The sequence below is a fragment of the Budorcas taxicolor genome, chromosome 1, assembly GCF_023091745.1.
Source record: "Budorcas taxicolor isolate Tak-1 chromosome 1, Takin1.1, whole genome shotgun sequence".
NCBI classification, from domain to species: domain Eukaryota; kingdom Metazoa; phylum Chordata; class Mammalia; order Artiodactyla; family Bovidae; genus Budorcas; species Budorcas taxicolor.
In genome coordinates this window covers 175776953-175849041 of record NC_068910.1, presented here as the reverse complement: position 1 = coordinate 175849041, position 72089 = coordinate 175776953, and the positions used below count along the sequence as shown (strand labels likewise).

Sequence of the window (72089 nt, the reverse complement as noted above, 5' to 3'; positions counted from 1 at the left end):
CTGGAGAATCCCATGGACAGAGGAGCCTGGTAGGCTGCAGTCCAGGGATCGCTAAGAGTCAGACACGACTGAGCGACTTCACTTTCACTTTTCACTTTCATGCATTGGAGAAGGAATTGGCAACCCACTCCAGTATTCTTGCCTGGAGAATCCCAGGGACAGAGGAGCCTGTTGGGCTGCCGTCTATGGGGTCGCACAGAGTTGGACACGACTGAAGCGACTTAGCAGCAGCAGCAGTGTGAAGCAAGTGCTGCTTTCCCCAAACTCAACAGACAATTCCTATGTTCTGATCTCAGCCCGAGAAAGAAGTGACTGGATCACTGAAAGTCAATTTTGGGTCACTTCATGCTTCAAATGTTTTTTATGGTTTTGATGGACATGTGCCTTAAAAAAAAAAAAGAGTCCCTTCTCCTCTCTCTGCCTTAACCTTCTATTATCATGAGCAAAGAAAAAACAGACACTCCATCTCCCCTCCTGACCCAGCCTACTATCACTGAATATGCAGTTATCCTGTGGCCCTTCCATTCTGCAAAACCCCCTCAGACACTGGGGAGGCTTCTACCTTCTTAAAAGACAAACCTTAAGATTCTAGAGCATCAATCTTCTGTGCCCTGTGCCCAAAGGCTGCAGTACTTTCTCCCTTGTCCTGCTAGGAAAGAGGAGAACCACACAATGTGGCTATTTCTTTATTTCTCAGTAATCAGCTCAGCCCTCCAATTTTCTTTCCAGCATGAGAAGTAGCAGTGAGAAATCTCAGATCTCCAAGGCAAACATCTTTTACAGCAACCAGAGCCAAAGCCGCCAGTTAAGGAACTGACCATTCGTTTTGAAGTGAATTTAGAATATTTTGCAATGACTTAAATATTTTCCATGAATCTCCTTCCTCCTGAAACATTTTTTTTTCCTCTTGGCTCCTGGTTGCTACACGGATTTTTCTCTAGTTGTGTGAGTGGTGGCCATTCTCTAGCTTCTCTGTGGCATGTAGGATCTTCCCTCCTAGGGATCTAACTTACTCCCCCTGCACTGGCAGGTGGATTCTTATCCACTGCACCACCAGGGAAGTCCCCAAAACAGTATTGCACTCTGTGGATCTGGGTCAGCTGTACTATATCTAGTCCCACCTCAAACCCCATGTTTCTTAGTTGGTTACGCTGCCTTTCTCCTCCCCACCATTATCTGTTTTTTAAAAAGAAATCAATAATTTGTACTCCTTGGTTTTCCTGATAGGAAAATAACTAGGAAGTTTACCAGAGATCAACAGCTGCTGCTCTACTTCAGTCCCAAAGCTGGCCGTATTCCTCCTGTCCATGACCCCCTAGCTTCTGAGCAGTCTAATAGCTCCTGGCAGGGGCCCTGCAGAACTTCCTGGCAGGGGCTCTAAGACTTCCTGTCAGGGTTTCCTAGGCTTCCAGGGAGGGGTTCTAAGACTTCTGTCGGAGTTCCCAAGGATTTCAGCAGGTGGTGTTGGGGAGAGCAGCTCCCTCAACAGGAAAGCTTTTTTGGTGCTGCCTCCCAGTTAGTAAATAGCTGTTTTCTTCAGCTAGTTTCATTCATTTACGGGGACTGTACTAAGCACAGTTGTGAAAGATTATGACACATGGTATCAGCTCCCAAACACCTCATAATCCCCTCAGGGAGGTCTTTCTCCTGGAGAAGCTGGTTTCTTAAACAGGCCTGTCTTCAGTTTCCAGGGTGTGGCACTTCTCTGACTGCTGGGTTCCAGTAGACCCCACATCTCTATATTCCATTTCTACCTGCACATGGTCGGAGCAACTCCCATTGAGTTCCCTCCCTGTGGACTTTGCCTAAGCTCCTCCAGAGATTTTATCCAGTCTCTTCTGGATTGGTATTAAGGGAGCAATTATAGTTCAAGTCTCCCTTTCAGCTTTCCTTTTGCTATACTCTGAGCCAGGAGAAAAGATCTCCAGGTTATCCTTGCTTCTAGGGAACTCTCATATCTCTAAAGAGGTGCTCCAAGGTTCATAGGATAGAGCTCAAGAACATAATTATGGAATCCTGGAATCTCCAAAGTATGGGGGTTCAGGGGTCATTCGGTCATTCAGCTACTCTGCTTAGCCCCACCCACTAAACCTACTTATGTATTGTCCACCTCAACTTTTTCATCCTGGATGTGGAATTCCACTGACAACCAATGTGAATGGATGCATTGAAAGGACACACTTTGTTATTCAAAACTGTTCTTAATTATGCTATATAATTTTGTAGTTGGGAAACTAAGGTTCTCATGTAGCACTGAGTGGAAAAAAAAGCAACATTCAAATTTATATTTACCCTGTCCTCATGCCTGGATAAAAACGTGGATGCCTGTAGACCAGATCTGGAAAGGAGTACAGAACTGAACCATGTGGTGTGTTAGAGAGATAGGTTCATGAGTGACTGTAGTGTACAAATTTGTTTTCTTTTGTGATCACAATTTTTTATTAATTTATGCAAAACATATATAATCAGAAAATAAAATAAGCCAGAGAAGGAGCTGAAACAGAAGAGAAGGGAGATTAGAACTGCCAAGTAAGGTCTAATAACTGCTGCAGCTCTGCAGCCCCAAGAGGCCCCAACGAGTGTGGAGTAGGAGGGAGTGCAGGGCCTGCCACCACAAGATAGGGACTTGAGCCCTGCTGTGTGAGAAAGGAAAAGCAGCCCCCGACAGCTGCAAGCTGGGCTGGCCTGGCACTCACCGATAGGCAATGGTGTTCTGTAGAATGTTAGCAGCTCTACAAAATCAGCATCAGACAAGGTGTCTGTGATGGAGGGAGACAAAATGAGACCACTCCGTAATCATGTCTGGGCACAGACAAAAAGAAAATGGTGCAAAAGATAAGAATACCGAACATCCCCTCACCTGGCTTACCACTGCTTGCCTACTAATTACAGCATTCTCTCCACTGTTCTTTCTGATACAAAAGATCAAGATACCCAAGTACAGTAAGTCCCCTACATGCAAACCTTCAAGTTGCCAGCTTTCAAAGATGAGAACATGCATTCACATGTCCAGACACGTAAGTAATTCATGGGTCTGGTGTACATTGTCATGTTCGTGCAATCCTCTACAAATGGTCATGCTTTTGTACAGAGCCTCTGTCTCCAATTGCTGATGATCCTTAAGCTCTACCATCTTCCATCTCCTCTCCCTCCTCCAGTCAGTAACTCTTGTTGCTTGTTCACTTGCCATGATCCCCTATATGCCTGCTGTTGTATTGTACTACTGTACTTATCAAGATATTGTACCATAAGATTTAAAATGCTTTCTTTATTTTTTGTCTTTGTTTTTTATGTATTATTTGTGTGAAAAGTATTATAAACCTATTACAATAGAGTACTATATAGCCAGTTGCGTGAGTGGGTAGTACCTAGGCTAACTTTGTTGGACTTAAGAACAATTTGGACTTACGATTGCACTCTTGAAACAGCTTGTTTGTATATACGGAACTTACTGTATACAGTTGCCCCATTACCTGGGAGCACTCAATCCAAAACAAAATCATGCTTCATCTAGTTTTCTCCTACTTCTGCTGCTGCTGCTAAGTCGCTTCAGTCATGTCCAACTCTGTGCAACCCCATAGACAGCAGCCCACCAGGTTCCGCCGTCCCTGGGATTCTCCAGGCAAGAACACTGGAGTGGGTTGCCATTTCCTTCTCCAATGCATGAAAGTGAAAAGTGAAAGTGAAGTTGCTCAGTCGTGACCTACTCTTTGCAACCCCATGGACTGCAGCCTACCAGGCTCCTCTGCCCATGGGATTTTCCAGGCAAGAGTACTGGAGTGGGGTGCCATTGCCTTCTCCAAGTCTTCTCCTAAATGTCTAACATAAGTCCAGATCATAATATGCCCTTCTTAAGAAACTCTCACTGAGAGTGTCCACAGATTTCCATGCTTGCAAATGTTCCATCAGACCCAACTTTTTTGGTTTATAGATGTGTTCCTGCATTTAACTTCCTCTGGGGTTTGGGGCAAAGAATTCAAACTTGCCATAACTCACTTTTATTTATTTAATGGAGAAGATAATCTCTGGGAGAAAACAATGAGAAATCACTTGTGAAAGTACATTGTAAACCTTGCAATGTTATATAAACCCTTTACTTCCTCTGAAAACACATTCTCTCACTTCCATGACTTTACATACGCTTCTCCCTCAGCTTTGAAAACCCTTTCCCCAGCTACCTTCAGACTCTTATTCACAGTTTGGCTCCAGGTGCTGAGGATAGTGGTGTATTCCTTTTCCATTGTTGCTGTAACAAACTACTACAAATTCAGTGGCTTAAAACAATATAGATGAATTTTTTTTATAGTTCTGGAGGTCAGAAGCCCAAAATGGGTTTCACTGGGCAAAAATGAAATTATTGAAGGGCTGTGTTCTTTCTGAGGCCCTGGGGGAGAACCCGTTCTCTTGCCTATTCCAGTTCCTAGAGGCCTGGATTCCTTGGCTTGTGGCCCCTTCCTCTGTTTTCTACACCAGCAATAGCCAGTTGAATCTTTCCTACATCCCAGAACTCTGACCTCTGTTTCTGTTATCACATCTCCTCTCCCATTCTTCTGCCTCCCTCTTTCACTTACAAGGAAGTTTGTGACTACACTGGATTATGTAATCCAGAATGATCTCCCCATTGCATGGTGTTTAACTTAATCACATGTGCAGTCTCTTTTGCCATATTATATATGATAATGTATTTACCATATCCAGGGATTAGAATGTATGCAATTTGCGGGGTTGGGGGGGGGCATTTTTTTCCCTACTTTAATTAGCAGTAAGGAAAACAAAGGCCCCATTTTAGTAGTGAGGCCCTGAATGAAGTGAGGCTGGTTGTGATAAAGAATCTTAGTACATGAATAACGTGTGAGAGCCAAACTCAGCAGTGGGATCTTCCTTACGACAGTTGCAAATTCCTCGGGTATTGCTGCTAAGACAGGTAGCTTGGTGAAGGCACATTTTATTATCCTGGTCCCTGCCTCTCCCTATCATCTTTCATTCAGTTGCTTTTTGGCTCAACTTGATGTGTTGGAGCTGGCTCTCATCAATTTTATTTTTAGTGTTGATAGCTTGAAATTGACCATAGTGGGAGTATTTACACCATGGAAATGGGCAAATACTATAAATCAGCCCCCTGCCCCCACCCTTCAAGAACTGGTTGTCAAACATTTGCCGACAAACCACTGGAGGTACTAGAAATGTAAGGGTTGTAGAAATGCAATATAGAATATAGACCTAGAGCCAGGCTGCTTCTGTTTCAATCTTGGTTTTGCTGCTGTTAGCTTTGATAGATCAGGCAAGTTACTTAACACTTCTGTGCCTCAATTTCTCCATCAGTTTAATAGGGGTAACAATCTGAAAGAGATGTGAATACCAGACCACCTGACCTGCCTCTTGAGAAATCTATATGCAGGTCAGGAAGCAACAGTTAGAACTGGACATGGAACAACAGACTGGTTCCAAATAGGAAAAGGAGTACGTCAAGGCTGTATATTGTCACCCTGCTTATTTAACTTATATGCAGAGTACATCATGAGAAACGCTGGACTGGAAGAAACACAAGCTGGAATCAAGATTGCCAGGAGAAATATCAATAACCTCAGATATGCAGATGACACCACCCTTATGGCAGAAAGTGAAGAGGAACTAAAAAGCCTCTTGATGAAAGTGAAAGAAGAGAGTGAAAAAGTTGGCTTAAAGCTCAACATTCAGAAAACGAAGATCATGGCATCTGGTCCCATCACTTCATGGGAAATAGATAGGGAAACAGTGGAAACAGTGTCAGACTTTATTTTCTTGGGCTCCAAAATCACTGCAGATGGTGACTGCAGCCATGAAATTAAAAGACGCTTACTTTGGAAGAAAAGTTGTGACCAACCTAGATAGCATATTCAAAAGCAGAGACATTACTTTGCCGACTAAGGTCCGTCTAGTCAAGGCTATGGTTTTTCCAGTGGTCATGTATGGATGTGAAAGTTGGACTGTGAAGAAGGCTGAGCACGGAAGAATTGATGTGTTTGAACTGTGGTGTTGGAGAAGACTCTTGAGAGTCCCTTGGACTGCAAGGAGATCCAACCAGTCTATTCTAAAGGAGATCAGCCCTGGGATTTCTTTGGAAGGAATGATGCTAAAGCTGAAACTCCAGTACTTTGGCCGCCTCATGGGAAGAGTTGACTCATTGGAAAAGACTGTGATGCTGGGAGGGATTGGGGGCAGGAGGAGAAGGGGACAACAGAGGATGAGATGGCTGGATGGCTTCACTGACTCGATGGATGCGAGTCTGAGTGAACTCCGGGAGTTGGTGATGGACGGGGAGGCCTGGTTTGCTGCGATTCATGGAGTCCCAAAGAGTCGGACACGACTTAGCGACTGAACTGAACTGAACAATAATATCTGCCTCAAGGGAGAGTTTTGGTGAGAAAATAAGCATTTGGAACAGGGTGTAGTACACAAAATGCATACATACTGTTTTAGGTGCTGTGGGAGCTAGGGATTTGCTAATTGTCATTTCATATTTTCACCTTAGAAAAAATACTGAGGATCTCAGCCGCTGGAAGCCTAGTCCCCAGAAGAGCTAGAGAGTAAGGGTTCTGCTGGAGTATGTATCTTTCTTCCTCTGGCTGCTCCTTGACCTACTTCTCTGCACAAGCCCGAGGACATGCATGTCATAACATTTTCGAGCCCTGCCACTGGTCTGTGCATCCTGTAATTGCCTTGTCACCCTAAGGCACAGCGTCGTGGCCTTCAGAGCTCTTAGAGCAGAAAGGGACAGATAGCTGCCAACATCTGCACGAGCGTTTGTCAAACATTTGTTTCCTACTTTCCATACAACAGGCAAGGGTATACTTAGAATTAGCTGTTTGTGTAAAAGGAGAGAGTCTAAACCCTGTTTAAAAGGGTAAGTTTAGTGTCCAGGTTGGCCCTATCTGATCATGGAACCCAATCATTTTATTATTATAAAGTTACAGGGAGTGGATGATACATAGGAAGAAGCACTGTACTAATAGTCAAGAGTTTGATACTTAAATCCTGGTGTTCTTGACTAGAATTTAAATATTTGGTAGTTGAATTAACCTAGGTTATCTTAAAAGGCTCTTTCTCCCAAGACTTATTTTGAAGAAAATTATGAAAGTGGATAGTCTAGTTTCCTCTACTCACTTGAATTCAAAGTACAGGGCAAAAAAAAAAAAAGTACAGGGCAATTTATAATAAAACTAAATAGGAGATGTTTCCTGTAAGAAAACCTTAGGTGGCAGTCATTATCTGTGCAGCCAGTGAGTTGTGAAGATTTGAAATTATTGTGCAGTGATAAAGGCTGGCTGGGCCTCTGAGTCTGTAGGGAAAGGACACGTTTGCTGGAAGCATTGGGTGCAGTTGTTTTGGGCAAAGCCTGGTGACAGTGGTCAGAAGGTGGTTTGGTAAAGGAAATAAGCCAATGGCTTCCTCCCATAAAGAAATTCTGAGGAAAGAGAAGCAAAAGCTTAATCTTTAAACATCTTATTCACCCAGTAAATGGATCCTAATCGGGAGTGAGTTTATACAGACATTGAGGAGGTGAGAAGCCCCTGGAAGCCTAAAAGAGGAAGGGGGCAGGATTCTGTGTGATTTTTTTTCTCTTGTTAATGCAAACTGCTCCCTCCTCAACTTCTCCTCTTTCACCTTGGAAGTCCCGGTCATTGTTTCTGTGTTCCTTCCTCTTGCCCTTTTCTTCTTCCCTCTCTCTCTGTCCCTCTCCTCTCTCTGCCTGAAGTGACTCGTTTATGTTCATATTGTATAATGTCTTTGAGTTATGTGGTGACCTGGGGTCAATAAATTGTTGTTCAGTCACCAAGTCATGTCCGACTCTTCATGACCCTGTGGACTGCAGCACGCCAGGCTTCCCTGTCCTTCATTATCGCCTGGAGTTTGCCCAAGTTCGTGTCCATTGAATCAGTGATGCCATCCAACCATCTCATCCTATGTCATCCCCTTCTCCTCCTGCCTTCAGTCTTTGCCAGCATCAGAGTCTTTTCCAACGAGTCAGCTGTTTGTATCAGGTGGCCAAAGTATTGGAGCTTTAGCTTCAGTATCAGTCCTTCCAATGAATATTCAGGATTGATTTATTTTAGGATTGACTTGCTTGACCTCCATGCTGCCCAATGGGCTCTCAAGAGTCTTCTCCAGCAGAGCAGTTTGAAAGCATCAGCTATTTGGCACTCAGTCTTCTTCATGATCCCACTCTCACATCCATACCTGACTACTGAAAAGACCATAGCCTTGATTGTATGGACCTTTGTCGGCAAAGTGATGTTGGGCTTTATACAATTATCACCTTTATTCATTTGCTAGGGCTGCTGTTACTGTCCTACAATTGGAGCGGTGTAAATGACAGAAAGGTGTTGTCTCTCAGTTCTGGAGGCTGGAAGTCCAAGGTCAAGGTGTTGGTGTGGTGGTGGACTCCTAAGGTTTGTGACCAAGCACCTGTCTCATGCCTTTCCCCAGCTGCTGGTGTTTTGTTGGCAGTCTTGAGCATTCCTTAGCTTGTAGATACATCATCCTGATCTCTGCCTTCATGTTCACATGGTGTTCTCCCCACGTATGTATCTGTATCTCTGTCCATATATCCTGTCTTTATAAAATCACCAATCATGTTGGATTAAGGCCTACCCCTAAAATGACTTCATTTAATTTGGTTGCCTCTGTAAAATACCCTCTTTCCAAAATTGGGTCACGTTCTGAGAGTTGGGACTTTAATATCTTTTGTGGTGGTGGGGGATGGGAAACAGAATTCAGCACATAACAGCATCTAAGGCTATGCATGGAGCAATCAGGTGTCTAAATGGTTCAGTAAAGTAATTACAAATGTTATAGAGCGTTTCCCGTAGGCTGGTCACTTTATACATGACTTAAAAGAACAAGAAACATGCTATATTGATCCCCATTTTACAGATGAAGAAAGCAGGGCTTAGAATAAGTGACCTACCCATAGTCACATGGATAGTACATGGCAACACCAAGTTTCAAGCTCAGGATTAACCTGAACGTCTGAAGTTGCAAATGCAATGCATTCTACCTCCAGGATAGACCACTGGACCTAGAATAAAAGTTTTTTCATAGAAAAAGCTCTGTGCTCTTTATTTCATTTTTACTAAGTAAAATCTATTCATCTCTTACTCCATTTCTGACGGTAAAATTGAGCTCTATATGCCAGTTGGGCTTTCGTGGTAGCTCAGCTGGTAAAGAATACACCTGTGATGCAGGAGACCCCGGTTCTATCCCTAGGTTGGGAAGATCCCCTGGAGGAGGGCATGGCAACCCACTCCAGTATTACTGCCTGGAGAATCCTGTGGACAGAGGAGCCTGGAGGGCTACAGTCCATGGGGTCGCAAAGAGTTGGACACAACTGAGTGACTAAACATACAAACACATAGGCCAATCACCCCTGCTACTGTTTATGATAATATTTTGATGAATTTTGGTAACTGCAGAAAGTCACGTGTACCACCACAGCCTAGAATAGATCCTTCACCCTAAGAAGTTTCCTCCTGGCCCTTGTAATCATCCCATGCCTGTCCCCAGCTCCCAGGAATAGGCAGCCACTGATCTGTTCTGTGTCAATTTCGTATAGGCCTAGTGTTTGTTTATAAGTGCTAAAATCCTAAAAGAACCAAGTCTTCATTATTAACCAAAGAAAGCTGAACAAGGAAAGCGGAGAAGAGTCCTCTCCTTTGCAGTTACAGAGGGAGAGAAATAACTTTTTGTTAAACTTGTTAAAATAGTCTGATTTGGTAAGAGTTAATTTGATAACGTTCACAAGATTATTAATTTTCCTACTCTTATTTAAAAATTCATCTATACAGAGGGAGAGAAATAACTTTTTGTTAAACTTGTTAAAATAGTCTGATTTGGTAAGAGTTAATTTGATAACGTTCACAAGATTATTAATTTTCCTACTCTTATTTAAAAATTCATCTATTTTGCAGTTTGCATTGACTTTGACACCTTTATAACATCATGCATTGGTCATTTGGAAATATTGGCTGGCCGTCATACAGGTCTTCTGAATGTGGCACATTTCCATATACAATAAGAGAAATTCGCATTTGTTAATATCACCACTGATCTCATCAGAAAATTCTTTAAGGGTTGGGAAGCTGTCAAGTTCATGGTGGCTGTCAGAAGTTTCCAAAAATTTTAATGTCATCTTTAAAATTTGAATTTTATTATTAGAAACAAACACTGTAAATTGTTTTCCTTGAAGTGACAGTCTCACTTTATTTATTTTTGAGAATATGTCTACCAAACCCAAATCTGAATAATCTAGTTTACCTGTCAGCTATTCTTTCAAGTAAAAATGTTATTTCATGCGAAAAGCAGTTCAACTTGCAAATCAAACAGTTGCGCAAGTGCTTTCTCTCGAGACAACAGTCAGACCTGGGTCTGAGGCAGAAGGGCTCGTGTGCACTCCCCATTTCATGCTACAGGGTATGTAAGAGACATGTGCTCAAGTAAGATACAATCTAATTGTTTTCACTGCTTCATCAAGGACATTGTATGGGACCTGGCTCCTCCCCCCAGGCCCCAGCACCTGCAAGTGCATGGAGGTGAAGAATGCAATAGCTATTAGTGTAGTTTGGTACCAGTGTCCTGATTCACACTAAAAAGATGTGTTACACACTGTTGCTTTTGTATCATCAGTGCAAATGTCAACACCCTTTAGAAATGAAAAAATGTTTTAGTGTTACTGGGAAAGTAGTTTTGACTTCATGAAATTCTTGAAGGGGCCTTGGTTCCCCCAAGGATCTGTAAACTTTAAGAACTATCTTTCTAGTGGAGAAAGCAAAACCCAGTAACACATAAATGATGGGCTATAGTGCTACACCAAGTAGATATATTGAAATCTTTTGAACACATAAAACAGAAAAGTTTTATAAAAGTCACCTGAAGTGAAGTGAAGTCGCTCAGTCGTGTCCAACTCTTTGTGACCCCACGGACTGTAGCCTACCAGGCTTATCAGTCCATGGAATTTTCCAGGCAAGAGTACTGGAGTAGGTTGCCATTTGTTTCTCCAGGGGATCTTCCCAACCCAGGGATCGAACCCGGGTCTCCTGCACTGGAGGCAGATGCTTTACCCACTGAGCCACCAGGTCACCTGCTATCCATGAAAATGTGATCAACTGAAGTAGAATTTTTAAAGACAAACCCAGAGCTTTTTGTCTTAACAGTAGATTATAACGCCATCAATCAAAATTCAGGTTACAGATGGCACATGGCCTGTCTTATATAGGACATGTTTTAGAGTTAAGACTTTGAGACATGTTAAGAATCTTAAAGAGCTGTGTAGTAAAAGACTAAGGAGGTGCTCTGCTTCATGAGGATATTTCAGAACTCAACTTCAGCCTGAATTTTCCTGGGCACAGGCTACTGCCTACCAGAAATCAGTTTAGTCTTAACATTTTTTTACAATTATCAAATATTTATATATAAATGTATACAACACAGATATAAGTTATAAGGCATACTAATGAAATGAACATTGATGAATTCACAACCTGATCTAAGAGTTAGAGCTTTGCCAGTGCTGTTTAACCTGTCAGTTCTCTGTTCTATCCCTCTACTTTTCCAGGCTGATGTTATCTTACATTTCAGACATATTATTATTTTGCATTTTAGAAAAAGTTTTATCACAAATATCATTAAATCATATTTGTGTGCTATATAAATTATTTTATACTGCATGTTTTGTCTTTTAAAACATGTTTTCTTTTTTTCAGTCAACTTTATTTTTCTAAGATTCATTCATGTTGCATGTAACTGTGATCCCTTAGTTTTCATCTCTGTATAATATTCCATTGTATGCATATACTATACTTCACCTATCCCTTCTCTCATCCATGGTCCTTTGGGTCTTCCAAGTGCTTTTCCATCTTGAACAGTGCTTGTGTAAAAATAGTTGTACATGTCTCTCGGTACATATGTGTAAGAGTTTCTCATGGACATATAGCAAGGGGTGAGATTGCTGAGTTGTAACATACACACATTACTTATCTTTATGTGATAATGTCAAATTATCTTATAAAGTTTCTGGACAAATTTATAGTTCCATATATGGTATAGAGGTGTGTGTATGTGTGAAAAAATGTATATATCTCCATTGAATTATTCCTTCCCAATACTTGATATTATCAGACAATGTAGTGAGTGTACAGTCCAGTTCAGTCACTCAGTCATGTCCAACGCTTTGCAGCCCAATGGACTGCAGCAGGCCAGGCGTCCCTGTCCATCACCAACTCCCGAACTCAACTCAAACTCATGTCCATTGAGTCGGTGATGCCATCCAACCATCTCATCCTCTGTCATCCCCTTCTCCTCCCACTTTCAATCTTTCCCAGCATCAGGGTCTTTTCAAATGAGTAAGTTCTTCGCATCAGGTGGCCAAAGTATTAGCATTTCACCTTCAACATCAGTCCTTCCAATGAATATTCAGGACTGATTTCCTTTAGGATGGACTGGTTGGATCTACTTGCAGTCCAAGGGACTCTGAAGAGTCTTCTCCAATACCACAGTTCAAAAGCATCAATTCGTTGGCACTCAGCTCTCTTTATAGTCCAACTCTCACATCCATACATGACTCCTGGAAAAACCATAGCTTTGGCTAAATGGACCTTTGTTGGCAAAGTAATGTCTCTGCTTTTTAATACGCTGTCTAGGTTGGTCATAACTTTTTTTCCAAGGAGCAAGTGTCTTTTAATTTCATGGCTACAATCACCATCTGCAGTGATTTTGGAGCCCAGAAAAACAAAGTCAGCCACTGTTTCCATTGTTTCCCCATCTATTTGCCATGAAGTGATGGGACCAGATGCCATGATCTTAGTTTTCTGAATGTTGAGTTTTTAGCCAAACTTTTTTCACTCTCTTCTTTCACTTTCAAGAAGCTCTTTAGTTCTTCCTCACTTTCTGCCATAAGTGTGGTGTCATCTGCATATCTGAAGTTATTGATATTCCTCCCAGCAATCTTGATTCCAGCTTGTGCTTCATCCAGCCCAGCATTTCTCATGATGTACTCTGCATGTAAGTTAAATAAGCAGGGTGACAATTCACAGACTTGATGTACTCCTTTCCCAATTCGGAACCAGTCTATTGTTCCATGTCCAGTTCTAACTGTTGCTTCCTGACTAGAGTACAGATTTCTCAAGAGGCAGATCAGATAATCTGGTAGTCCCATCTCTTTCAGATTTTCCACAGTTTGTTGTGATCCACACAGTCAAAGGATTTGGCAGTGAATAAAGCAGAAGTAGATGTTTTTCTGGAACTCTCTTGCTTTTACCATGATCCAGCGGATGTTGGCAATTTGATCTCTTTTTCCTCTGCCTTTTCTAAAACCAGCTTGAACATCTGGAAGTTCATGGTTCATGTAATGTTTAAGCCTGGCTTGGGGAATTTTGAGTATTACTTTACTAGCATGTCAGATGAGTGCAATTGTGTGGTGTTTGAACATTTTTTGGCATTGCCTTTCTTAGGAATTGGAATGAAAATTGACTTTTTCCAGACCTGTGGCCACTTCTGAGTTTTCCAAATTTGCTTGCATATTGAGTGCAGCACTCTCACAGCATCGTCTTTCAGGATTTGAAATAGCTCAACTGGAATTCCATCACCTCCACTAGCTTTGTTCATAGTGATGCTTCCTAAGGCCCATTTGACTTTGCATTCCAGGATGTCTGGCTCTAGGTGAGTGATCATATCATCATGATTATCTGGGTCGTGAAGATTTTTTTGTATAGTTCTTCTGTGTATTCTTGCCACCTCTTCTTAATATCTTCTGCATCTGTTAGGTCCATACCATTTCTGTCCTTTATTGAGCCCATCTTTGCATGAAATGTTCCCTTGGTATCTCTAATTTTCTTGAAGAGATCTCTAGTCTTTTCCATTCTATTGCTTTCCTATTTCTTTGCACTGATCACTGAGGAAGGCTTTCTTATCTCTCCTTGCTGTTCTTTGAAACTGCACTCAAATGGGTATATCTTTCCTTTTCTCCTTTGCTTTTCACTTCTCTTCTTTTCACAGCTATTTGTAAGGCCTCCTTAGACAACCATTTTGCCTTTTTGCATTTCTTTGTCTTGAAGATGGTCTTGATCACTGCCTCCTATACAATGTCAGGAACCTCCATCCATAGTTCTTCAGGTACTCTGTCTATCAGATCCAATCCATTGAATCTATTTCTCACTTCTACTGTATAATCATAGGGGATTTAATTTAGGTCATACCTGAATGGTCTAGTGGTTTTCCCTACTTTCTTCAATTTGAGTCTGAATTTGGCAATAAGGAGTTCATGATCTGAGCCACAGTCAGCTCCCGGTCTTGTTTTTGCTGACTGTATAGAGCTTTTCCGTCTTTGTCTGCAAAGAATATAATCAATCTGATCACAGTATAGACCATCTGATGATGTCCATGTGTAGAGTCTTCTCTTGTGTTGTTAGAAGAGGGTGTTTGCTATGACCAGTGCATTCTCTTGGCAAAACTCTATTAACCTTTGCCCTGCTTCATTCTGTATTCCAAGGCCAAATTTGCCTATTACTCCAGGTATTTCATGACTTCCTACTTTTGCATTCCAGTCCCCTATAATGAAAAGGACATCTTTTTTGGGTATTAGTTCTAGAAGGTCTTGTAGGTCTTCATAGAACCATTCAACTTCAGCTTCTTCAGCATTACTGGTTGGGGCGTAGACTTTGATTACTGCCATACTGAATGGTTTGCCTTGGAAACGAACAGAGATCATTCTGTCGTTTTTGAGATTCCATCCAAGTACTGCATTTAGGACTCTTCCGTTGACTATGATGGCTACGCCATTTCTTCTGAGGGATTCCTGCCCGCAGAAGTAGATATAATAGTCATCTGAGTTAAATTCACCCATTCCAGCCCATCTTAGTTCGCTAATTCCTAAAATGTTGACATTCACTCTTGCCGTCTCCTGTTTGACCACTTCCAATTTGCCTTGATTCAGGGTCCTAACATTCCAGGTTCCTATGCATTATTGCTCTTCACAGCATTTGACTTTACATCCATCACCAATCACATCCACAACTGGATGTGCTTCGACTCCATCTCTTCAGTCTTTCTGGAGTTATTTCTCCACTGATCTCCAGTAGCATATTGGCCACCTACCAGCCTGGGGAGTTCACCTTTCAGTGTCCTATTTTTTTTGCCTTTTCATACTATTCATGGGGTTCTCAAGGCAAGAATACTGAAATGGTTTGCCATTCCCTTCTTTGGCAGACCACATTTTTTCAGAACTCTCCACCATGACCATCCATCTTGGGTGGCCCTACATGACATGGCTCATAGTTTCATTGAGTTAGACAAGGCTGTGAAGTGAAGTGAAGTCACTCAGTCGTGTCCGACTCTTTGTGACCCCATGGACTGTAGCCTACCAGGCTCCTCCCTCCATGGGATTTTCCAGGCAAGAGTACTGGAGTGGGTTGCCATTTCCTCCTCCAGGGGATCTTCCTGACCCAGGGATCGAACCTGGGTCTCCCGTATTCCAGGCAGACGCTTTAACCTCTGAGCCACCAGGGAAGCCCCAAGACAAGGCTGTGGTCCATGTAATCATATAGGTTTGTTTTCTGTGATTGTGGTTTTCAGTCTGTCTGCCCTCTGATGGAGAAGGATAAGAGGCTTACGGGAGCTTCCTCATGGGAGAGACTGACTGAAGGGGGAAAGTGGGTCTTGCTCTGATGGGCGGGGCCATTCTCAGTAAATATTTAATCCAATGTTCTATTAACAGGGCGGGGCTGTGTTCCCTGCCTGTTTTTTCACTCACTCACTCACTCGCTTCAGTCGCTCAGTCATGTCTGATTCTTTGCAACGCCATAGACTGCAGCATGCCAGGCCTCCATATCCATCAGCAACTCCCAGAGTTACTCAAACTCATGTCCATTGAGTCGGTGAATCCATCCAACCTTCTCATCCTCTGTCATCCACTTCTATCGCCTTCAATCTTTCCCAGCATCAGGGTCTTTTCCAATGAGTCAGCTCTTCGCATCAGGTGGCCAAAGTACTGGAGTTTCAGGTTCAACATCAGCCCTTCCAATAAACATTCAGGACTGATTCCTTTAGGATAGACTGGTTGGATCTCCTTGCAGTCCAAGGGACTCTTCAAGAGTCTTCTCCAACACCGCAGTTCAAAAGCATCAATTCTTTGGTGCTCAGCTTTCTTTATAGTCCAACTCTCACATCCATACATGACCACTGGAAAAACCATAGCCTTGACTAGACTGACCTTTGTTGGCAAAGTAACATCTCTGCTTTTTAATATGCTGTCTATGTTGGTCATAACTTTCCTTCCAAAGAGTAAGCATTTTTTAACTTCATGGCTGCAAATCACCATCTGCAGTGATTTTGGAGCCCCAAAAAATAAAGTCTGACACTGTTTCCACTGTTTCCCCATCTATTTCCCATGAAGTGATGGAACCAGAAGCCATGATCTTCGTTTTCTGAATGCTGAGCTTTAAGCCATTTCACTCTCCTCTTTCACTTTCATCAAGAGGCTCTTTAGTTCTTCTTCACTTTCTACCATACGGGTGGTGTCATCTGCATATCTGAGGTTATTAATATCTCTCCCGGCAATCTTGATTCCAGCTTGTGCTTCCTCCAGCCCAGCATTCCTCATGATGTACTCCGTATATAAGTTAAATAAGCAGAGTGACAATATACAGCCTTGACGTACTCCTTTTCCTATTTGAAACTAGTCTGTTGTTCCATGTCCAGTTCTAACTGTTGCTTCCTGACCTGCATATAGGTTTCTCAAGAGGCAGGTCAGGTGGTCTGGTATTCCCATCTCTCTCAGAATTTTCCACAGTTGATTGTGATCCACACAGTCAAAGGCTTTGGCATAGTCAATAAAACAGAAATAGATGTATTTCTGGAACTCTCTTGCTTTTTCCATGATCTAGCGGAGTTGGCAATTTGATCTCTGGTTCCTCTGCCTTTTCTAAAACCAGCTTGAACATCTGGAATTTCACGGTTCATGCATTGCTGAAGCCTGGCTTGGAGAATTTTAGCATCACTTTACTAGCATGTGAGATGAGTGCAACAAGGAAATGTTTCCTTGGTACCTCTGATTTTCTTGAAGAGATCTCTAGTCGTTCCCATTCTATTGTTTTCCTCTATTTCTTTGCTCTGATCATTGAGGAAGGCATTCTTATCTCTCCTTGCTATTCTTTGGAACTGTTGTTTACCTGGGGCCAAACTGTGATGGAGGTAATGAAGGTAATGGCGACCTCCTTCAAAAGGTCCCATGTATCATTGTTACACTCAGTGCCCCCAACCCTGCAGCAGGCCACCGCCAACCCACGCCTCCACCAGAGACTCCTGGACACTCACAGCCAAGTCTGGGTCAGTCTCTTGTGGGGTCACTTCTCCTTTCTCCTGCTTCCTGGTGTGTACAGTGTTCTGTTTGTGCACTCCAAGAGTCTTTTTCCCCAATCATGTGTAAGTTCTGGCAGCTCTATGCTGGGGTTATGGCGACCCCCTCCAAGAGGGCTTATGCCATATCCAAGTCTGCACCCAGAGACCCTGACCCTGCGGCAATCCACCGACCCATACCTCCACAGAAGACACTCCAACACAGTTTCTTCTCAGTCTCTGTGGGGTCTCTGGGTCCTGGTGTGCACAAGGTTTGTTTGAGCTCTGTGAGTATCTCTGGTGTGTATGGGGTTTAATTCTAAAGATGATTTCTCCCCTCCTACCATCTTGCTGGTGCTTCTCTGCCCTTGGATGTGGGGTATCTATTCACAGTCACTCCAGCGCTGTGCAGCCACTGCTCCAGCGCCTTTATTGACTAGTAGCTAAATGCATTTGTGTGTGTCTTAAAACTGTATTGTACCCAGGAAATAGGGAAAGACTGAGTCCAAAGATAAATTGCACACACTAAGTGAGTGTACAGTGGTGTCTAATTTGTATTTCTTTGAGATCATCTTTCTATATTCACCATTCTTCTGTCCTTGAAACATCTGCTGATGTCTTTCGCACATTTTTCTATTGTATCCTTTCTTACTGATTTGTAGGAGTTCTTTATTCTTGGTGTTGATTCTTCGTTAGATGTATGTGTTGCTAATATCATCTCCCAGGTTGTGGCTTGGCTTTTCCAAGTCACTGATTTTTTTTTTTTCCTGGATAGCACTGTTTTGTATTGCTCACATCCATATCCTGAAGTCACAGAGTTAATCCATCTGGCTGAGGCCTGCAATTCAGAGCCAAACTGAAACAACTATTGAGAGTGTCCTAGTCTGCTGGGGCTGCCATAACTAAACACCGCAGACTTAGTGGCTTAAACAACACAAGTTTTGTCTTGCCGGTTTGGAGGCTGGTGGTCTCAGGTAGGGGTGCTAGCAGGCTTGTTTTCTGGTGAGGCCTCCTTTCCTGGCGTGCAGGCCACCTTCTGGCTGTGTCCTCACAGGGCCTCTGTGCGTAACAAGGGAGAGTGAGTGCTGGTGTCTCTTCCTCTTTCATGAAAGCATTAGGTCTGTCAGATGAGGGCCCTACGTAGCTCAGCTGGTAAAGAATCTGCAATGCAGGAGAGCCCAGTTCGATTCTTGGGTTGGGAAGATCCAAGAAGATCCCCTGGGGAAGGGATAGGCTACCCACTCCAGAATTCTTGGGCTTCCCTTGTGGCTCAGCTGGTAAAGAATCCTCCTGCAGTGTGGGAAACCTGGATTCAATCTCTGGGTTGAGAAGATCCCTGGAGAAGGGAAAGGATACCCATTCCAGTATTCTGGAGAATTCCATAGATTGTATAGTCCATGGGGTCACAAGGAGTTGGACATGACTGAGTGACTTTCACTTTTTCACTTATAATATCTCAACTTCTATTACCTCCTTACAGGTCTTATCACTAATGCAGTAATACTGGGAGTTAGGACTTTAGCATACAAATTTTGAGGGGATGCAGTTCATAAGAGAGGGTGTATTTATCTTTTTCTTGATTTTCAGGGAAAACTTTTATCATTAAGAATTATGTTTCCTCATGGTCTTTAGTCTTTATAAGTATTTTTTTCAAGGTAAGCAAGTTTCCTTTAAAAAAAACAAAACAAAACAGGTTTTTTGTTTTTGTTTTCTGGCCATGCTACACTGCTTGTGGGATGTTCCCCGACCTGTGATTGAACCCAGGCCACTGCAGTGACAGTCTAGAATCCTAACCACTAGGCCATCAGGGAAATCAGCAAAGTTTCTTTGATTCCTAGTTTGGTAAGAGGGTTCTGTTGTTATTAAATTGTGATTGTATATTAAATTTTATCAAATGCTTTTTATGCATCTATTGAAGTTATTATATGTAAGGTTTTTCTTTTTCAGTCTGTTAACATGATAAATATATTTATGGATTTTATTGATTTTAACTGTCCTTGCATTTCTGGTATTAATCCAACTTGGTCAAAATGTACAGTTGACTCTTGCACAACATGGGTTTAAACTGCACAGATCCACTTCTATGCAGATTTTTTTTTAAAGTAAATACATTTCAGTTCTACATGATCCAAAGTTCTTTGAATTCATGGATGTGTAATGATATATACATCAGATCAGATCAGATCAGATCAGTCACTCAGTCGTGTCCGACTCTTTGCGACCCCATGAATCGCAGCACACCAGGCCTCCCTGTCCATCACCATCTCCCGGAGTTCACTCAAACTCACATCCATCGAGTCAGTGATGCCATCCAGCCATCTCATCCTCGGTCGTCCCCTTCTCCTCCTGCCCCCAATCCCTCCCATCAGAGTCTTTTCCAATGAGTCAGCTCTTTGCATGAGGTGGCCAAAGTACAGGAGTTTCAGCTTTAGCATCATTCCTTCCAAAGAAATCCTAGGGCTGATCTCCTTCAGAATGGACTGGTGGGATCTCCTTGCAGTCCAAGGGACTCTCAAGAATCTTCTCCAACACCACAGTTCAAAAGCATCAGTTCTTTGACTGGATCATCAAAAAGTAAGAGAGTTCCAGAAAAACATCTATTTCTGCTTTATTGACTATGCCAAAGCCTTTGACTGTGTGGACCACAATAAACTGTGGAAAATTCTTCAAGAGATGGGAATACCAGACCACCTGACCTGCCTCTTGAGAAACCTATATGCAGGTCAGGAAGTAACAGTTAGAACTGGACATGGAACAACAGACTAGTTCCATATAAGAAAAGGAGTACGTCAAGGCTGTATATTGTCACCTTGCTTATTTAACTTATATGCAGAGTACATCATGAGAAATGCTGGGCTGGAAGAAGCACAAGCTGAAATCAAGATTGCCGGGAGAAATATCAATAATCTCAGATATGCAGATGACACCACCCTTACGGCAGAAAGTGAAGAGGAACTAAAAAGCTTCTTGATGAGAGTAAAGGAGAAGAGTGAAAGAGTTGGCTTAAAGCTCAACGTTCAGAAAATGAAGATCATGGCTTCTGGTTCCATCACTTCATGGGAAATAGATGGGGAAACAGTGGAAATAGTAGTATCAGACTTTATTTTTGGGGGCTCCAAAATCACTGCAGATATATACATAGAGCTGACTATAAATTTATATGCAGATTTTTTATTTCTGAGGGAGAGGGAGATGCTCCAACCCCCAAGTTGTTCAAAGGTCAACTATATTATCATTTTCTGTTTGTTATATTAATGTTTTGTTTGAAATTTTTACAGTTATGTTCATGAGTGGCTTTATGTTCATTGGTTGCTAATATTCCTTTCATATATGCTACTTGTTTCATTTGATATTGAGTTTATACTTACTTCATAGAATGGATTGGAGAAGTATATCCTCTTTTTCTGTTCTCTAGAAGAGACACTGTAGTATAGTGCAAAGGACATGGATTCCCATGGTGCCAGCCTATGTGTTTATGAGTTTCATAGCTGTTATTCCCAGGTACTGTGAGAATAACTTGGTGATGAGGCCAGTGGGCCTGTAAAACCCAAACTCAAATTCCTTTTCAGAAATCCCCAAATGATAAGGTCCATTAAGTTAGAAGCCTGGAAAAATAATATGCTTATAAGCCTTTTTTTTTTTTTAAAGCAGGTACTGCTTACTGTTGAGGGCTTCCCAGGTGGCACAGTGGTAGAGTATCTGTCTGCCAGTGCAGGAGATGCCAGAGACAGCGGTTTGATCCCTGGGTTGGGAAGATCCCCTGAAGTAGGAAATGGCAATCCACCCCGGTATTCTGGACAGGGAAACTCCATGGACAGAGGAGCCTGGCAGGCTATCGTACATGGACTTGCAAAGAGTAGGACATGACTGAGCACACACACACACACGCACACGCACACTGTTGACTATCACTGGTTATCATCCCGAAGTCTTAAATTTTCTCAGTGTTTCCATTTTAATTGTAAGTTTCTAACATTATGAACTTTATAAATGTCAGTGACAAACTTTAGACGTGATTCAGTATTCTTATAAAATAACTACGGAATATTTAAGTACTTAGTGTGACAACTGGATGCCCACAGGGGACTCTTTCCAGGAAGCCAGATGGGATGTAAGGAAGAATTTTCAGCAATACAAATAAAAGAGAAAAACCTATAGATATTTGTGTAGATTTCACTTTGTGTGTATTTCTCTAGCTAAGAGAAACCAAATCTTTATTTGTTGGCAAAACTGTCTTTAGAGCTTCCGGACAAATGGATGTTGGGGAGAATATTGTAAGGTAATTTCCTAGTGTTCTAGCGCTTTATTTTTACTATGCCACCGGTCCTCTATTTTCACACAGAAGGTGACAAATGTAACAGTAAGGGGAAACCTCACTTTTTGGCTGGCAGGAACAGATGTTGATGTGTTCAGAGGTGCAACTGGCCGGGTTTTTTTTCAAATTCTCACATCTCATAATTTTAAATAATGCTCAAACGGAAGTTGCCCAATGAAGATGACATTCTGAAACTCAAGGATTCCAAATGGCAAGGTTTCTATGTTTTTAAAATTCACATTATTTGTATTAAAAGCCCCTAGTAATGGAACTCTTGCCATATCTTCAAACACAGAGATTTTTCCCTGAATTTTGCTCGGTGTACTGATAAGCCCATTGGAGGAATTGTTTATTCTGTTACAGTGTTTTTGACTTCTAGCTTTTCTTTTTGGTTCTCTCTTAAAATTTCCATCTCTATGCTTGCTTTACCCATCTGTTCTTGCATGTTGTCTATTTTTTCATTAGAGCTCGTAGTGTATTAATCACAGATATTTCAAATTCATGGTCTGGGGATTCTAACATCTCTGCCATAACTGAGTCTGCTTCTGTTGCTTGCTATGTCTCTTCAAACTGTGTTTTTGCCTTTTGGCATGCCTTGTAATTTTGTTGAAAGCCAGTCGTGATGCACTGAACAAAAGGAACTCCAACAAATATCCCTTTAGTGATATGGTGGTAAGGTGTGGGAGGAAGGACAGTGTTCACTAGTCCTGTGATCAGGTTTTAGTCTTTTACTGAGCCTGTGGCCAGGGCTGGGAACCCCACAAGTGCTTGTCTTCCTGCCCCTTCAACTCCCCACCCCCTTAGGTGGGACAGGATGGCCATTGTGAGCTGGAGTTGGCCATTTCCCTTCACCCAGACCAGTTTGGGTCTGATAAACCCCAGTAGGTTGGGCTCAGGTAAAACAGTTTCTCTCGAGGGCTAGCCTTGTTTAAAAAAATGTTCTACTGTATTTCAAAATAGTTCAATTTCTCTTCCCCCTGCTGGAAGCATTAGAGGATTTTCCTCTGATATTCACTGTGAAAACCTGGTTCAGCTCCAGGAGATAAAACTTGCAAAAGTGTGTGGGTCCCCTCACCACCTGGAGTTTTAACTCTCAGAGTTGTCCACACTGAGCCTCCAGCCACTCATCAATTACAGTTCCAGGTTTTCCTACCCTGGACCTGCTTCTGCAGAGGTGTCAGCTCTCCTGTTTCTGCTCTGGTAAGCTGTGATTCTCCATATATGCCTGTCTATCTCTACAGTTTTAAGGGTAGGAATTTGCCCTGTGACTTCTCTTTTCTGATGGCTCTAAGAAGAACTGTTGATTTTTCCATTTGTTTAGTTTTTCTCTTGTTAGCAGAGTGGTGACTTCTAAATATTTTTCATGCCACACTGGAAAGTAGAAGTTGGTACATAAAAGAACTCTTTAAAATTAAACACTTTTTAAGTTTAACTTGCTCCTAAATTCTCGAAGCTTTTCAAGGACATTAAGTGGTATGCTTAGTAGAAGAGAATTAGTGAAACAACATAAATCACTATTCATCATGGAAGGAAAATGTCTAAAATGCAGGTATCATGAACTTGTTGTAGTAAATTTTGTGTGTCAGCTGAGGCTCAGTTATGCTGTGGCAGCAAACAGCCCCAGAATCTCAGTGGCTTATGACCACAAAGGCCTGTCTCTCACTCATGCAGCATTTCCACTGCAAGTCAGTCGAGGCTTTGTTCCATGTCATCTTTATTCTGTGACTCAGGTTGAAGGAGTGGGCTCTTCTGTGATGTGTCAGTCAAAGGAAGGGAGAAAGTTTTGTTCAAAAGCAGCACTTCTGTTCACATGTCTTTGCCAAAGCAAGTCATGTGACTAGTCCCAAATTCAATAAGGTACCTCCAGGACAGAATATTACAGGTCTCATGGCCACATATGACATCAACACGGTGAAAGTAATCTTCCTACAGAAAAGGTGTCAGGTATTTTGAATATTAATGTAATTTACCGAAGTTTCTACCAAGTTCTTCTCTAATTTATTATAAGTTGGCCAACCAGAATTCTCTTATCCGAGTTGTTCCAGGATGTGCAAAGTTTCTGTTGGCCATCTCCATACCTGCTTTGAGGTTCAGTGTTTTTTTGTTTTTTAAAGCATTCACTTGCTAGAGGATGCAGGGACAAAGGAATCCTCCGTTAAATGCTTTTGTGAGGAACTCCTGGGAATGATGACACAGCACTTGTTTTCAAGGTATTTATAAAACAGCTCCCTCCAGTCAGTCCTTGGTGTAGGCACATACATTCCTGGAATCTGCATTGTGAGACAGTTGGTAAAAAAATAACTCCTCTTTTATGCCACATCAGAGTTGGTTCTTGAGAAGCATGTGACTATCCCTGTTACCATTAGGTTGTATTTGTGTAATGACAAGGAAATAAGTTGACTGAGGGATGGTTCGTTATTTTGTCTATACAAAGATGGGGATAAAAATTACTAAATGGGGAGAATTAGGAACAGGTTAGGAGCAGGTACACTCAGTTAAATAAAGGAATAGAGAAAAGCTGCTTGTTCTGGTGATAACTAGAGTACAAATCTACAAAGGTCAGGTCAAATTATTAAAGAGAAATTCTGTGACTCAAATGTCACCAGCTGGCAGCTCACAAGGATGAGTCTGGGCTCATATGTATGTTTTAAATATCAGGAAATGTTACATAGAAAGAATACAAGTTATGGTTTCTCTTGAAAAATGAGAAATTTTTCCATTTTTTGCTGACATTCCTGAATTTGGTAAAGTTGGTTGGAGTTGCACGGCTTTCATCCCCTTGGGAGTTAGCATGAATCTTCGATTCTCCACATGGAATCTAGATGGATTAAAGACCTTAATATGGAAAGCACTGTAAAGCATATGAAAGAAAATGCAAAAGAGTATTTTTGTCATTTGGTTTGAGATTTCATAAATAAGACTCCAGATAGTCTACAGTCAACCCTAAAAATTATTTTTTGCCAAAATAAAGGATCCCTATTTAACAATGGTCATCATAGACAAGCAACCTATAGGAAAAGAGATTAGAAAAGCTATTTTCAATGTGTCATACCAACAAAAAATTATTATCTAGGATATTCAAGGGATTCTTGAACATAGTTTTAATTCATAGCGAGAAAAGTCAGAAAACACAGATTGTTAATAAGTAATTAATAGAGAAGGAAACTCATATAATTATTAAATATCTTTAAGTTAATATAATTAGAAAAATGCAATTTAAAATGACTACATTTTCTAGCAGTCCAGTTGGCAAGAAATGATCAATCAGGTATCATCAAATACTCACCAAAGATGTGGGGACATGAGAATTTTCCTGTGCTGGTAGAAATATAAACAGCTATTCTAGTGAGCCATCTTGACACTGCAGAGTGAAATTAAGGACATGCATATACTATGCTTAGAAATTCCATGCCCAGAGGAATGTCAACATCTGGAAAACCGCTTGCATGGTTCTACAAAAAGATGCCCTAAGAAAGACTTATGAGAATGTTCATGGCAGTATTACTTGTTCTAACAAAGGTCAGAAATAACATAGGTGTCTATCTACATCTGAATGTCTAAATGAAATGTGGTACATGCATTTAATGGAATGCTATGCAACAGGAAAAATCTTGATATAAGCAAGATTTACCTATCATAATATAGATATACACATATCTAAGTAAATATGTATGAAAGATCAAACTTTAAATGTACCAGAGTTGGTGTCTATACTACCTGGGAAGAGATTGGGACTGGGAATGGGGAATAAAGAGATGTAAAATAAAACAAACTGAAATAGAATATAATAGCCTTGTGGATGACAGCATACTGTTAATGAGGAATGTGATTCATTCAGTTCTATAAACCTAAAGTTATAAAAGACATCAACAAAAAAGAGTTACTATTCCTTTACGTTTTGGTCAAAGATAGCTCTTGTAAACTTTTTTTTTTTGGTAAAGGTGGGGTAAATTCCATGGTTTAGCCTGACTTGAGCAGCTCCACTGCCAAATACTAATCTAATTGTAATATCTTGTTATCAAGGCACACATTTGTGATCTTCCTGTTTTGTTGTTTTTTGTGTGTTCATTCATTTATCTCCACTAAGTAAAGCCCTTTTGTGCATAACTCCCAGGTGACCTACTCCATCTTTGCCTAAGCAGTGTTTTGAAACCAGAAGGAAAATTTCTGCAAATTAAACTACCTTGGTGCTGCTGGATTTGAAATGGCAGATGGTGGTTGGATTTTACAAGTCTCCTTTGCCCCCTGCCTTTATTTCCTGCCTGCTTTTACATTAATCCTCTCTGTGCAGATCTGGCTAAGTGTGTGAAGCACTCTCTGAGGAACTGTGTTAATGATGAGCACATCTCTAGGTCTCTAAAGAGTCATTCTGCCTTTTATTCGCAAAGTGTGGGAAGCCCCTTCTAGCCCTTGCCATATTAAAGCTCTGCACCACTGCGATATTTAGAGAGAACACACATGCAGGACAGGGATGGAGGGCATACCGTCTTCTCAGCAAAGGGCCTCCCAGCAGGCTGGATTTACTGGATTTTTTCACTTTCTTTTGCCATTTGGATTTCTAAATACTTTTTATTAGTTCAGTCTTTAAAGTTGAGAAATTCAGCCAACTTGTAACAAAGGTAGCCCGAGTCCCCTGGGGCCTAAGAAAACTGCTGAGCTTGGCTGACTTCTGCTTAAGTCTCCTCTGTGTGCTTCCCCAGCCAAAGAGAGAGATGTCACACTCACCATGCCAGAATTTATGACTTAAAAAACGGAATCTTACACATCAGTTTCTTCAGAAGCTTATGCTTCAAGTTAATGTTTCTAGTTTAAGAGTATTTGAAGTGATTTCACAGTACTTACCAGGGCAAGATTTGTGCCTTAGTTTTGAGTCCTTCCTTCATTTAGCAACTATTTTCTGAGCACATGTGTCAAGTATGTGGCTGTAGCCCTCACCAGAAAATGGTTAGGTTGTCTTCTTCCTTTGGTGATGAGCGCTGGCATTGTGCTTTTGGACTTCTCTGATCATACCTCTGTTAAATGAGTAAATGCTGAAATTAAGTTTCAGTCTCTTGTTAATTTGCTACATGGCTTTTCAAATTGTTGAATAGAGTTGAAGAAATGGGGTGCCTTTTATCTCTGACTTTAATTCTCATTCAGCAGTAATGGGGTGTGTATGTGTGTGTGTGTGTGCGCACACACGCGTGCGAGGTTGCTCAGTTGTGTTTGACTCTTTTGTGATCCCATGTACTGTAGCCTGCCAGGCTTTTCTGTCCATGGAGTTTTCCAGGCAAAGAATATTGAAGTGGGTTACCATTTCCTATTCCAGGGGATCTTTTTGACTTAGGGATCGAACTCACGTTTCTGGTGTTTCCTGCCTTGGCAGGTGGATTCTTTACCACTGTGCTGCCTAGGAAGCCCCAGTCTTTACTGTTCAGTTCAGTTCAGTTGCTCAGTCGTGTCCGACTCTTTGCGACCCCATGAATCGCAGCACACCAGGCCTCCCTGTCCATCACCAACTCCTGGAGTTCACTCAGACTCATGTCCATCGAGTCCATGATGCCATCCAGCCATCTCATCCTCGGTCGTCCCCTTCTTCTCCTGCCCCCAATCCCTCCCAGCATCAGAGTCTTTTCCAATGAGTCAACTGTTCGCATGAGGTGGCCAAAGTACTGGAGTTTCAGCTTTAGCATCATTCCTTCCAAAGAAATCCCAGGGCTGATCTCCTTCAGAATGGACTGGTGGGATCTCCTTGCAGTCCAAGGGAATCTCAAGAGTCTTCTCCAACACCACAGTTCAAAAGCGTCACTTCTTCGGCGCTCAGCCTTCTTAGGTAAACATCAGCTCCTTCTCACACTGTGCTGGAGTGGGGCATAGCATGTTATGGTATAGCATATAATAGTATAGTATATTACAATATAGTGGGTAGACCTCAGAGTCACATAGTAGCTCAAGCATTAAATTTGCTCTCATCCAGCCTTGTGATCTTGGGTACGTGTCTTAACTTTCTGTGTCTCATTTTACTTAAAATTATAGAAGTGTTTTTCAATAACTCCAAGCACAAACACCTTCTATGCTGCTCCAGTACTCTTGCCTGGAAAATCCCATGGACGGAGGAGCCTGGGAGGCTGCAGTCCTTGAGGTCGTGAAGAGTCGGACTAGAGAAGGAAATGGCAACCCACTCCAGTGTTCTTGCCTGGAGAATCCCAGGGACGGGGGAGCCTGGTGATCTGCTGTCTATGGGGTCGCACAGAGTCGGACACGACTGAAGCACCTTAGCAGCAGCAGCAGCAGCGACACATAGTAGAAGCTCATTAAGTGTCAACCTCTCCTATAGCCACCTAAGAAGAACATAAGGGAGGTAGAAAGCCCAGGCCTTGTCCTCAGGAACTAAGAGGCTGGTCAGGAAGACGAGATGTAGACTCTGTATAATCACCAGGGAAAATGCCTCTGAGAAGAAACCTAAATAGTATGTTAACTAACTCTGTCCCTCTCATTACCACCAATTCTGGAAATGAAAGGCAGATTTTTTTCATTGAAACATGTTTATACTTAACATTTATACTTAATATCCAGAAAGCCTTCTATAAACTAACAACCCTTCTTCTTGGAGGAAGTGGAGGATCTGAGTTTTAAATTAGGCTCAAACACACACACTCACATGAACATTACAGTGACTTAGCATTCATCAGGACTTTCATCTGAAAGTTGTGCAAATGTTGGATCCATCTGGTGACCGCTCATAGAACATGTTATTTCTAGTGTTTGCAAATAATTATCTAAATAGAAATCTGCTTGAAACGATTCTGTTTAATGTGTATACTCTGAAAAGTAATTTCCTTGGCCATTTTATGTATTAAAGGAATTGAAAACCTTCCTTACATTTACATGTCCTCATGCTGTTTGAAGTGCAGGTCATGGTTGTAGAGTTTGAATGCTAGGTCCATGCAAATATGATCTCTATCAAGAGCCTCTTTTTGAAGAGGTTAGTATTTAAAACCTCCAGTGGTCTTACATCATCAGGTTTCATGGCAAAAGCAAGGGCCTTGAAGCTAATAAGACTTAGGTTCTATTTCATACCCTTTGGAATAAGGTGTTCAAAATATGCGGAGATGGTGGTAGTCACATTTGTGTAGAGGATGTAGAACCTTCTGGAATCAAGGATTGATGCTTTTCCCTTTTCACATTGGCTGCAATTAAAATATCTCTGATGATTAGGATTGTCCCAAGTGGTAAGCAGAATAAGAAAGGCCACACGGAATCTCCCCAAGGGACACTTACTAGGAAAATGAAGCCCAGTCCCATGCCATTGTCTCCGTTATCCTGGGGAAGGAGATGTTTCTGGATACAGTTTGTGTCTGAAGTTGGAACTTGAATGCTTACTCTTTGGTAGTGAGCTTAGCAACATTTTGAAGGAACTCTTAATAACCTGCTGCATGTCTGCTGACTTTACATCTCACAAAGTTTCCGGTGTCACAAGCAGGGGCAGTTGTAACTGCAGGTTCCTTCAATGATCAGCTTCTGGAGGTGGTTGTGCTAATCTGAAGCCTCAAGGTGGCGCTTGTGAGCTTCCATTTCATTAGTGAAGTTGAGTGGCGGGTAGGGAGTAAGGCAACTCCAGATGTGACAGTCAGAGAAGGGGACTGATGGAGTACTTAAAGGAGTCTGGAGCTGGGAGCTCTTAATCACTTCTCCCCTTGGAGAAGTAATTAATTAGTAGCAGAGCTGGGACTTGAATGCAAGGTCTTGTTCTGCCTCCAGTCCTGATCGTCTCCCCAATCTGACTGTCCCTAATGAAATGATGTTTGGGCATGGAGGAAAGAGGAGTAGTTTATTTAGCTAATCTTTCCAGAATTCTTGCCTGGAGAATCCATGGACAGAGGAGCCTGATGGTCTACAGTCCATCAGGGTTGCAAAGAGCTGGACATGACTGAGCAACTGAGCACATGGGACAGTGTACTCATGTCCCAGTAGTGGGGAGAGGAATTTGCTAGAACTCAAGGAGTGGCAGTAAAGATTTTTCAAGTCCTCTCCTTTGTTTTGAAAGAATTACCCCCAAAATTAAAAAAGACTTTTTTTCTTAGAATATTGTTTGCATTCCCTCAAATGTATACTTTGTAGACTTTATATTTTTGGGCTCCAAAATCACAGCAGATGGTGACTACAGCCATGAAATTAAAAGACACTTGCTCCTTGGAAGAAAAGCTATGACCAACCTAGACAGCATATTGAAAAGCAGACACATTACTTTGCCAACAAAAGTCCTTCTAGTCAAAGCTATGGTTTTTTCAGTAGTCATGTATGGATATGGGAGTTGGACTATAAAGAAAGCTGAGCACAAAACAATTGATGCTTTTGAACTGTGGTGTTGAAGAAGACTCTTGAGAGTCCCTTGGACTGCAAGGAGATCCAACCAGTCAATCCTAAAGGAAATTAGTCCTGAATATTCTTTGGAAGGACTGATGCTGAAGTTGAAACTCCAATACTTTGGCCACCTGATGCGGAGAACTGACTCATTTGCAAAGACCCTGATGCTGGAAAAGATTGAAGGCAGGAGGAAAAGGGGACGACAGAGGATGAAATGGTTGGATGGCATCACCGGCTCGATGGACATGCGTTTGAGCTAGCTCTGTGAGTTGGTGAAGGACAGGGAAGCCTGGCGTGCTGCAGTCCATTGAGTCACAAAGAATCAGACACAACTGAGCAACTGAACTGAACTGATACTCTGACCAAAGTAGTAGACTATGTTAATTACCAAGACAGATATCCTCCAGGGGAGCAGCTCTGCCTCTGGTTCTAAATGCTATAGTATCTTCTTGCTTAAGCCTCCACACATTCTTCATTCTATAGGGACTAGTCTGAAGTTTGCTAACCGAGCCCTTTCTTCGTAGATGGTGAAAATTAATACTATAAGTAAGACTCTGGTAGTGTCGAGGGTGGTAATAATTTTTGTTCTTAAGAGAAAATATATTCCTGGCATTGTAGAAATATCATTTGGATATTTAGTTAAGTTAAAAACATATTTATTATTTAGACTGCTGGGTTTAGAGGAAAATGGAAAAATTATGCTTTCTGCTCTGGGTTATTGGAATTACAAATCTGGCTTATTTTGAAGATCTCTTTTAACTACATTTTGAATGAATAAACCAATAAACAAAGGACTATCATAGACCAATATAAGTTATTATATGTATCTCACTAAATTAAATAAAATTTCTGCCCCAGATCTCTCCATAATGGTAGTTTCTAAAGAATTACGTTTGGTTCAAGACAGTTATGTGACAATATTTTGTTATTAGATAAACTTTAATTAGGGAGCATGACTATGATCCAAGAAAGTATTTTAGCTTATTTAGCTGAACTGCATTTGAACAACCAGATAAATTGTTTTAGCCAGATTTCAAAATGTTTCTGGTCCATTCCAAAATGACTTAGACAATTAAACTACAATAATCAGATATTACTGAGCACTTAACAGTTGTACTTAGAAAACTATCTACCGATGATAGCATTTATTAAAATACAAAAATAAACATTTTCAATGCTAATAAAACATATAGTATTGAGTAGATCATTTAAAATGTGTAAATATCTTTTTTAGATATATCTTCTGGTTGGTTTTAATGTGTATGTATGTGACACAACCGACATCTTCACCTAAGATTCTGTCAGGTTGATTTGAATTATGTCCTTTCTCAGAAAGCCAGAACCCACTTTCCAAGGTCTTAATGAATTCTGCCAATCCAACATTGCCATCTAGGGTTAGTCAGGCATCTCAGCAATCGCCTTCTACAAGGAGATCTAATACACTGAAGGCAGAATTTTATGGGTGTTGTAGGAAATGAAACAATGATTGTCCTTTGTTTGTTTAGTGTCCTTTTTCTGCTATTCACATGTGAATAGTGTTTTATGTTGAATTTCTTATATGAAACTTAATAACCTGAGTGAAGACTACTTTAACACCTAAGGGACAAAGACACACTGTTAATTTCTAATGTTAGCTAGGCATTTCATTGTGTGACAATGCCTATGTTGAGTCACAGTCATGCTTCATCCTCATAACAAGCTGAGTATTGTCTCTGTTTTTTCACATATGAGAAAACAAATATAGAATAGTTAAGTAACTTGCCAAAGGCTATACATTTAGGAACTGATAGAGCCAGGCTTCTGAATCCTGGAAACAGAGCCTCATACTTAACCAGCACTATTGTAAAAGAATGAATTTTTTTCTTTTTCTTCTTTTTTTTGGTCTTTGTCTCTGTTCTAGGTACTGGTGTGACTCGGATCTGGTGAAGGCCCTCTTCTCTGTGTCCTTACATGGTGGAAAAGAAAAGAGAGTGTGTTCTCTGGTGTCTTTTCTTTAAAAGCCACTCATTCTCTTATGGAGGCCCCACTCTCAAGACCTCATCTATCCCTAATTACCCCGCAAAGGCCCCATCTTCAAATAGCATCACATTGGGCATTAGGGCTTCAACATGTGAATTTGAAGGGGACACAATTCAATGAACAATAAGAGAAGGGTCCTCCAAGGGGACCAAGCAGCTTTCTGGGTGAAATGAGGGGAAAAAGATTCCTCATGTTCTTGCCTCTTGGTAATTAAAATTTTTTTTGTCATCCTTCCACTATCAGGGCCAGATCATGGGGCTTTTTATGTCATGAAAGGGAAAAGATATCCACCTGTAGAAAGAAGCTCATGTGATTGGTAAGAAAGAAGTTATGACATAAGGAGAGTTGTTTCTAGAAGGGAAAATAATTAGAAAGTCCTTCTGGTACTAGAGGAATAATGGGGCTGAAGAAATAAAGGAGGGCCAGATAAGTGTTTCTTGGTCTTCATGTTCTCAGGGTTGAACATGGATTGGGTGTGGCTAAACATCTAATGGCACCCCACTCTAGTACTCCTGTCTGGAAAATCCCATGGACGGAGGAGCCTGGTAGGCTGCAGTCCATGGGGTCGCTAGAGTCGGACACGACTGAGCGACTTCACTTTCACTTTTCACTTTCATGCATTGGAGAAGGAAATGGCGACCCATTCCAGTGTTCTTGCCTGGAGAATCCCAGGGACGGCGGAGCCTGGTGGGCTGCCATCTATGGGGTCGCACAGAGTTGGACACAACTAAGGTAATTTAGCAGCAAACATCTAAACAGTTTGGGGCTGTCCGAGAGTGTCTGCATTGAGGACTGTAAGCTGTGGAGGGAAGCCCTTGGTTTGTGATGGCCGCTTTTTTAATGTGGCACCATTGCATGGGCTTAATTCAGAAGTGAATGTTAGGGAGACATGTTTCCATGGATGGGCCTGACACAGTGCCTCTCTTCCCTGTGGCCATCACACAATGGAAAGTCACAAGTCATGCGAGACTGTATGAAGTGGAAAGGAATCTGGAAGCTGAGAGGACTGATAGGTTACAAGCAACCTGGAATCATGGAAAAAGGCACAGAGTGCAGGGCCTTGTGAATGGAGGCATGACTAGAGGTCTGCAGCCTTGTTGGTGGATACCAATATGAAAGCCACACAATGACCAAATGGGGTAAGGCCTGCAAAGACCCAGAAGATGGTACATGGACCAGAGGTCCTTCCCCACCTTGTCATCAACTTCTCTTGAACTAAGAGGGAAGGAGAATTGGTTAGGGAATCCCTTAAAAGGAAAGAAACCATCATAATGAAGAGTCTAAATCTGAAATGCACTAGGTCTTTACCTTAAGAGAGCATTTAAAATGCAAAGAAATGCTATTATTACCTTTATTTGGCAGAATCAAGTGTTCCTCCCCAACATTATCCCAACTCCACCTCAATGACCATCAGCAGAAATGGAGCCAGAGCAAGCTGGAGCAGGATGAGGACAGTTGTGGAAAATAGTGCACCTTTTAATCATTATAAATTCTGATTCTGCTGTATCATATTGCTATATGGCATAAATATTAGAAGTCACTCTGGCAAGTTGTGGGATTCCCTGGTGGCTCAGACAGTAAAGAGTCTGCCTGCAATGCAGAGGACCCAAGTTCGATCCCTGAGTTGGGAAGATTCCCCTGGAGAAGGAAATGGCAACCCACTCCAGTATTCTTGCCTGGAAAGTCCCATAGCTGGAGAAGCCTGGCAGGCTACAGTCCATAGAGTCGCATAGAGTCGGACACAACTGAGCAACTTCACTTTCACTGGCAAGTTAAGCAGTAACCTACTTCTCTTAAAAATAAACTGACTGGCCTGACCCTTTAGGTACTAGAAATTTCTTGAGCCTTGAGCTGATATCAGTGAGCAATTTTTGGCCACATTTTCATTCTCATTGAAAATCCCCAGTAGAGTGGGGGAATGACTGGTAATGCCTCCCACTTCTTGTTTTTATTTTTATTTATTAATTTTTAAATATAAATTTATTTATATTAATTGGAGGATAATTAATTTACAATATTGTATTGATTTTGCCATCACCAACATGAACACTTCTTGTTTTTAAAGACAGATAGGCACCTGGGCTATGTGTCCTGCACAGGTCACTGACTAGAAAATTCACTGAGACCACCAAGGACCTTTGTGATCTTGGGAATATTGCTTAACTTTTCTGAGCTCCAGGTTCTTATTTACAAAATGGAAATAATAGAAAAATAGTATTTGTTGCATATAGTTTTTGTAAGAATTGGTAAGCAATGAGACAAATATACTATGGAATATAAAACTATTATTGTTATTGTTAATATTATTACCATTGCCATTACTGTTGTTATTACTTGGGTGCATTTTGAACTACTAGTTGGAAGATCCTGTTGTGGATAAATAATCTAAGGACGTGCAAAACTGTGTGTATGGTTTTATCAAATACTACCTCATTACTCTCCTAAAAGCCAAGGCTGTATAATTCAATATTTTATTGTATATTATTTCATTTTAAAATTATTTAGTTGATTCTTATCAACTAAATGATCATTTATACAGGCACTGTATCTTATAGCACAAATACCCATTTCTGCAGCAGAGGTTCTAACATGATATGTCTGGTACATACAAAAGCTATAAAAAATATGAACTGGAGAGTAGAAGTATTCATTTTCAACCAATTTATGAGATAGAAAAGTTCTTGAAAACAATGCTGAACAAATAATATGGGAAAGCTATATGCATATAAATTAAAAATTAAGAAATCAAATCCAGTAAATCTCTTAAAATTTCCAAATCCTTTCCTTTATTTTCTTTTTTCATTCACTGCTGGTTTATTTTACTGCCTTTCTCCCTTATTATTACAAAAATAATACAGCCTTAGGCTCTTTGCATTTTAAAAAATTAGCATAAAAATACCCATTATTTGTTTGTATCCACACAAAGACACCAAGAAAAAAAACCCCAAAACCCCACAAAAACCTCAAAACAAAAAACAAGACCAAAAAAAACCCTCATTATTCTATACACTTTAATATCCTGATAGCCTTCTGCTGCTGCTGCTGCTGCCAAGTCGCTTCAGTCGTGTCCAACTCTGTGCGACCCCAGAGACAGCAGCCCACCAGGCTCCGCCGTCCCTGGAGCACATTTAATATATTTTAAAAATGATCGAATCACACCTAATCTTTTGAAAATTACCAGAAGTTATATATAACCAGTTCTCTCCTGCGGACATTCAGGTTGTTTCCTAACAGTTCTTTCTGTTGGATATTAGGTTATTTCCAACTCATTACTGTAACCGACTGCTGCTACAACAGATTACCACACATTTAATAAACAGCACTGTTGTTCTCTTACAGTTCTGGAGATCAGAAATCTCAAACCAGTCTCACTTGGCTAAAGTCAATATGTCAACAGGGCTCGTTCTTTTTAGAGGCTCTGAGTGGAGAATCTATTTCTTTGCATTTACCAGCTTCTAGAGACTGCCAGCATTCCAATGTCTTCTTTTGTCATTTTGCCTTCTCTTTGGCATATACCTCCCTGTATTCCCCCCATATGAAGACACTTAAGATTACATTATTGGACCTGTATAGATAATGCAAACATTAATTAATTACTTCTGCAAAGTCTCTCTTGCTATGTAATACAACCTATTTCCAGGTTCTAGAAATTGAGACATGTACATTTTGAAAGGCAATCATTCAAAATGTATGAAATGTATAAGCTGGTAGAGTAGTCTGGGAAAAAATACTAGGAAAAAATCCTGAAAATTTTATGAAAAGTGATAAAAATGTCTAAAAACATATGAATAGTTATAAAACTGCCAAAATTTCTGGTACTGCCTAAAATAGGGATCAGTGTCCATTAGCGTCCATTTCAACCAAGATGTTTTTTGATCAACCTGCTTTCCATGAAGTAGTCTCAAGTCCACCATACAGGTATAAGGAAAAGTGAGTGAGTAGACTGTAGTGGTAGGGCTGTGTATCTCAGGATGCAAGCCTCAGACGAAGTGAAAAGTAAGCTGAGATATGCAGGAAAAGACAGGAATCAGGAGATGGGACAAATGGGAGAAAGTACCTAACAACACAGAGAAGGTGGTGTACATGAGAGTGAGGAAGGACCTGCAGGTAAAAAGAGGACGTTATCTGTTTAAGGAACTGAAGGCCTGTTTATGTGGCTGGTGGTATATTTTGAGTTGACAGTCGAGGTGGTTGCTGCAAAAGTGGGATCTGGTTCGTCAGCTAGGGGCTGGATGAAGCCTATTGTTTATGGATTTTTATCTCATGGCAGATACAGGGCCCTGGAAAGATGACTTAAGTCCTCAGATACATGGACTTAACATTGATAATATGGAAACATTCCCCAGCTGATCTGTCGATTTAACACAATCCTTATCAAAATTTCAGCGCCCCCTCACCCCCATAGAAATTGATGAGCTGACCCTAAAATTTATATGGAAAGGATCCCAGAATTGTTAAAAAAAAATCTTGAAAAAGAAAAAGTCAGAGGACTTACATTTCCTGATTTCTTACTGCAATAGTGAAGACACTAGAATAGTGAAGATAAAACAACCTTGACATACAGATAGACATATAGACCAATGGAATAAAAATCCTCATATTTACAGGCAATTGATTTTTGACATGAGATCATGATGATTAAATGGGGAAACAATAGTCTTTCCAACAAATGGTACAGAAAGTTATTTACAGTTTTAAAAAGTAACATGAACTTCAGTTCAGTTCAGTCGCTCAGTCGTGTCTGACTCTTTGCGACCCCATGAATCGCAGCACGCCAGGCCTCCCTGTCCATCACCATCTCCCGAAGTTCATTCAGACTCACATCCATTGAGTCAGTGATGCCATCCAGCCATCTCATCCTCGGTCGTCCCCTTCTTCTCCTGCCCCCAATCCCTCCCAGCATCAGAGTCTTTTCCAATGAGTCAACTCTTCGCATGAGGTGGCCAAAGTACTGGAGTTTCAGCTTTAGCATCATTCCTTCCAAAGAAATCCCAGGGCTGATCTCCTTTAGAATGGACTGGTTGGATCTCCTTGCAGTCCAAGGGACTCTCAAGAGTCTTCTCCAACACCACAGTTCAAAAGCATCAATTCTTCGGCACTCAGCCTTCTTCACAGTCCAACTCTCACATGACCACAGGAAAAACCATAGCCTTGACTAGACGGACCTTAGTTGGCAAAGTAATGTCTCTGCTTTTGAATATGCTATCTAGGTTGGTCATAACTTTTCTTCCAAGGAGTAAGCGTCTTTTAATTTCATGGCTGCAATCACCATCTGCAGTGATTTTGGAGCCCCCCAAAATAAAGTCTGACACTGTTTCCACTGTTTCCCCATCTATTTCCAATGAAGTGATGGGACCGGATGCCATGATCTTCGTTTTCTGAATGTTGAGCTTTAAGCCAACTTTTTTGCTCTCCTCTTTCACTTTCAGCAAGAGGCTTTTAGTTCCTCTTCACTTTCCGCCATAGGCCTTATCTTGTACAGAAAAATCAACTGAAAATAGATCATAAGCCTACATGTAAGAGTTAAAATTTGAAAGTATCTAGAAGAACACAGAGCTTTCTTTGAGTCATTAACTACTAGGGACATGCAGGTCAAAACCACAATGAGATACCACTTTATTTCCACTAGAATGGCTATAATAAAAGGGACTGGTAATAACAAATAGTGGCAAGGATGTGGAGATATCTGAACTATTGTACATTATTAAAGAGAATATAAATGATACAACCACTTTAGAAAAGAATTTGGCATTTTCTCAAAATGTTAAGCATATAGTTCGCATATCAGCAATTCCACTTCTAGATATTTACCCAAGAGAATTATAAACATATGTCCACACAAAGACTTGTATGATAATGTTTATAGCAGTACTGCTCATAACAGCCAAAAGAATGGAAACAACCCAAATTTCCATCAGCTCATGAATGGACAAATGAAATATGATATATCCATAAAAGGGAAATTTATATGACAATAAAAAGGAATAAAATACTGATGCATGCTAAAACATGGATGAACCTTGAAAACATTATGCCAACTGAAAGAAGTTAGAAAATGATCACATATTATATGATCCAATTTATATAAATGTACAGAATAAGGACATCTTTTTAGCATCAGAAAAGTAAAATTAATGGTTGTCTGGGGACAGGGGTGATGGTGGGGGAGAATGGGGAGTGACTGCTAATAGGTATGTGTTTCTTTTTGGAGTGATGAAAATGTACTAAATTTTGATTGTGTTGATGATCACACAACTCTGTAAGGATAGTAAAACCTATTGAATGTACTTTATAAATGGGTGAATTTTATGTGTTTAAATTATGTCTTAATAATGATATTAAAAAAATGAAATCTATTACATACTACAACATAAATAAACCTCCTGACATTATGTTTGGTCAAAGAAGCCAGACAGAAGAAGCCACGTATTTAAGATTCCATTTAAACAGAATGTCCAGAATAGGCAAATCTATAGAGCCAGGAAGTAGATTTATGTGGTTGCCTATAGAGTTGCGACTGAAGCGACTTAGCAGCAGCAGAGCTTGGGGTAAGGGAAGATTGGGAAATGAGGTTTCCTTTGGGGATAATGGAAATGTTCTATAATTGCATTGTGATAATGGCTGCTCAAGTCTGTAACTACAGCAAAAACTATTGAATTGTGCATTCTACGTAGATGAATTTTATGATGTATAAATAAATCTCAGTGTCTTATGGTGTATAAATCTCAATAGAGCTGTAAAAAATTTTTTAGTGGCCTGCGGGTTGACATGGTCAACTTCCTTCAGTGTAGAGATGGATTAGAAAGGCGCCAATGTGGAGGGCAGGAAGGCATGCTAAATTTTTCAGCTAAGAGTTAAAGCTGGTCAGGTTTTTTTCAGTTTCACGTTTGACTAAAAATAGGTGCTTATTCTCTAGACAACTGTGATGATAATGGTTTCCTAGCTCCAGTCAGTTGCTTACCATCTTCACCATTTTTGTCACAGCCACAACTCACTATAGCTATATAACAGGTGATGCAGCCAAGGAGAAAAGGATGCTTTTGTTTCTGTATGTTAAGAATCAGCTGATTGAGAGGCAGAGAATTAATCAAGCTGTCAGATTATTTCCTTGAAAATAAAAGGAGCAAAAGAAATAATAACATGAGGCTTTCTTAATTCAGCACGGCAGCCATTTAAAACTTTGTATGCGTGCAGTGTCTGAGTGTCTCTCCTTGGCTATAATTGAGGGCTTTCTCTATTTAGACACACGGGAGACACTTCTGTAACAAGTGGTAGGTATTGAGTTGTTAAAAAAAGCAAAAGCCTGCTTCTTATGCACCTCATGGCCTCTAATCAATAACTTGCACCTCATATAACAATACACCTCTGAAAGCTGATTCATTTTTAGCCTTCTTTCAGGTAAGCCATAATGTCATAATATCACAAAATTCAATAGAGGTAATATTTTTTAACTGTTGGAGACATACATTTAAAACAAACCCTAGTGTATATTCTAAAGACAGCAATTTAAACATATGCAACTACCTGTGGTTCGTTTCTTGACTGTTTAGAAGGACACCTCCACATGGGGAATAAGAAAATGGAATAGATTAGTGTATCCATTCATCTGATGCTATGGCATGCGGATTTGAAATGATTATTAAGGAAAGAGAATGACAGAGAGGAATATAAAAGCCGAGCAGTATCTAACAAGCTGAGTCTTACCATGAGACTGAAATCTACTGTGAGTTCGCTGCTGTGTCTATCAAGCTGGGGCTTTGGAGAGGCTTGCAGCAATGTTTATCCGCAGTTAATACAGAATTTGAGCCTTTCCTGGAAGCCTTGTAAACAGCCTTTAAATACTCTTTTAGCCTTTGTTATTAAGACAGTTCTCATAATCTTTAGGGGCTCAGGTGCTTTCCTTTGCTTGAAGGCAGAGACAAGTCTGGGCAGGATATTGTTCTTGGAAGGGAGCCTGACCTTTGCCAGGGCCCTGGGAGAAGAGCAAGGCTCAAACAAGTCTGGGAGAGGGCTGTGTAAATACACAGAGCACAGACTAGGATCTAAGAACCTGGGTGTGACACCTGGGACTAAATACCTGTGGCCGTTTGCATCAACATTCTGATGTCTTCTGCCTTGTTCAGGGGCTCTTGAAATCAGAGTCCTGTGGAAATGATAATTATGTTCAAAGTATTATTGAATAAACAATTTCACCTTGATAGTTAACAAAACAGCTTGCTATTGCTAACAGCATGTATTAGGCTATCATTGCATCGAAGCTTAGAATTCTCATCCCACACCAGAACACTGCTGATTCCTTTAGAACCACAGACTCTGAAAAAGGCTGGTTAGTCCAAAGAGATGGAGAGAGGTGTGGACAGCGAAGGAGCTGGATCTAATACCCATCCTCCCAGACTTGGTCTGTGTCCTTTCTCTCTACTACAAATCCTCAGAAAGGACACAGGGTTTGGTATCTGCATGTTAGCATGTATTAGCCATGTGAACTCATTTGTAAAGTGAACAAAAGAAAACCAGTCACATGGGGTGTTATGAGGGCAAGGTGAGTCGTTGGACATCCATCCCTGTGCAGTTAATAAAACCACTCTAAGAGCACAGATTTTTTTTTTTCTATTCTCTGTATCATGTTTGATGAATTCTGTTACATTTGAGGATGTAGTCATGTGGTCCAAGCAAAATATACTAGCATCCTGGGAACTATAAAAACACTGGCCACCAGATGCTGCTACACAAATCAGAAGCCTCATCATCTTTGAATCTAGTTCCTGACCTAGAGGAAGAATAATGCATGTGGAAGCAATTTGTACAATATAAAGTGCTATAAAATGCTAATTTTATTATTAATATAACTTAATCAATTTAAATGATTTTAATGGTGCCTAGTGCAGCTTTTGCCTGGACGATGAAGATGGCACAGATTTGGTAATAAATACATCTTTGTACAAGGGTAGCCCTTGGCAACAAGAGGGATAATTGCTAAGAAACAGCTGTCTTCTGGTAAAAAAGAAGAGCAAAAATGAGTGAGGAATAGTTCCAAACAGTTTTGTGAAAGGCCTAGACTAAACCTTTGCAGCTCATGAGAGGATTCTCAGGCTGTTGGTGAGAAGCAGTTTGTCACCCAGAGTGCCGCTGTGTTTATATGAAGCCAGACTCTGAAGTCTATACTGGAAGAGATTTTCCAGGGAATCTTTTCTTTAAGTTCTTTCATTTCAGTATCATTTTGAAGTCTGAGGGTGGAACATGTAGCCCATAACATTTTAGAAAACTAAGACTAGTTATATATTTGACAAACAGATGTCAGTCAGGGGCCAAGGTCATGCCATCCACTAGCTGGCTTGTGAGGCTCTAGTCGGCTTGGGGTACTGTGGCGTGGGCATGCAGTTTCACAGGTGAAGTGGTAATGGGGACTCTCTTGAGGGGTTCCTCAGGGTCAGGTAGATTACACTTAACCAACAGATGAGTACTGGAAATCCTTTAGGAGATGACTTCTGTGTGGATGGGTTGGTGGGACCCAGGTGAGTGATAGTGATGATGATATTTGGGGAGTAAATGTGTGTGTGTGCACACGTGCAAGTGTGTGTAGAAAGTATTGTAGTGGAATGTGCATGTGTGGAGGAGTTGTAAAAAGGAGTTTCTTACAGTAGTATTTTTTCTATTTATAAGTGAAATATAAGAATATTGTAGAACATGTGGGAAAATATAGAAAAGTATAAAGAAAATTAAAATCAGCTGCAATCTACCACCAAAAACTAATTGAAAGTACTGGATGAGTGTCAATCTGGGCCAGAAATGAACAAACATGGAAATGTAAAAATCCTTGGCTCATTAAAATAATAGGAAAAGGGATTTGTTTCCTACTTTTTCCTTTTTCTCTTAGTTTGCAGTGGTTTCTTCTAGTGCTTCTAATGGAGATATGTGTGTGAATGAGCAGTAATATGTTGGTAAATTTTAGAAGTTTAGAGTACTACTGTATACGGTACTTTGTTATCTGTTACCTTCGTGGTAAGCATATTGAGATTTTCTGTTGTGAGTAAATATATTTCTAAAATATGACTTGAATCACTTCTTTGTTTTCTATCATGTGAATTGATTGTAATTTATTTTAGAAACTCTTTATTGTATACATTTTTTGATTTGTTCTTGTTTTTCTTTTACTGTCATAAATAAACTGTATTCAGTATTCTTTTTGTTGTTGTTGTTGTACCATACAGCTCATCGGATCTTAGTTCCCCGACTAGGGATTGAACTTCTCTTCAGTGGAAGCAGATTCCTAACCACTGAACCACCAGGGAAGTCCTTGTTCTTGATATTCTTATATACCATGTTTATGTGCATCTCTATTGCTTCCTTGGAGAAGGCAATGGCAACCCACTCCAGTACTCTTGCCTGGAAAATCCCATGGATAGAGGAGCCTAGTAGGCTGCAGTCCATGGGGATGCGAAGAGTCGGACACGACTGAGTGACTCCACTTTCACTTTTCACTTTCATTCATTGGAGAAGGAAATGGCAACCCACTCCAGTGTTCTGGCCTGGAGAATCCCAGGGACAGGGGAGCCTGGTGGGCTGCCATCTATGGGGTCGCACAGAGTCAGACACGACTGAAGCGACTTAGCAGCAGCAGTAGCATTGCTTCCTTGGAATAAATACTTGGAAGTAAAATCACATGATCAAAGGGTATAGCCATTTTTTATCCTCCTGATACATACGACTGGACTGAATCCTGAAAATACTCTTATAAATTTATACTCCCAGTGGAGATGTTTGAGAAGGGACAAAGAAGCAGATGAGATCTATGGTAAACTGACCTAGAGAAAGAGATTGGAAGATATCTCTGAGAGGGGCCAAGCAAGAAGTCACGAGAGAGGATTCTCAGGCAAGAACCCAGAAACTCTCAGGGATTTGTCCCTGAACCAGTGACAAAGTCAGCAAAGTAAGCTGAGGGCAACACTTCACCTTGAAGAGAAGATGAAAGAAAATGATGTACATGAAAAATATTCCTTGAACTCTTAATAGGCTTTACAGGATTTTTCTAGGGTAACTTATTATCATCCTAGTGGCTCATAAGGCACTTGAGGCATCGAAGTTAGTGTGAACTAACACAAGTGGCAGAATACAGATTCAAAGTGATGTCTTCTAGTCCAACACTTCCATGGTTTTCCATTCATTTTTTTTCTATACCCCTAAGGATAGAGTGTGGCCTGATGTCTCCTGTTTTTTTTATTTCATAATGAAGCAGAATGCTTTTTTTTACTTTGGGAGCAAGGGCAGCTCCCAGAAACCTGGCTGAAGTGAGAATGAATGAGGCCGATAAACAAGAAAGGGATAATTTCTACAAAGTGATTCTATTTGAATCTCAAAAGCCACTATTATGTCATTATATATTATTTTTAAGCATAAGAGAGATTCTTATGAGGCTCCTTTCAAGAGAATTACTCAGCTCCTAGTGCAGGCCCACAAATTAGGCTCTGTGATTGATTGAGACAGGACAATTAAGTCGCAAGCAGTGGCAAACTGAGTCCACTGGGGAGGGGCCCGCACACACTCACTGGGAACACTTTAGCAACGCACCTCGTTAAAACTTTTGACAGTGGTCATTTCTCCCAAAGTCAATGGTTAGTGGAAAGAAATGTCTGGTTCTAGGATTGCTTGCTTTTTTATGGGCTAAATTGGGCATCGAAGGCAAAGAAGAGGAGGAAGAACAGACCTGTCGCCTGCTGGGCAAGTTTGATTTGCATGGATATGTAGATGCCAAAAACCATTCACTTGTTATCGGAGGACTGTTTCCTATTCGCTCCAGGACCATCCCAGCAAATAAGTCTATTTTGGAGCCAGTATCTGCAAAATGTGAAGGGTAAGCCATTGTTTTTGTATTCTTTTTACATCAGATGTAGAAAGTGGGGTGAAGGAGAGGTGGGAATGTGAGAGTCTGGAACTGGAACCATGATGCCAGCCCTGACTCTTGACACTATTTATTTGACTCAAGATAGGTACTTACTGTTTCTCTGCCTCCATTTCTCCAAGGTAGACTTACCATGATTGCTTAGAAACAAGAAAGAAAATAGACAGATTTTGCATGATATACAACACTGCTCCTGAGAGGATGGTCTGTGGAATATCAGCATCACCTAAGAGCTTGTTAGAAATATAACATCTCAAGCTGCATCCCACATCTGCTGAATCAGATTCCACATTTTGACAAGACCTCCTGATGATTCATGCACACACTGAGTCTGAGAAGCAGTGGTGTAGAATTGTGCAGTGTTGCAGCTTACTTTAAATTGTTACTAGACTAAAGTCTCCTGAAGTGAGAATACACAGTGCCAGAAAGCTGATTTATTTGTGAGCTAGTGTTCATAGCAAGAGTCCTCCAGCTGGAAGGCTACTGCCCTGTTCCCCTCATCCCAGAACTGTCATGTCAACAAATGGGATCCATGACTGATGATCTGAATTTGCTAAGAACCCGTGTAAGAAAGGCAAACATGGGTTATATTTCTGGGTGTGAAACACACATACTTTTGATGTGAAAAGAATGCCAGAGATGAAAGGAAATGAACTATTCACACTGTTCTACTGTCATCACAAAGCAGCTCTTTCTTTTTCATTTCTTTGTGTTCTTTCTCAACACTTTATATAGATGCAACCATCATTTTTGCATAGTTGTGCTCATAGTAAGGGCAGTTTTATTGGGAGGATTTTACCTCATATCTTAATCACTTCCATGATGCTGCATGGTATTATAAATGTATTTTGTAAAATTTTTGACAACTTCTTTTTAAAAAAATATTTATTTATTTGTTTGGCTGTGCTAGATCCTAGTTGTGGCATGTGGGATGTAGTCCCCTGACCAGGGATTGAGCTCTGGCCCCCTGCATTGGGAGCACGGCATCTTAGCCACTGGACCACCAGGGAAGTAAGTCCCTTGCCAGCTTCTTATACAATTAAATACTGACTGATCATAACTCCTTCCCTTAGGTCACAGTTCATGCTACATGTTTAAATATCACTAGAGGGATAGATAAACTGTTTGTTGTTGGCAAAAGGAAAGGATTATAATCAGTCCCTACTTATCTCTTTCCTGGATCTTCTAATTCTTTTCCATTCTTACAGTGAAGCAAATGTTTAAATGGGAAAGAAGTGGTTCTACTCATGGCTGCATTGTTTAGAGTCAGTTCATTATTTTTCAAAGACTTTTTCACTGATTGAATCTTTACCAGCATAAAATAAAAACCAGAGTTTGTCATAGCAGAGGACATGTTATTTCATCAGTGGAATCACTTAACTTGCTCTTCACCCTTCTTTGGAGCTTCTGAAGGTTGTTTTTTTAGCAAGATAAAATAGAAAAGCCAATACACATATTTTTAGTAAAAATCTAGTCCCTCATTAAAAAATAATTTGAGATTTCCACTGTGATTGATACAGCGGTAAGAAGAAAGTATGTCCCATTTAAAAAATAATTCACTGTATCAGGGAGATCTTGATTTCCCTCTCTAGTCCACCTGTTCTTATTCAATTTTCAGAGTAGTCTGATTGTTGCTTTATATCCTCAGTTCAGGGATTTTAGTTGAAATCAGTGGGAGAGAGAAGGTTGTGTGTGCTTATTCCATCTTGACTTTAACTCAAAGCCTAAGGATTCTTAAAAGGGTTACTTCAGCATCTTCTGACTTTCAGTGTTGCTGCTAAGAAGTCTGATGACATTCTGATTCTTCATATTTTGTATGAAACTTGTTTCACGTGGTTTGGGTATCTAAAAAGTTAGTTCTTTGTCCTGAATGTAGATCAGAAATATAAGGCTTCATTGTGGGGATTCTGCTTGTCTCTCAGCCTGTTGATTAAAACCCAAATTGCTCATCTTTATGCCATAACATACCTATATATTGGATATTATTAAAAATATTATTGGATATTATAAAATATCCTATTTACATTCCATATTTACATTTTTGGATATACTTTCTTAAAAATTAGAGCTATATAATTTTTACTGATAATCAATAACAGTTTCTATATATCTGTACCCAATTCCAGTATTCTCCAGGCCTCTTAATATTCCTCCATGAGATGCAACTTTCCCTCCCAATGAGAAAGCCCTCATGGGAGGACCTGTATATGTGATATTCAGGAGCCAGGCTGGGCCTAATCAGATAATAATTTCATTTTGGCATCATTGTTTACTTATATCTGATCTAGATATGCTAGTTGGAATTTGGAGAATTCTTACTCTGAAACCCACAATTTTAACAGGATGCTAGTTTTGGTTGGCCATCAGTTAAACTGCACAGAAGAGGAAGGCTTTTCTGTTATTTTGGAAATATTGTTCAGAGAAGATAAAGACAATGAAATGGAAGGAAGAAAGGAGTATTTTAATTTCTTGTTTTGGTTGATCTAAACAAAGCTAGGATTTAGAGAAATTTTCTGGGGAACAAAAGGTATACATTGTATAATGATACTGTGAGTATCATAATGGAAATCACTGATGAAAGAAAAATTATCCCAAATCCCACCCTTTCATTAATTACCCTGCACTCATTTAAATTTTTTCCTATTGATAGTTATCCAAACATTCACATAATTTATGTACAGTTTTAATTATAGTATAGAAACAACTTTGCACACAGCCTGTTTTACCTAATATTACATGCATACTGCAGTGTAATTTCTCTAACTATAGATTTTTAACGATGGAAAATGTTCCCTTCAAGTCAAGGTACCATAATTTATTATCGCTGGGCACATTAATTCTTTCCAATTTTTAAATATCATAAATAATTCTAAAATTAACAATTTGGAACATAGCTAGTTTTTCCCTTTGGGAAGAACAATCTCTTCAATAAATTCTCTGGGGTAGAATTTTTTATTCAAAGCAGGTGAACATTTTTCTAGCTCTTGAAATGTCTTACTCTCTCACCTTAGAAAAGATATTAGTATATTTATTTCAACAATGTGCATGCCAGTTTATATAGCCATCTGTGTAAATTCAGGAGCCAGAGGTCTTAGGATGATAAAGCCCTTCATGTTCAGTCTGCTGGTTCTCCAGTCTCTTCCTGTGCCATCCCTATTCCTACCCTGTCTGCCAAGTGTCCTGATCTTCCCATTCCTAAAATGCTATGTCCTCTTGTTACCATGCCTTCACACTTACTGTTCCCTCTGCTTGCAGCATCCACCCCCTGCTTTTATATCATCCTTCAAGCGTCAGCTTGGCTGTTAAGTCCTCCAGTTAGGTGCCCCCACCTCTTTGCCTCCTGGTCCCTGTGTCTATCCTTGTTGGTATGGTTATCATTTTGTGCATTGGTTGGCTATTTCCTGTTTCTTTGCCTAGACACTGAAGTGTCTGTCTTTGTCAATATTGTATTTATAGTATCTAGCACCAGTGGAACCCAGTAACTATGTATTGAATGAAAGGCAAAGCTAAACTAACCTAGGAAGTTCAGTTAAAGAGATATGGAGGAAAAAAATCTAATTTGCCAACAGGGCTATTTGCTATTAGATGTTTAATTTAAAAATATTTATTGAGTAGAAGATATGGAGTGAGGTGCTACAGCTACAGAGGACTAAGAGAAACCATTCTGGAGATTCTTGCTTTCAGATAGGTTAAAGTTTGGTTAAAATGGAGAAAAAAGAAAGAGTTGGAAATAGAATAGTTATTTTTAATGGAGACGATGGTGTGATAGATTACCAGAGAAATAATTTTCCTTTTTACGGCTAGGGAATGGAAAGGAGGAGGCATTTCATTCATGGTTAAATGTGAGAATGATAGAAAACAGACATCCTCAGTTAAAAAAATCTAGACTTTAACAATCAAATCACAATGGGAAAAGTATTGGAGTCATATATAGTATATATAAATTTTATGTATTGCTTATATGTAGGTCTATCATAAATATTTTCATGTATTTACAAAAATTTTGTTATTATAATTAACATCCAGAAAAAAAACCCAGAAAAACTTATAGGGAGATAAGGAGGAGGGAAATAGACTCATATGGTACCAGGGTCTTCCAATAAATGGGCCAAAACGTATTGAGGGATTACTGGGTGTTCTGTGTGGTGGTGAGAACTGAGAATAGAAGAATATTTTTGTGAAAAGAGATAACCAAGTGTCCAAAAAGATGTTTCCTAGCTCAAGCCAATCAATGATGAATATGATTCATACTTGAACCCATTACATTTGCAATATCTTTTCATGAAATATTACCATGCTCAGACAAGGTAGGTGCCCACTAATGTTTTGGCAAAAAGCTCCAGCACCAATCCCAGCTAAAAGCTGCTTTCTCCTCCACAGATCCACTCATTGACTGAGCCTAACAAAAGACGTTTCCTTTTCAGGTTCAGCTTCCAGGGATTCCACTGGATGAAAACCATGATCCACACCATCAAGGAGATTAATGAGAGGAAAGATATTTTGCCCAACATCACTTTGGGCTATCAGACCTTTGATACCTGTTACACTGTCTCCAAATCCGTGGAAGCAGCACTGGTATTCCTTACAGGGCAGGAAGAAAACAAACCCAAGTTTAGAGGCAGCACTGGGGCAATGCTGGCAGGAACTGGTGGAGCAGGAGGATCATCCTTGTCGGTTGCTGCTTCAAGAGTTCTAGGGTTGTATTACTTTCCTCAGGTATTTCAGAATATTGTTCTGGGTACAATTTTATAAAGAAACAAGCTATGTGCAACTGCAGCAAAGAGTAAGTAAGGTGATCAGGTGAGGCTGGGATAAGTTGCAGACAAAGAGGCTGGTGGTGATGCTGATATTCAGTCTGCCCTCAGCAACTATGACTGGTGACTTCAGACTCTTCTACATCCCTTAGGATCCTGCCTTAGTTTTGAGCCTGAGATTGTGACCGAGTGAGTTTTATGTTGACATCTCACTAAGCAGTACTCTCTGCAGCACTAGGTGAAATAGAGTAGGTGATGGAGAAATACTTGGTTGATTGATAGACGGTATAAGAAATGCATTTTGGTTCTGGCCTGTATTAATACTTATTAATCATATTAATACTTCATCATGACATTTTTTGTTCAAACACTAACACACTGAAAAGCACTTGGGAATTTCACAAAAGAGAGTATTGGTATTAAAAAGTATTTAAAAGTTGGTATTCTAATTTAGAGATTATTTTTAATTCAGGGGCCAGTGACATATTTCAGCCTAAGAATAGATGCTATTAATATTAGGAAGAATGGATAATTAAGAAAATATAAGTAAAGCTCTGTGTTTATTTTCAGGGATGGTCACCAAAGTATCAAGTCAGGACTTAGTAATGTGAAGGCTGATTAGGCTTATTTGTGTTACTGAAGTAATGGGAGAAGTTAAAATAATTTTTAAAAGTAGCATTTACATAGTGTGTCTAATAAAGCTGCAAATATAGATGTGGGAGGAACAGGATGAGAGTGAGAAATAGAACCAAGAAGAGAGGTCAGGTGACAGAGGTGACATCTTCAATGTGGGTTTCATGCAGCTGAGACAGACTGTGCTGATGTGAGCTCTGCCTTCCAGCAAGTCCCGACTGTGGTCCATGCCCTTTCTAGAAACCTCTAGAGAGAGCTTCTCCTTTAAATCTTGTAGTAAATCTACAAAGAAGGTAAAAGAAGTCTTGTACACAATAAACACTTTCACATGTATTGTCTCATTTAATGTACTGAGTAACCTTAGGATATAGATGTCATAACCCTGATTTCACTCATGGGGAAACTTAGGTTCAGAAGGTTTTAGTAAAGAGTATGATTATGTAGCTGGAATTTGAAATTTGGTGTCTTCGCTTCCAAAATGAGATTCTTCCCTACATATGGCTTCCATGATATCGGTGTTTGTGAGGTTGCAAAGAAGAATGTAAACTTTAGCCAAAATGGAGTAAGGCTTAGTCAGTCAGTCAGTTCAGACACTCAGTCATGTCCAACTCTTTGCAACCCCATGGACTGCAGCACGCCAGGTGTCCCTGACATTCACCATCTCCCGGAGTTTGCTCAAACTCATGTCCATTGAGTTGGTGATACCATCCAACCATCTCATCCACTGTTATCCCCTTCTCCCCCTGCCTTCAATCTTTTCTAGCATAGGGGTCTTTTCCAATGAGTCAGCTCTTCTCATCAGGTGGCCAGAGTATTGGAGTTTCAAATTCAGCATCAGTCCTTCCAATGAATATTCAGGACTAATTTCCTTTAGGATGGACTGGTTGGATCTCCTTGTGGTCCAAGGGACTCTCAAGAGTCTTCTTCAACACCACAGTTCAAAAGCATCAATTCTTTAGCACTCAGCTTTCTTTATAGTCCAACTCTCACATCCATACATGACTACTGGAAAAACTAAGATGGACCTTTATTGGCAAAGTAATGTCTCCGCTTTTTAATATGCTGTCTAGTTGGTCATAACTTTTCTTCCAAGGGGCAAGCATCTTCTAATATCATGGCTGCAGTCACTATCTGCAGTGATTTTGGAGCCTAAAAAATTAAAGTCAGCCACTGTTTCCACTGTTTCCCCATCTATTTGCCATGAAGTGATCTTAGTTTTCTGAATGTTGAGCTTTAAGCCAACTTTTTCACTCTCCTCTTTCACTTTCATCTAGAGGCTCTTTAGTTCTTCACTTTCTGCCATAAGTGTGGTGTCATCTGCATATCTGAAGTTATTGATATTTCTCCCAGCAATCTTGATTCTAGTTTATGCTTCATCCAGTCCAGTATTTCTCATGATGTACTCTTCATAGAAGTTAAATAAGCAGGGTGACAATATACAACCTTGATGTACTCCTTTCCCAATTTGGAACCAGTCTGTTGTTCCATGTCCAGTTCTAACTGCTGCTTCTTGACCTGCATACAGATATCTCAGGAGGCAGGTCAGGTGGTCTGGGATCCCCATCTCTTGAAGAATTTTCCACAGTTGGTTGTGATCCACACAGTCAAAGGCTTTGGCATAGTCAATAAACAGAGGTAGATGTTTTTCTGGAACTCTCTTGCTTTTTCGATGATCCAACGGATGTTGGCAATTTGATCTCTCGTTCTTCTGCCTTTTCTAAAACCAGCTTGAACATCTGGAAGTTCAAGTTTCACATAATGTTTAAGCCTGGCTTGGAGAATTTTGAGCATTATTTTACTAGTGTGTGCTGCTGCTGCTAAGTTCCTTCAGTTGTGTCCGACCCTGTGTGACCCCACAGATGGCAGCCCACCAGGGTCCCCCATCCTGGGGATTCTCCAGGCAAGAACACTGGAATGGGTTGCCATTTCCTTCTCCAATGCATGAAAGTGAAAAGTGAAAGTGAAGTCGCTCAGTCGTGTCCAACTCTTAGCGACCCCATGGACTGCAGCCTACCAGGCTCCTCCATCCATGGGATTTTCCAGGCAAGAATACTAGAGTGGGTTGCCATTGCCTTCTCTGTTACTAGTGTGTGAGATGAGTGCACTTGTGCAGTAGTTTTAACATTCTTTGGCATTGTCTTTCTTTGGGATTGGAATGAAACCTGACCTTTTCCATTCCTGTGGCCACTGCTGAGTTTCCCAAATTTGCTGGCATATTGAGTGCAGCACTTTCACAGCATCATCTTTTAGGATTTGAAATAGCTCAACTGGAATTCTGTCACTTCCACTAGCTTTGTTTGTAGTGATGCTTCCTAAGGCCCAGGACTTCACATTCCAGAATGTCTGGCTCTAGGTGAGTGATCACACCATCGTGGTTATCTGGGTCATGAAGATCTTTTTTGCATAGTTCTGTGTATTCTTGCTACCTCTTCTTAATAGTCTTCTGCTTCTGTTAGGCCCATACCATTTCTGTCCTTTATTGAGCCCATCTTTGCATGAAATGTTCCCTTGGTATCTCTAATTTTCTTGAAGAGATCTCTAGTCTTTCCCATTCTACTCTTTTCCTCTATTTCTTTGCATTGATCACTGAGGAAGGCTTACTTATCTCTCCTTGCTATTCTGTGGAACTCTGCATTCAAATGGGTGTATCTTTCCTTTTCTCCTTTGCCTTTTGCTTCTCTTCTTTTCATTGCTATTTGTAAGGCCTCCTCAGACAACCATTTTGCCTTTTTGCAATTTTTTTCTTGGGAGACATATTGATCCCTGCCTCCTGCACAATGTCACGAACCTCTGTCCATAGTTCTTCAGGCACTCTGTCTATCAGATCTCATCCCTTGAATCTATTTGTCAATTCCTTTGTATAATCGTAGGGGATTTGATTTAGGTCATACCTGAATGGTCTAGTGGTTTTCCCTAAGATTAGGACAAAGCATAAAGAGAAAAATAGGAACAGTCTGTCACTTATGAAAGAATTGGTCATCATGGAGCTATGTAATTTTAGGAGGTCTTATTGGAGGTGATGCAGTAACATGGGAAGGCAACGGGATGGGCTGGGGAGAATGTGACATATCTTCTTAACTGCATAGTTGCTGAGGTTGAGGGGAAGGTATGTATGTATGAAATGTATATAAGAGTGTCAGAAATTCATGACACTGGCTACTCTACTTTCATTCTTAAATTCTCACTGATGGAAAAGTCACACAAAGACCACTGGCAAAAATAGGAAGATACCTCATTTATCTAGGCAAGTGGCTATAAAATGAGGGCTTCTAGTAAGTGTGTTGGACAATAAGACTTAAACTTCAGGTTGAAGTGAAGCTTCCTACCATCTTTCTCAATCTAAGTCTTGGGAATTACACACCCAGAAATCTTTTCAGAGAGAAAGCAGGAAAGAGAAGAAGAGAAAAAGAGGGAAACCAGTGATGATGGAGAGAGAGAGAAAGAGAGAGAACAAAGGGAGGGAGAGGGGTGGAGGGAAGGAGGGAGGGAGAGGGAAATGCACCTGCCAAACAGACTGTGAGCCTGCTTATTCCATCATCTGTACGAATGAGGAGTTAGATCAGAGAAAGAGCCTGGATGACTTGAATCACACACCTAGTCTCAAGAAAACATAGATGAAAGGGCTGAAGACCTTCCTTTCAGTCGTGTGACCCCGAGTTGGAAAAGTAGCCCATTGGATGTTATCATCTTAATAATGAGTCCCCGTACTTCCTTGGGGCGAGGTGGGAAAAGGGGCCCAAAATGCTCCCTCTAACAGTCCCCACCCTGCTTGAAATAAGGAGAGGAGCAAAAGTCCTTTTATCTTTGAAAGGGCGTGAGAATAAAGAGAGAACTGTTAAGTTCCCTCTTTCTCTAATACAAATATTAAGAGATGATGTAATTTGAGGTTTGGCTATTACTTTCTAATAACTGCATGAACACTTTCAATCCTAGGTGGGCTATGCCTCTACCAGCTCACTTCTTAGTGACAAATACCAGTTTCCATCTTATCTTCACACAGTGGCCAGTGATAAGATCCAGTCGGAGGCCATGGTACAACTTATCTAACATTTTGGTTGGGTCTGGATAGGCACCATAGCAGCTGATGATGATTATGGAAAATATGGAATAAAAATTTTTAAGGAACAAATGGAGAGTGTCAACCTCTGTGTTGCATTTTCTGAAACCATTCCCAAAGTCCATTCTTTCTTGTTGGTTTTAATGAACAGAATAGTTTTCATAAATACTGGTCATAAAATGTTTTTAAATTTACATTCGTCTAATTTATTTCCTCATGATTACGTTTAGGTTATGCATTTTTGGCAAGACTACTGCAAAAGTGATACATATCCTTTTTTTGTGTCTCATATAGGATGCCACTATGTCTCGTTAATGACAAATTAATATCATTATATATTCTGTTGCTCAAAATTTCCCAGGTTTGACAGTTGGGAGTCACTTTGAATCGGCTCCTATTTCTTTTAAGCAAGTCACTGTAATTTCTGGTTAATTTACTTTCTGGAACACTAAGATATTGCAGGTTCATCTTGTACTTCTCTACCCAGTCTTGTAGTAGCCATTTCTCCTGAGTCCTATTTACATTTAGAATGGAATTAGAAATCAAGATCTGAGTAAGAACTAAGTTGTTCATAGTACTGGGGAAATTGTGGTAAATTCAAAATGAAAAATTAACTTATGCTAAAAGTCAAGGCTATGGTTTTTCCTGTGGTCATGTATGGATGTGAGAGTTGGACCATGAAGAAGGCTGAGCACTGAAGAATTGATGCTTTTGAACTGTGGTGTTGGAGAAGACTCTTGAGAGTCCCTTGGACTGCAAGGAGATCCAACCAGTCCATTCCGAAGGAGATCAGCCCTGGGATTTCTTTGGAAAGGATGATGCTAAAGCTGAAACTCCAGTACTTTGGTCACCTCATGCAAAGAGTTGACTCATTGGAAAAGACTCTGATGCTGGGAGAGATTGGGGGCAGGAGGAGAAGGGGATGACAGAGGATGAGATGGCTGGATGGCATCACGGACTCAATGGACGTGAGTCTGAGTGAACTCCGGGAGATGGTGATGAACAGGGAGGCCTGGCGTGCTGCAATTCATGGGGTCGCAAAGAGTTAGACACGACTGAGCGACTGAACTGAACTGAAAGGTTAAGTTATAGAAATTAAGTTATGCTATATGTTATGCTATTTTTCATCTTAAATTCTCTGAGTACTTCTTTCTTAAAATAAAATGGATCCTTTTATATGGTAAACAACAACTCTTCATTATTTGATGATTTCAATATTACAATTTAAATTTTCTCAAAAAGCCACAAATATGTGTTAGGATTACAGAGAAAAAAGCTTTTAGGACAGGTCAAAGGACCACGTAGTGTCAGGGTGAATGTTGATAGTTTAGTCCATGAATACATTCCCTGAATAATGTAAGTTAAATCTGAAAAGCAAGACCTCACAGTAGAGAAAGTTAATGGGCACATTTAAGAAAGTTTTATAAATGCATCACAAAGTAAAAAATTATGATTGCTTTAAAACCAAAATGATACCTTTTACTCTTGTAGTTTATTTGACATTTCTAAATTCTTTTGCATGCCTGGTGGTAGGGAACTCTGTCCTGCCATCCAATGAGGATAAACAGGTAGAATTATAGAAAGATTGTAAGGTGGCAGCCTTTGAAAATTTCCTTGCTTAACTCTTCTGAAGATTGGAAAAGAAAAACAAGTCTCTCTTCAATGGACCAGGCAAAAATGTCACCCTGTTGAGAACTCTGATGTAGTTGTTGTGTTGATTGAGAACAGCATATAGTAAAAGAGGGAGAGATGAAAGGGCAAGTGTATGGTGACTATCATAATACTTCCCTTGGTGTGGCCTTCTCTGGTGGCTCAGCTGATAAAGAATCTGCCTACAATGCAGAAGACCTGGGTTTGATCCCTGGGTTGGGAAGATCTCCTGGAGAAGGGAACGGCTACCCACTCCAGTATTCTGGCCTGGAGAATTCCATGGACTGTATAATTCATGGGGTTGCAAAGAGTCGGACATGACTGAGTGACTTTCACTACACTCCCTTGGTATACTGACTTACTAACACCTTTCAGCTATATTACCTTAATCCCTATGACAGAGGTAGGGCAGGAATGATTTCCCTTCTTTTATGGACTGGAAAACTAATGCTTAGTTAGGATATATGACTTATTCAAGCTTATGTCATTTGACAGAGCCAGAAAATGACTCCAAATCATCATATACCATAATTCAGGCTCTTTCGGCTATATCGCGTGTCTTTCTGGTTTGTGGAGAGTAGGGATTGCATTGAGTCCTCTGGTTGGAAAACCTAAGTCCAGCATGTGGTACTGACAAAAACCACGGGCACAGGATATATCTCAGCTCAGACTGGCTACCTTCATACTACAGGACGCATGCTCTTACCCCAGCTAAGGTTGCTGGCAGGAAGCAAGAGTACTAGAGGTTTTATTTTGATAGGAGCTCCTGTTCATGTCTATGAAATCATTCTGCAGGTGTACACTCAGCTCCATCTACTTTTGTTCTCTCGGCAATGGCCTCTTTGGCACAGCCTTGTCCCATATATTATTCCCTTGACTTAGAATCTCCTTGATCCCAGTGTTTGTCAGGCAAACTGCTACTAATTTTTTTAAAACCCAGATCAGAGGGCCACTTCCTGGGAAACCACCTTGAATTTTTCTAAGGCGATTAGTTAGCCACTCCCTCATCTATGCCCTGATATAAAGGGAAGGGAATGGTGGTATCAGGGAAGACTGGTACCTATCAGTGAAAAAATCTAAGAGGGAATAGTCTCTCTTCCCTAGGTATGTAGGTATTAGGAAATATGAGACATCACTTTACCTTGGTATAGATTAGTACTGGCCAACAGAAATTTAAAACCCACACAGGTAATTAAAAAAATTTTAGTAACCAAATTAAAAAATAAAAAGGAACAGATGAAATTAAACATAATATATCTTATTTAATCCCAAATAGTATTTTAACCTGTGGTCATGATCATGGTAACATAATTTTAAAATAATTTCTTGAAATTAGTAATGAGAGAAGTTACATTTCTTTGACCTAACGTTTGCAGCCCAGTTTGTATTTTAGACTTATAGCCCATTCTGATTTGGCCAGCCTCTTTTCAGGTTTAAATTGTCCCATGTGGCTAGAAGCTGTTGTATTAGACAGCAAAGGTATAGAGAAGGAAAAAATTCAGTCCCATGAATTAGATACGAGTTTTGAGATTATTTTCTTTATAAAGCCTGTTTTCTAAGCAATAAAAGTTTTACAGATTGTTTTCCTTTTTTCCCCCTCTGTTGTTCCTTTCCCTGTTTTTCTAGCTAATATACTATATGAAGACACTTCAGTTTACAACCCATAATGGAATGAGAATAGAAACTGATGATAATAGAGATGTGACTGGATACTCTTAATTGGCAATTAGATGATAATGGAGAGGTCGCCTTTGTAAAGGTTGGAGAATATATATTCAAAGACTCTAAATTTGAACTTGTGATGATTAAGAATGCAACAATATTTTGGAACACTGAATCATCAGAGGTTAGTTATTTTGATATCTTATTTTGTTTACATATAGAGAGAATTGCATTTCTATGTTATTTCAGATGCATGGAATATCAGAAACCTAGAATTGACTATTCTATGATTTTGTTCTTTTTCCTCAAGTATTCCAAAATATTTGACTTCCTTTGTCCCTCTTGCTTTCATTCATTTTGTCTCTGATAATTTTTGTTTTTTTCTTTACCTCATCCTTATTCTCTTTATTATTTTCCTGCCTTTATTCAGTGCTCTTTATTAACCTTTTATTCAAATATATATTTTTTGAACACCTTGTGACTTTCATTTTAATGTCTGAAATAGTTTTGGCTTTTCTTTAGTTTTCTGAGATAAGAGAACCTTTTTCATTTCTTCCATTCTCAAATCCACTTATGTTTTAAATTTTCAAATATCTGATTTGAGATATTTTTTACACATCTCCAGGTGTTTTTCTGAGAATATTTAATTGAAGTGCTAAGGTATTTATTTAAACTATCACAGTATTCTTCTGCTTAATGGTTGTGTCTGTGTTTTAGAGGGGAATTTTAATTTGCTGGAATATTTATTTTATTGAAGTATAGTTGATTTAAAATATTGTGTTTGCAATAAATGCTGGAGAGGGTGTGGAGAAAAGGGAACCCTCTTACACTGTTGGTGGGAATGCAAACTAGTACAGCCACTATGGAGAACAGTGTGGAGATTCCTTGAAAAATTGCAAATAGAACTGCCTTATGACCCAGCAATCCCACTGCTGGGCATACACATCGAGGAAACCAGAATGGAAAGAGACACATGTACCCCAATGTTCATTGCAGCACTGTTTATAATAGCCAGGACATGGAAACAACCTAGATGTCCATCAGCAGATGAATGGATAAGAAAGGTGTGGTACATATACACAATGGAGTATTACTCAGCCATTAAAAAGAACACATTTGAATCAGTTCTAATGAGATGGATGAAACTGGAGCCGATTATATAGAGTGAAGTAAACCAGAAAGAAAAATACCAATACAGTATACTAACACATATATATGGAATTTAGAAAGATGGCAATGATGACCCTATATGCAGACAGCAAAAGAGACACAGATGTGTAGAGCAGACTTTCCGACTCAGAGGGAGAGGGAGAGGGTGGGATGATTTGGGGAGAATGGCATTAAAACATGTATACTATCATGTAAGAAACGAATCGCCAGTCTATGTCCAATGCAGGATACAGCATGCTTGGGGCTGGTGCACGGGGATGACCCAGAGAGATGTTATGGGGAGGGAGGTGGGAGGGGGGTTCATGTGTGGGAACGCATGTACACCCATGGTGGATTGATGTCAATGTATGGCAAAACCAATACAGTATTATAAAGTAAAATAAAGTAAAAATAAAAATTAAAAATAAAATAAAATAAAATGTGTTAGTTTCTACTGTACAATAAAGTGACTAGTTTTATATATAAATACTTTTCTTTTCCATTATTGCTTCTCACAGGATGTTGAATATAGTTTCTGTGCTATAAAGTAGAACCCTGTTTTTTATCCATTCTATATATAATAGTTTGCATCTGCTAATCCCAAACTCCCAATCTTTCCCCCCTCCCCCACCCCCCTTGGCAGTCACAAATCTGTTCTCTATATCTGTCTGTTTCATAGATGTGTTCATTTGTGTCATATTTTAGATTCCACATGTAAGTGATATCATACAGTGGTATTTGTCTTTCTCTTTCTGCAATGAACATTGAGATGAATGTATCTTATTGAATTATGATTTTCTCCAGGTATACGCCCAGGATTGGGATTGCAGGATCATATGGTAGCTCTATTTTTAGCTTTCTTAAAAGTTTTTATTGGAGTGTAGTTGATTTACAATGTTCTATTAGTTTCAGGCATATAGAAAAGTGAATCAGTTATACAACTCTCTCTTTTAGATTCTTTTCCCATATAGGTCATTACAGAGTACTGAGTAGAGTTATTTGTGCTATACAGTAGGTCCTTATTAGTTATCTCTTTTATATATAGTAGTGTGTACATGTCTATCCCAATCTCCCAATTTATTCCACTCTCCCCTTACCCCCACTGGTAATCATAAATTTGTTTTTTACATTGGTGACTCTACTTCTATTTTGTAAATAAGTTCATTTGTACCCTTTTTTTTTAAAAAATTCTATATGTAAGCAATATAATATGATATTTATCTTTCTGTGTCTGACTTACTTCACTCAGTGTGACAATCTCTAGGTCCATTCATATTGCTACAAATGACATTATTTTGTTCTTTTTTAATGACTGAGTAATATCCCATTGTGTACTCACAATGGGATACATACACACCATATTTTCTTTAACCATTCCTCTGTTGATGGACATTTATGTTGCTTCTATGTCCTGGCTATTTTAAATAGTGCTGCAGTGAACACTGGGGTGCCTGTATCATTTCAAATTATGGTTTTCTCTGGATATATACCCAGGAGTGGGATTGCTAGGTCATATGGTAGCTCTGTTTTTAGTTCTTTAGGAATCTCCCCCCTGTTCTCCATTAGAGGCTGCAATTTACACTCCCACCAACAGTGTAGGAGGGTTCCCTTCTCTCCACATCCTCTTCTGCTATAATGGTTTGGTTTTCATTTTCTGCTTTCTTCCTAGAGTAAATGAATATGGAGGCACAATTACATTTTTGGTTTATTTTTTGGATAAGGATGATGGGTTTGGGTGGCTCACAAATCTCTATTTCAAGACTGTCTTCTTTTGTTAGTAGAGTGAAGCGCAGTTTATTTAAGGAATGACTGTTTTTTTGTGGAAAGGGAAGGCTTAACGTGTCTTTTGATTTTATGGTTCACTTTTGTTTCTGCAGAGTTCTTGGTTTTCCTTTCTTACTTTTTTCTCTTCCTGTCACATTGCAGAAAAGGTACTTCTCCCTCTGTATCCCTTCTGGTCCCACCACAGTGGTGAAACCATCCTTCTGAGTCCCACCTTCAAGACCTTGCCCTATAACCTGACATTTTATTTCTAGGAATGATTTTGTCTACTCTCTATTAACCTTAGTTTGTCTTCTCGCTCTTACTTTTTTCTGCAGTTTTCCCAGAATTTCCTCCTTTTCCGTACATCTAGGGATGAAGAGGGCGCTCTAGAGGTGTGCTTGCTGGAATTTAATTACTTTGAAATTCATAGCATTTTTAGGCTCTTTATGAAGCTGAAGTTGTGGGTCATGTGTAGTTTTATTTACATTAAAAAAAAATCTGTATGGTCTTTTGCAGAGACTGTGGAGAGAGTCATAATTTAACAGTTACCATTACCCGAATGGTAGGCTGACAGAGGAGCCTGGCAGGCTCCAGTCCATGGGGTCGCAAAGGGTTTTACATGACTGAGTGACTAATACATTAATAATTATAAAATTTTTAATCCCTCCACCTCCTATAGCAACAGGAGGGCTTTGATATGCGGAACTGCAGCTCTGAACATTTTAAAAGAGAAGCTTTAAAAAGAGAGACTGGGTCCCCTGGTTACATAATGTAAAGATAATACCTGGAGAAGCCCTGGGGGAAGTTCACGGGAAACCTCATCACTTACCAAACAGCTGAACTTTTTACCCTGAGTGAAATGTTAGTTGTAGGACTGTTAGGTCTTTTGATATTCTAGTTTACTGTTTACCTGTAGTGTTACAGTAAAACAATAGGGTGGCAGAAGGGCATTGGCAATTTAATCTTCCATGTGAACCTGCTGGAGGAACCAGCAGGAGTGAGAGAGAGTTGTAAGTGGGTCTCAGGACAGCCAGCGTTATTTTATTTGTGGCTGCAAGACTATTTTGGGGGGAGATTGTCGTTTTACATCTTGTTTCTTGTACATGTATGTCCTCTCTTCTTGTGTGGCCCTTTTGGCCTGAGATCTGAGGTCCCTAAATAGTCTTCTGAATCATACTGGGAAAGGATATAGAAATATGTGGCAAGAAAATTAAGATTTCTGATCTCCTGTGCTGTGCCAGATATTGAGGGCATCTTTTTTATCTCTCTCTCTCTCCCCCCTTTTTTTTGGTCCTTGGTTTTCCATGAGTATCAGTAAACATAGACTCATACATACATACAATACATACATACATACATACTACTTCTCCTCTTACCTAGCCCGGCCTAAAGCAGCTCTTGAATACATGGTTAGTGTTGGTCACTCAGTCGTGTCTAATTCTGCCACCCCATGGACTGGAGCCTGCCAGGCTCCTGTGTCAATGGAATTCTCCAGCAAGAATACTGGAGTGGGTAGCCATTCCCTTCTCCAGGGGATCTTCCCAATCCAGGGATCCAGCCTAAGTTTCCTGCACTGCAAGCAGACTCTTGTGTCTGAGTCACCAGTGAAGCCCTTGAATACATTATGGCAGGACAAAAGTAAAAAGTGTTTGCCACTATAGGGGCCATAGCTCTTTTGCACTTTATTTCTTTGAATTAGAGATTCTGTGTCCAATACAGGTATCCCTAGCCACATGTGGCTTTTAAAATTAACTGCAATTAAATAAAATTAAAATTTTAGTTTCTTAGCACATTAACTACATTCCAAGTGCTTAACCGCCATGTGTGGCTACAAGCTACCATGTTGGACAATACAATATATAACACTCCATCATTGCAGAAAGACAGAGTTACTCTAGGTCTACAGTATAAATCACCTTCTGTGGCCCAGAACTCTCTCCCTGAATGGGGCCTGAGACTGTTCCCTTTTGTATTCCTGGTGCTAGTTGTAGAGCAGGTGCTCAATATAATGTTTTACATGAAAAAAGAGATGCTGCTGCTTGTATATACAAAGTTCATAGAATGTTTGTCCTACTAAAAACTGATGGAAAAGGAGTGAAATGTACTAGTAGATTTCTACTTTAACAACATTAGAGCATAGTAATTTGATTTTTCTTATCTTTATTAGAGTTATATATATTAATACATTTTATTTATTTCTCCTCCCTGGCTGCACGATGCAGCTTGTGGGATTTTACTTCCCCAACCAGGGACTGAACCTGCACCATCTGCAGTGAAAGCACAAAGTCCTAACCAGTAGGCTGTTAGGAAATTCCCAAGGTTATACTTGTATAATGAAATTGGTTCAAATGTAATTCAATACAAATTCACTAAGCATCTACTATGAGTCTGCCTCTGTGTTAAGCACTACAAAAGGACCAAAAGACTACTGCCCTCACAACACTTACAATCAAATCATTAATTAACTGAACAGATATTTATTGAGCACAATATTATATGTGTTACACACTGTTCTAAGAGCTGGGGGTGTGTCAGTGTACAAAACAGAACAAATTCCTACTTAATGGGACTAACATTTCAGTGGGAAGAAAGAAGCAACATATAAGATAAATAAGTAAGTGATATAGTATTTTAATGGTGATAATGTTAAGGCGAGAAAAATAGTAGGGATTATGGTGAAGTGCTGGGGGGCAGGGGGAGTGTAATTTCACAGAGTGTGATCAGGGAAGCCCTCACTGGGGTGACATTTGAACAAAGACTGAGAAGAAAGTGAATCCATGCATTAAATCTAGGGGGAAAGCACTCCATACAAAAGAGATAGTGACTCACTTTCATGCATTGGAGAAGGAAATGGCAACCCACTCCAGTGTTCTTGCCTGGAGAATCCCAGGGACGGGGAGCCTGGTGGGCTGCCGTCTATGGGGTCGCACAGAGTTGGACATGACTGAAGCGACTTTGCTGCAGCAGGAAACCCTGAATTATGGGTGTCTTTGGCATTTTGGAAGAATAGGAAAGGGTTCAGTGTGGCTGGAAAGAGAGAGGGTAGTGGAAGAGGAGTTGAGAGGAGTGAAAGAGGAAGTGAGAGGGGTGAAAGAGTGTCAGGTCACATAGCGCCTTGGGGGCTGTTGAAGGACTTCGGCTTTTACTCTGAGTGAAACGGTGAGCCATGGAGAGTTTTGACAGAGGAGAGTTATGATCCCACTTAGAATTTAAAGAATTATTCTATCTGCCATGTTTCAATTAGACCAGAGGGGACAAGAGTAGGATCCACTGGATTTGCTGATGAAATGACCTTGAAAGTCTCCTGCATCAACAATTAATAGATGGTGTAGGCATGACTTAACTCATGATAATAAACTGAGTCTGGAAGTTGGTGAGCAGGTGGGCCTTAGTGAAGATTCATGTGGGCAAGTAGTAGAAAATATGGTTGGAGATGATGGCTGAGACTGGTGGTGTCAATGACAGAAATGGGGAATTGGGGAAGAGGAATTGGGTAAACAGGGATAGCTTTGAACATGTTGAATTTGAGGTGAAGATGGAATTTCAAAGTAGCAACATGTTGGAAGTTTAGGATATGGAATTAGAGGGGTTAGGTGGGGAAAGCTGGTGTTAGAGTCAAGATTTGGGAGTTCATGTGCAGAGGTGCTGGTTGAAGAGAAGAGAATGAATGAGCTGCCTTATACTGAAAGATAAGAAGAGCAAGAACCAAAGCCAAAAGAATGCCAACAGCGATGAGGTAGGTAGAGGAAGTAGAACCAACAAAATAAATAAAGAGGACCCAATGGAAGCCAAAAGAGCCTGCATTTCAGGGAGAAGTTGGTCAAGAGTGCCAGACTAGTGAGGTGAGTGGGTTGGAAGTGAGATCGTGAGGTTGAGAAGGGAAATGATACTCAGAAAGAACAAAAAGTCATCAACTTATTGTGATGATTTTCAAAGAAAGATATATAGAGAGCTCTTTTTGGTGACTCAGACTGTAAAGAGCCTGCCTGCAATGTGGGAGCCCCAGATTTGATCCCTAGGTTGGGAAGATGCCCTGGAGAAGGAAATGGCAATTCCATGGATGGAGGAGCCTGGTGGGCTATGGTCCATGGGGTCACAGAGAGTCGGACACAACTGACAGACTAACACTAACGTTTTTTAGAACGTTGGACCAGGAGAGAGGAGATACAGTCATTCTGTGGTCACACACACATACGTGCACACACACACACACACAACTTATAAGAAACCAATCTATTATGTTTAAAAATACATATTTAAATAATCTTATATACTGTAACTGAGCTCAGAGATTTCTGATATTTTCCATTGTTATCTAACTCAGATTTATCTTGCAAAACTCAACACAGGAAAATTTTGATTTCCAAAATGAATCTTTTCACTTTCCAAAATGAATCTTTGCTTAATGGAAAAATACATCTTATCTCCTTTTTAAATGGGAAGCTCCTCATTTACGTTAAGATATAAATTTACAAACATTGCATTTATAATGGACTTCAATGAACACAATCATGTACAATGTACTATGTTTATCACCGAGTTTTCTAAGCTCTTTTTTATGAGAAAATATCCCAGTGCTGTGCCTTGTCCATTTTTCCTTTTTGCTGTGGAATTTTCCTCATGGAGTGGGTCTTTCATTTTTATTTTGTACTGACTGAATGATACTCAGGCTATGTTGGGATGACCTTGCTGAGAAGTCTTTCTCAGGCACTCAGGATGATTCTTGGCGTCTCCTCTCAAGCAGAGAGGCTTGACAAATTGTCCTCTCTTCAGAACCCTATGGACATGGAGCCTGGTCTGAGTCTTCAAAGTTAGAAAGAGTTAGGTTTAGCTTTGCTAATATCTAGAAGCAACCGCTGGACTTTTCTAGAAGCCTAATTCTAGAGTCAACTTCAGGACTATTAGCAAAATTTCTCTAGGCTTTCCAGATCATTATTCTCTTTGTTATTCTTTTTTAAAACATTTTATTTATTTTTAAAATTATGTATTTATTCATTTTTGTGCAGACTTTCTCTAGTTGCAGTGAGCAGGGGCTGCTCTTTGTTGCAGTGCGCAGGCTTCTCCTTGTGGTGGCTTCTCTGGTAGCAGAGCACAGGCTCCTGGCGTGCAGGCTTTGGTGGTTTCAGCTCACAGACTCTAGAGCTCAGGTTCAGTAGTTGTGCCTGGGCTTGATTGCTCTGCGGCATGTGGAATCCTCCCAGGCGAGGGATTGAACCCTTGTTTCCTACACTGGCAAGTGGATTCTTATCCACTGTGTCACCAGGGAAATTCTGTCTTTTTTTCTTGCCCAGTTATCCTAGGTTTTCCAAGAAATCACAAAATGTCCACAGAAATCCAGGTGGAAATTTTCATAGCTTGGCAAGTGGTAGAGACAAAGGGCTTTGTTAGCGTGTTGTATTTGTCTTTGCTAGCTTCCCCATTCAGTGTGTACTGATGTGTGTCACCCTAGGACCCAGAAGGGTATTCATCACAGGGAACCAATATGCTGCTTTGACTGCAACCCGTATGCTGATGGATATGTGTCACGGGAACCAGCTAGAGATGATCATTTTTCACTGACATTAAAATGCAAGTAGATTAAATATATTTTGGCAAAGAGGGCCTTGGGAGCCTTCTTTATAAAGAGATGTGAACAACTTATCACAAAAATTATGATCCATCAAACTATTGGATGTTCTGTGCAGTGTGAAAAAAAATACAACATTGGGTTTTAGTTCTTAAGCTGCTGCATTTGGAAAGAAGACCTGAATCCATGAACTTCAGAGAGGAAAGATTTTAGAAGATGTTAAAAATGAATGCATGGATTCATGTATTCATGAATCCTTAAAATAATTTTATAATAATTTTAATTCATTCATGAATACTTAAAAGTATTTCAATTTCTGAAGTAGATTAAACATTAGTTATGGAAAAATAGTGAATAAGTAGTAACAAGTAAATTATAGTTCTATGTTTTACAGACTTATCTCTAATTTAGAAATAAGAGATCTAAAAGTACATCCCTAAAGGCAATTGGCTTAAGACCATAATTACTCTATGTTTGTAGGACAGGTGAATTCTGTATCTATTGCACTATGAATTGCTCATCACAACCTGCTGAATTTCTGTTCTTGGCCAGAATTTTAGTTGGGCTTGGTAGGCTTAGCCTTATGAAGCATGTTGTAGCAGGTTTATTTTTATTGCTACCTTCTGTTAAAAATAAAACAAATTGAACTTATCTTTTGCCAAAAGTCCCTCAATAGCAGTTTATTTAAAAGAGAAATTTTAAAATGGAAAATTTGCCCCAAATGGAAAAGAAAACACATTATCTGAGCATCTCAGGGGATTCCACGTACCCCAGACTCTGCAGAGTTGCGTCAAGAGAAATCCAATCTCGCAGTCAGAAGGGATTGAGAGGAAATTCCAGTCTTTACCTGCATCTTTCAGAGAATGGAAGAGAGACATTTCATAATCCACCAGATTCACCTCAGCTTTTTCTTCTGCAGCAATACCCTTCTTTGGCTTCCCAGGTGGCTCAGTGGTAAAGAACTCATCTGTCAATGCAGGAGACATGGGTTCAATCCCCAGGTTGGGAAGATTCCCTGGAGAAGGAAATGGCAACCAATTCCAGTATTCTTGCCTGGGAAATCCCACAGATAGAGGAGGCTGGCAGGCTACAGTCCATGGGGCTGCAAAAAGAGTTAGACACAACCAAAATGACTAAACAATATTCTTCTTTAGAGCCTCTGCTCAGCTAAATGCCCCCCAAGTGTTTTCAACCTTAGTATTGTTGCTATTTTGATTTCCTTTCTTCTAGTTCCCAACCTTCCTCTAACTATTGTCTCAAATCTGCATCTGGAGGGTGAGGAGGGGAAGGCTGAGTGGGCAAAGACAAATTGTCTTCAGTAGGTGAGGCTGAAAACACTCATAGTTTATAATAATCAACTGTACCCCTGTCACAAACCTCGTTTTACCTTAATAGCTTAAATGTTCTCACATATTTGTGGATTGTTCTTAGGTTTGTGAGGGGATACACCACCCTTCTCAATTAGATAATTAGAGGAGAAAGAAAGAGACATTTTACTTAAAAAGTTTCATGCAGAAACAGCTGAAATCAAGGAAGGAGACTGAATTTCCAAAATTGAAATGAATTCTCAACCTTTACTATTAGCTGGATACTCTAAGACCATTTTATCACTGCTTTTTTTTTTTTTTTTTAAGATATATATATTCTCTATAAAAAATCTCAGTGAGTCCTGTATGAGGCCTTTGGTTCTTCTGGGCAATTCACAGCCCATGGGACAACTGGATTTCTTTGCAGTCAGTCCTCTGTTCTTTGTTCATTAGGTCAAAGGGAATGTGATCAATGTGGTGAAGACTACTGGTCCAATGCACAAAAGAGTGAGTGTGTGCTGAAAGAAGTGGAATTCCTTGCTTATGATGAGGCCCTTGGATTCATGCTTGTCATTCTCTCTGTCTTTGGGGCACTTGTGGTCTTGGCAGTCACAACTGCGTATGTGATACATAGATATACTCTGCTGGTGATGGCTAATGGCCAGGAGTTGAGCTTTCTTATTCGGGTTTCTCTTGTCATCACACTGCTGTCTTCCATGCTCTTCACTGGCAATCCCTACGACTGGTCTCGCATGGCCCGTCAGATCAGTCTGGTGCTGGGGTTTTCTCTCTGCCTGTCTTGCATTCTTGGTAAGACTATTTCACTGTTTTCAGCCTACAGAATTTCCAAATCCAAAACTCCACTTATATCAATCCACCCTCTTTATTGGAAAGTCATTGTGCTAACCTCTGTTCTAGTTGGAATTGGCATGTAAGTTTTCATTCCAATTCCAAAGGAAGGCAATGCAAAAGCATGCTCAAACTACCACACAATTGCACTCATCTCACATGCTAGTAAAGTAATGCTCAAAATTCTCCAAGCCAGGCTTCAGCAGTACGTGAACCGTGAACTCCCCGATGTTCAAGCTGGTTTTAGAAAAGGCAAAGGAACCAGAGATCAAATTGCAAACATCCACTGGATCATGGAAAAAGTAAGAGAGTTCCAGAAAAACATCTATTTCTGCTTTAATGACTATGCCAAAGCCTTTGACTGTGTGAATCACAAGAAACTGTGGAGAATTCTGAAAGAGATGGGAATACCAGACCACCTGACCTGCCTCTTGAGAAATCTGTATGCAGGTCAGGAAGCAACAGTTAGAACTGGACATGAAACAACAGACTGGTTCCAAATAGGAAAAGGAATATGTCAAGGCTGTATATTGTCACCCTGCTTATTTAACTTCTATGCAGAGTACATCATGAGAAAAGCTGGACTGGAAGAAACACAAGCTGGAATCAAGATTGCCGGGAGAAATATCAATCACCTCAGATATGCAGATGACACCACCCTTAAGGCAGAAAGTGAAGAGGAACTAAAAAGCCTCTTGATGAAAGCAAAAGAGGAGAGTGAAAAAGTTGGCTTAAAGCTCAACATTCAGAAAACAAAGATCATGGCATCCGGTCCCATCACTTCATGGGAAATAGATGGGGAAACAGTGCAAACAGTGTCAGACTTTATTTTTGGGGCTCCAAAATCACTGCAGATGGTGACTGCACCCATGAAATTAAAAGACACTTACTCCTTGGAAGAAAAGTTATGACCAACCTAGATAGTATATTCAAAAGCAGCGACATTACTTTGCCGACCAAGGTCCGTCTAGTCAAGGCTATGGTTTTTCCTGTGGTCATGTATGGATGTGAGAGTTGGACTGTGAAGAAGGCTGAGTGCCAAAGAATTGATGCTTTTGAACTGTGGTGTTGGAGAAGACTCTTGAGAGTCCCTTGGACTGCAAGGAGATCCAACCAGTCCATTCTGGAGGAGATCAGCCCTGGGATTTCTTTGGAAGGAATGATGCTAAAGTTGAAACTCCAGTACTTTGGCCACCTCATGCGAAGAGTTGACTCATTGGAAAAGACTCTGATGCTGGGAGGGATTGGGGGCAGGATGAGAAGGGGACGACAGAGGATGAGATGGCTGGATGGCATCATGGACTTGATGGATGTGAGTCTGAGTGAACTCCTGGAGTTGGTGATGGACAGGGAGGCCTGGCGTGCTGTGATTCATGGGGTTGCAAAGAGTCGGACACGACTGAGCGACTGAACTGAACTGAACTGATAGCCTACTTAGTATTGAACCCCCCAAGGGTGTACAAGAACATGGAACCTCAAAATATAAAGATTATTCTGGAATGTAATGAAGGTTCTATAGAATTTTTGTGCTCTATATTTGGGATGGATGTCTTCTTGGCCTTACTGCGCTTTCTCACAACCTTTGTGGCACGCCCGTTGCCACAGGATAATTACTATGAAGGAAAATGCATCACCTTTGGAATGCTGGTTGTTTTTGTCATCTGGATCTCTTTTGTCCCTGCTTACTTGAGCACCAAAAGCAAGTTTAAAGTAGCTGTGGAAATATTTGCAATCTTGGCATCCAGCTATGGTTTACTGGGTTGTACACTTGCTTCCAAGTGCTTCATTATTTTGCTGAGGCCAAAGAGGAACATGGATGTAATTGTTGGTGGAAGTGTCCCTGCTCTCCATAAGAGCATCCAGCTGACTTCAGCCTCCTCTGTGAGAAGCGAAGTCGACAATATCGCGGTGTCAACTATCCTGGATGACTAGAGTCATGGGTTGTGCTTGTCGCTTAGAGTGGCAATGGTGACATGGCTCAACAGTCCCTTTTCAGGTGGCTCCCATAGCAGCCACTTAATGCTCTGGGTAACTCTGAGGATTTGGGTTCTGGTAGTGTAATCAAAGCATGACTTATGAAATCTCATACTATTTGACAGGAATTAGAATAACTGTTATTATGGAAATGTAACTACTTCGTTAAAATATTTTCATAATACTTTGGCATAAGGAGTATATGTAGAGAATATAATAGGCACAAGTAACCTAACATGGTAGAAGGAAATATTTGGGACTTGAATATGTTTTTTTCATCACGGACTTCTGATCTAGAAATTTACATTAGACTAAATCACCATGTGGGGACCCAAAGAGACATCTTGTTCTATATCCTGTTAATGCCTCTATGGAATAGATAGCTTTGCACTCACTGAGATAAGAACTACATATAGCTCATAAACTTTCCCTTGGAGTAGAGCATTTGGTAAGAGAATTTATGTTTCAAAGGACTCTGTGGCATACAGAGAATACTGAAGAAATTGAGATGTGAACAAAACTCAGCTCCTTCTTAAATTCATAACGGGAATCGACAAGTTTCTCCCAGAGAGAAGGCAACCTACTCTAGACTTTCCTGGATAATAAGTAGTAAAGTATTTGAGTTTCAAAACAGTCTTCTTAAAAAAAAAAAAATGAAGGGAATTAAGTGACAGCAAAGCAATCAATAAGTTGATTATGTAGTGAATACCTGGATGGTAGAAAAGCAAATGTTTAACTAGAGCAGATATTAGAATGAAAGATTTTTTAGGATAAATTAAGTGATAGATATTTGCCCTCTGATTATCTGGAGTTAACTGGAATGTTATAAAAATATAAAAATATTTTCAACCTTCTTTCAGATATGAACTTTTATAAGGACCTATATATATATGTGTGTGTGTGTGTGAATTGTATATAGAAAAACAGAATTTGTAGAAATGCTGGTATACCAAATACCCATGTGCATTCTTAACTCTAGGTAACCAAGAGGATCAGAGAGAGCTGTCTTTTCAAGAGAAGTTAAACATACTTGTGAATATCAGTCAACCAAAGTGGGCAGAGATTCACGCAGGCTTGCAGGAGCAGAAAATGAAACCATGATGACTAGTTTCGCAGAATAAATCTGTCCGGAATTAATTTATTGATTCTTAAAGAATGGACCAGATGAAGTGGGTTGAGCTTCCTGTATTTTAAACAAAGTTTGCTGCAAGGCCCATCAAAGTGAGATCATTTGTTGAAGGGCTAATGGTATCCTAAACTTTCTGGGATAGCATCTATTTACTCATCCATCTATCAAAACTTTTACAGTGCTTTTTTGCATCACAGCTCTCGGATTCTTAGAGAAGAGGCTATATTACAGCATGAAGAGTGGAGAAGTTGCTGTCTTTGCCTGTTCACACAACCCAAGCGTGGATTTTGAAAAGGGGAGAATAGTTTGTCAAGGTATCAAACAATAGGAAAATGAGAATATGAGTCAGATTTTTTTTTCAGTTATACATGTAATGGGTATTTTAAATGATTCATTCTAAATGACTGAAAAAAAAGCTGAAAAGTGGCTAAAGTCTAGTGACTTTTTGTATAAAAATATATTTCAACCTCAGAGTAATGTATTTTTCTGTGATGTTGATTACTGAACATACAGAATCTAAAAAGATGATTCCAGAAGTCCATCTGGATAATATCAAAGTCTCCATTATCTCCTTTAATATCACATAACTCAGCAGTACTGTCTTATTGAACTTGTGTTCTTTGCAATCATTTATTTTTTCTGATCAGCAGTGAGTTTGGGAAACTAGAGAAAATAAATATTATTAGAAACAAAGTAACAACTGAACTTGCCTGTTTAGTGTTTACTTGTACAACCTTACGATTTTAAGATGCAACTTTTATCTAAAAGGTCTAAAAGGTCTGAAGTCATCACTAGTTGCTTTGGTACACATGCGTTGTTATAGAAACTGGCTTAAGGCACATAAACTGAATAATATGTGATTGTCAAAGGATGATGATCTAATTTTAATTATTGATTTATTTTTGTAGTTAATTGCTATCAAGCATTAAAAAATTTCTCATAACATTCCAAGATAATATCTCTGAATGAATGTATCACTTAAATTATCTCTTATGAAAAGAATGACCAGCTTCTCTATCAGCACATGTTGCCGTATAAGAGAATCTCATGGAGAAGTCACCAGCGATGCACCCTGCTATGGGTGAGCATTTGCTGGTAACCACATGCTGGGACTCAGGGAGCAGCTCAGAATTAATTTCAGAGAGTTGCATCAAAATAATGTGGTTGCTAGCTTAGGGAATAGCATAAAGACTAATTGCTTGAAAAAAAAATCCAAACCAACACTACTCAAGGCTGACCTAGACATGTGCAGGTTTGACGTCTTTTGAAAAAAAAAATGTTTGTCAGAGCTGCTCAAATCCACAGTATAAATCTTTTATAAATCTGCTCAAATCTTTTGGGTTAAGGCAAAGAAAATTCTTGATGAAAAGTGAACATGTTATTAAAAAAGGAAAGATATTACAACTGGATTAGTCACTTTATAACATGGCTCTGATCTCATTATTTCCCGACTTATCAGCTCCCAGTGGCTCTCCACTCTATCGCATGAGCCCAGCTGCCTTAGCCTGGCATTCAAGATCCTACGAACTGTTTTCTATCTTCTGTTTTCTATCTTTCTATCTTCTTCTGTCTTTGTCACCTGCCACCTTCCTGCCCACATCCTTATAGCACAATCCAACTGGACTCCTGCAATCCCTAGAAAAACCTACCTTCTA

At 40.1% G+C, this 72089-nt stretch overlaps 1 protein-coding gene across 1 annotated transcript; it reads left to right on the top strand.

Annotated features, from left to right (window-relative positions):
• The first annotated feature begins 43650 nt into the window (after nt 1-43650).
• Nucleotides 43651-69263, top strand: LOC128052987 (vomeronasal type-2 receptor 1-like). The gene is given in 7 exon segments (XM_052645447.1): nt 43651-43892; nt 48365-48656; nt 53261-53517; nt 56754-56880; nt 65021-65142; nt 66934-67409; nt 68761-69263. Coding segments are annotated over 7 exon segments (2019 nt in total).
• Nucleotides 69264-72089: the final 2826 nt, after the last annotated feature.